The 72,089-nt window shown below is 40.2% G+C and overlaps 1 protein-coding gene across 1 annotated transcript; it reads right to left on the bottom strand.

The window, feature by feature from the left end:
* Positions 1 to 12,244: 12,244 nt before the first annotated feature.
* Positions 12,245 to 65,736, bottom strand: ntsr1 (neurotensin receptor 1 (high affinity)). Its single transcript, XM_029507185.1, has 4 exons — positions 65,068 to 65,736; positions 29,604 to 29,805; positions 19,174 to 19,258; positions 12,245 to 12,500 (listed from the first exon to the last, which is right to left on the bottom strand). Exons 1-4 carry the CDS (start codon positions 65,734 to 65,736, stop codon positions 12,245 to 12,247), a joined length of 1,212 nt encoding a protein of 403 aa, XP_029363045.1.
* Between the last annotated feature and the right edge of the window lie 6,353 nt (positions 65,737 to 72,089).

Genomic DNA, 72,089 nt, shown 5'->3' with positions numbered 1-72,089 from the left:
TTCAAGAATTGATCACAAGATCCTTTTAGTTTTTTACTGGTGTACAAAACTGTTAATGGTCCCTGCTTTTTTAAAAAGCAACTCAAAAACTAGCTGACCAGTATGGCTTTTAATTGTTTTTTTTTTGTTTGTTTTGTTTTTTTTAGCTATTTTATTTTAGTTTGTCTACTTTCAATCCTGGGTTTTCTCTCTTCATCATCTTCTCTCTTAAAGTACTCATTTTGTCTTCATTTTACTACTACTGTTGTAATTTATGTTGTTTCTATTTTTTCATCTGATGAGTGTAAAAATGAATGTGTATGTGAGAGAGTAAAAGGTTGGAAGGAATTGCTCTGCTCTTGATTGTTTTCACTTTATAGATAATCTTTCACAGTTTTCAAGAAAAATGATTTGTACATGAAGTTGATTTGATTGATTAATGGAATATGCAGAGAAGATTAGTAATATGGTTGTGTGTGATTGTATATGTATGAAAACAAAAGAGAAGGGGCAAATAAAAGCCTGAGCTCACTTTTATTTCATTTAAAATCTGTGGCAGTGGATAGATTAGTGTCACTGAGCTAGCATGTCTTGTGCCTTTAAGGCTCCAATGTATCACTGTGCATCATGCCTCAGTATTGACCAGGCTACAAATGGCTCTACAGAGCAACCTTGCAAGAAGCCTTGCAAGCAGTGAGCAGCAATGCAAACTGCAAATGCAATGCAAATGCAAATTCATTCTGATCAGTAGGCCTAACAGAGGTCTCCACTGTCAAGCAGTTTACTCCTGAAGGAATGTGTTTAGCTGTTTCCATATGGAAGTGGGGGGCTTGCCATGTGAGTGAAAGCCTGTGGGAATGGAATTGTGGAATCCTCTACCTGAGAAGTTTCCTTAGAATGATTTAAAGTTTTCTCTATCGCTGGAGAATGATTTGACTTCATTTTCAAAGTTCCTTGTTTTTAATACACAAACATCCAAGCTTTTGTTATGATGGCCATGGGAGCTTCAGAAGAAGTGTCTCCACCTCCTCTTGCCTCTTTCGAGGACCCGATGAATTTGGGCATCATCTTGATTATTATTATTATTTTTTTGAACCAGGGGAAACCATATTTGAAGGAGAAGATGTACGCTGTTCTAACTGTTACGCAGGTCACCGTGTGTGGAACAGTCTGCTTATCACATGGCGCATGGCGGTTAAGCGTCCTCATGAATATCTGGCATTAGGATCTTTTTCCTCTAATTGGTTCCATAATTTAAAAATGAAGGTCATGTTGTATTCAAGAGTTTAAACTAGAAACTCACAACATAAACCCATTAGGAAAGATTTCAGTGTACGTGATCTAATAATCTTTGTCAAGAATTTTACAAAGTATGTGGCAAAGGCTGCTGCGCAATTGTGAACTTGGAACCCTTGTGCACTGCGTGGGCAGCATGGCGGCGTAGTGGTTAGCGCTGCCACCACACGATAAGACAGTCATAGGTTCAATTCCCAGGCCTGGGGCCTTTCTCTGTGGAGTTTGCATGTTTGTGTGGGTTTTGTCCAGGTACTTCGGTTTGCTCCCACTGTCCGAAGACATGTTTGGGTTAACTGGCGGCTCTAAATTGTCCGTAGGTGTGAGTGTCTTTGTGTGCTGGCAACTGGACCCTGCCCAGGGTGCCCTGCACTTGCCCAGAAAGTTGGCTGGGATAGGCTCCAGCACCCTCCGTGACCAAAGCAGAAAAGCAGCTGAAGATGGATGGTGGATTCATGATTATAAGCAGTCCAGCTAGTACAGGCTTGATGTGAACTGCACTCAAATGCAATTAGGGGGCACCACCAACTCCACTCGGAGACTTTCAAAAATCTGTTTACTCCTCCACCTAAAATGTTGGTCATGCTCACTCACACTCTAGCACTTGCATGCCCTGTTCTACTCGCATGGTTTGCTGGGTACTCAACCAATTAGAGATGTTCAACACTGCACGCTGCACCACCAAAGTTCCTGAGTTGTTGTTAAGTACTATCCTCCAAGCGCGTAATATTTTCGGAATTAATCAATGGCCCAGAACACAGAGGGTTCCATTAAATGCTCCTAGTTCCTGGGGCAAGTTCCTATGGTTGAAGTGCAGCTTATAATTGCGACCAGCAGATCAGGAGAAAATTAACCTTATTTGAGGCATTTCTAAGTAAGAGTTAGATAAAAAGATAACACTGAATACAAACTAAACCTTGTTCACAAAAAAAATAGAAACTCCACTGGAGATATTAAATTCTCTCAAATTAAAATGTGGTTGTTGCAACGGTGTAAATAAGACAAGAAAGTGAAAGAGACAGAGGAATGAAAAATGCAAAAGACAACATACAGAATAAAGAACTCTGATTCCATTTGGACCAAATTGATTAATATCCCTGTTTCAGGGGATGGAATAGTAATATAAAGCTTTCCAAACCAACTCTCTGAATGTCAGCTGCTGTAATAGCCCAATTCAATGCAAATGCACTTGAATCCTGCAGCTCCTCATTAGAGGCAGTGATCTCCCACTCAGGAGTTAGCAGTGATCTACCATGTGCTTAAATTTCTACCTTCAGCAGAATGAAATGGAGTGGACAGAGTGATAAGTAAAAGAGTTGTAATTTCACATCCTGTTTTGTGAGGTTCAAAAAAGGGGGAAGAAATCCTATTATTGAAACTGAATGAGAGAAGCCTGAGATTAAGAGCAAAGAAAGACCTTTAAAATTCCCTGAAAAGAGCCAGTCTGCAATGATTCATGAATCAAAGTATAATAGCCAGAAGGGTAGGCTTGAGTCGAATGCTTGCTTAAAAAGAGAGGGAGCTGAGCTCTGGTATGCACAGGTTCAATTTAACCTCTGCTTATACGGAGAGTGAATGAATTTATGTATTTTCCTCTTTCAGCTTTTCCATGTTCGGGATCGCCACAGGAAATCGGCTCTGGGACTTGCATGGTTGATTTGGCAACATTTTTTTTTTTTTTACACCTGATGTCCTTCCTGATGCAACCATCCCCATTTATCTGGGTTTGGGACTGGCACAAGCACTGTGGCTGGGGTTTGAACGTGGAACCTCTACACTCCACTAATGGGCTGCATTGAAAGTGAATGACATTAACATGGAAAATTAAGGAAATAAGAGAACAAATGTAAAAGAATCTTAAATTGCCAAGCTCATTAGCAATATTATCAGTGATCAACATATCACGTGCCAGTAAAAGGGGGGACCCCGAAATGCAGAGGCAGCGGCAACAAAGTCTTTTCAAAAAGAATTTATTTAACCCACTGGGTGCAAAAATCAACAAAAGGTGCAGCACTGGAGGAGTAGGCTCAAGCCACACTGGTGTGGTCGGTGGCGTAGACCGGAGCTGATCACAGAAGCAGAGTCCACAGGAGACCAGAGAACACCCCGGCAACCCGTACCATGGGGTGATCCGGCACTGGAGTGAAGACTGCCCAGGTATTAATGGCACTGGGTGATTGGTGTGATGAGGAACAGGTGAGTGTAGAGTGCGCAGCGAGCCAGCTCCGCCCACTCACACTGCCAGGAGAAAAAAACCAGAGGACGGAAGAACGAAAGGAGAGAAGAGGCGGAGGGAAGTAGAAAACAAACAAGAAAAACTGAACTGGACTGAACATAAGGGCAAATGCACTCAAACGCCAGTACAAAATCCTGACATTCTACGGCCAGCAAATGCAATGGACACGGGTTCTCTGGAGTCCATAACTGATGAAAGATGGAAAGTGGAATACATACAACCTGAGATGGCTCAGAGATGGTGGTGTCACTGGGGTGTTGTAGTTGAGGATGGTGGTGTGGGAATGAGGACCGAAATGCAGGAGGCAGGAGAATCAGGTAGGTGAGAACTTAATACTTTTAATGAACAGAAATAAACAAGAACAACAAAATACTCAAGCAAACAAGCAGAGACAACAGGTGGAGGGACACGGGCGGAGAGGTGGAGAGACAGGCAGGAGTCAGAAAGAGGGCAGGCAGCCAAAACGAGACAAGCACCACCAAGTGAACAAGGATCTGACCAGGGCTAACCAGAAAACAGGACTTAAATACAGTAACTAGACAAGACACAGCTGAACCACATTAGGGCAGGCAATCACAGAAGGAAACAACCAGGAAGTAACTCAACGAGGAACACAATAGAACCAGGACTTCAAAATAAAACAACACAGACAACACAAACCGAACCCACTGGACAAAACTCAAAACCTGGCCATAGAACTCAAAACATGACAGCTGGGAGCTGGTGAGGTTCTTTGTATCTTTTTTGTGGTAACTCAGTAAAGAGGAAAAGCCAGAGCTCTGGAACAAAAAACACTGCTGCCTCATGCTCATTATTTTTCCATCCTGCTCTACGCCATTCTGCCATCAGGTGTCATCCAGTTCATAGGGGTTATTACCAATCAACAACCCTATATTTGGTGTCAGAAGTGGGATGAGACGCAACCAAACCGAAGGGGTAGAGCTTTGAGAGCTGAGAACATGGGACCTAAAAGGCTCCAAAGACAGATGTTCCTGAAGATGGCCTGGGAGAGAGTGCTGCAGGAGAGGGGCCCTTGATTGTACATCCTAGGGAGGGGCACCCAGGGCCTACAGACATGGACTCAATTACTAGCATGTCGCAGCAATGTCTTCAGCTCCAACATGACCTAAGTGAAAGATGGGGCAATGAGACAGTTAAACAAGACCAAAGGTGGTGCCAAATGCAGATTCAAATGAATAATCTGAGAGATGAATTGGAGCAATAAGAGTAACAGCAGAGAGGAGGGAGTCAGCCCCAGCCGAGCATGCCTCGGTACCATGCGGAGCATGAGGGGGAGGGGGAGCAGCAGTTATCCCAGTCCATTGCCCAATGGGTAGGGGCTGGTGGCAGGCAGCAGTTCCATGATTGAAGGAGGGGGACAACATCAAACAATACCTGACCACCTTTGAGTGCCTGGCAGTAGCATATCAGGGGCCGGAGGTCGACTGGGCAATGAGGCTGATTCCACATCTGACTGGGAAGGCACGAGCAGCAATAGTGGCCATGGCAACAGAGGACACGTTTGACTACCAGAGGGTAAAAGAAGCTATCCTTGTCAAAAATGAAATCAACGAGGAGGCTTATTGGCAAAGTTTTAGAGAGCCAGACATCCGCCCTCATGAGAACCCAAGAGAGTTTTAGAACCGACTAAAAGACTTGTACAACAAGCGGGTCTAGCCGGACAAGAGGACCAAGAAACACATTGGAGAGATCCTCATTCTGGAGCAGTTCTATTGCTCCCTCCCTCTAGAGATATGCCTTACTGTACCTCTTCTCAAGAGTTGGTATGCCATCTGAGATTTTGACAGATCAGCTTTGAGACACTCTGGTGACTTTATGAGTGGATTTGAATCCCCTTCAGCCTCATGAATGCCCCCGTGGTGTTCCAAAATTGTATGGAGGAATGCTTGGAAGGGCTTCGGCATGACATACGTATCCCTTATTTGGATGACACATTAGTTTTCAGTAAAACCTTCGACAACCATGTAAATGATGTACATAAAGTGCTGCATGAAAATCTTTTCACAGAAAGCCAGCTGCCTGTATGAGCTCCTAAAAGCAGACTTGGGCAGAGGCCCTGACAACAACAGAAAAACAGAGACAAGGTTAAAGAAAATGAACCAAGTTGTGTCCTCAGATTATGTGGGCAGACCAGCACCAACAGGAACTTGAACAGCTGACTGACTGCCTGCTACATCCACCAGTATTGTGCTTCCCTGATTTCAGTCGGCCCTTTATTTTGTGATCTTTTTTTATTATTATTATTATTCATTCTTTACACAATGGAGGGGAAGCAACTTTAGAGCCAAGACAAAAAACAAACAGAATAATTAAAGCATCTGTAAACAAGCATGAAAAAGGCACATTAAAAAGGCACCAAGGAACACCTTGGGCACACATTGCAGCATGTAATATAAGTAAAAATAAAAAGTGCCCAGTGGGTTATAAGACCTCTCTAAATCATGGAATTAACAGAGAACTTGTTTCCCTGCGATGTCCTTGAAAGCACATACATTTTTATCCCTCCATTGTGAAAACCAAATTTCCTTTCTTTTCAAGAATTAACTTTTTCTCAAGAAAAATGTACTGTCAATTTTGGCAAATTGCTGGACTTTATGCCATGCAGCGCAATAATATGAGATAATTGGCCCAAAATCTCTTTTTACTGTCCATCAAGGCACTGATTGAACAGTTTCAAGAGTACACGACCACTTCTTGGTCATATATACAGTCAGACATAGAGCACTATGTGACCAAAGCCTGCACTTGCCTGAAACAGAAAAAGGCCCTGCCATGAGACATAAGCTCCCTTGACAAATGTTGTGACAACACAACCATTCAAACTGATAAGCATTGATTTTCTCCATCTCGACCAATGTAAAGGCGGATAAGAGTAGATTCTCCTCATTGTTGATAAGTGGGGACCCCCTACTCATATATATTGTATAAAATTGCGTTTTATATTCAACTGGTCTGATTCTGGTTTTGGTTGTGTTGTGTTTTTTCTTGTGTATGTTTTCTACTTCCCTCCCCCTCTTCTCTCCTTTCATTCTTCCGTCCTTTGTTTTTTTCTCCTGGCAGTGTGAGTGGGCGGAGCTGGCTGGCTGCGCACTCTACACTCACCTGTTCCTCATCACACCAAACACCCAGTGCCATAAATACCTGTGCAGTCTTCACTCCAGTGCCGGCTCACCATGTGATACGTGTCGCCTGTGTGATCGCTGGTCTCCTGTGAACTCTGCTTCTGCGATCAGCGTTTCTTGTGCTCAGCTCCAGTCTACACCGCCGACCACGCCAGTGTGGCTTCAGCCTACTCCTCCAGTGCTGCACCTTTTGTTGAATAATTTTTTTTTTTTTTTTTTTTTTTGCACTCACTGTGGGTTAAATAAATTCTTTTGAAAAGACTGCCACTGCCTCTGCATTTCGGGGTCCCCCCTTTGACTGGCACGTGACAACCATGCCACTGCCATTTATAAACATACCTCAAACTGATACCTGTCAAGATCAACAATGTCTGTCAATTGCATGTAATCATGCATAAAAGCTATTCCAATTGACATTTTTACTGTCAACATAAATGTGGAAACAAAAATCTGTGATGTTTGTTTGTGCCACCGCGATGCATAAACATACCTGTTACCTGCCTTCATTGATCTGTTTACGAGTATGTGTTCGATTCTGGAGTATTTTCATCTCATAGTTTGCCACCTAAAATTTGTTGATTTTAATTGATTTGCAGAATTTTTGATTGTTACCATCTAAATTGATTAGAGATAAATTTCTCTTGCTCCTGAATTCTCCACGGCCAAACTACTTTTGTTGTTCACTGCTGATTTTCATACCTGCTATATTTTTGTCTGTCATGTGTCCAGATTTCATCATCTCAGAGATTTGGCCATCAGGGTTAAATTTTTGCACAGACCACACACATCATTCTCTGGATTTTTAACATTTGAGATGGATTATTCAAGTGAAGATCAATTAGAGTTGTTTTCTTTATTTCAACTCAACAATAGTTGAGTTTAGTTCATCAACAGCAAATAAAAAGCATTAAGGGAAGAAACAAGAGATTAAAGCAAAAAAGCATACAAAAAGGAGTATAAAAAAATAAAACTCTTCGGAGTGCATTGCAGCACACTTAATTTGGTAAGCAAGCTTGGAAATGTTTTAGATGTTTTTGCAAATCAAACAGTACATCCCACCTACACTTGACTGAAAATAGTGTGTTTCTGATGAGGATAACAAGTAAGCCTGACATTAGCAGACTTCAGCACATTTAGGAGAATCTGGACTCTTCATAATTTCTTCTCTGGTGTAGAAAAGTGTGAGTACCCTGGCACCTGCACACAGGATTCCTTTCTTCTCCTGCAGCTTGTGTCACAATCACTCTGGGGCTTTCTTCTTCTCTGTGACAGAGGCAGGCATTTTGCTGTTGCTAGGAAACGTGTACTCATTTGTCAATCACAGTTTCATAAAAGCAGTCCTTTCAGAGTCACTTTAAGGTTTCTCCATATTTTTTTTCACACCTCTGCACATTTTTTGTTTTAAGATGTAATTTTTTGTCCAAATTTTATGTCCTCAAGTGCTTCACATATTCAGAATCAGGGCAAGTTCAATTTCATATATATGTCACTCAATAGCATTCACAGCAATAGGGAATAGTAGCTCATTAAACTAGAGAAAAAATTTATTAATTTCTGATTTTGTATAGTTAGAAAAATATAATGTAAACCATAAAACTGTGTGTAGGATTGTGACTAAAAGTACGTACGCCAAAAAGCCAAAGTTTGTGTACTTTCCTTTACAAATCAGACAAGTGTGCACCGTAAAATATTATCCACACAACTAATTTCTGTTCAAGATTATGAGATGATGAGAAAAAACATATTTGGCTGGTCAGAACAAGAACACATGGGTTTTATCCTTTTACATTTAGTTTTTTTGTATTTTGTTGCTCTTCCTCCGCCCTCATCAAAATATTTATTTCCTGAATGCCCTGCTGTGTGGCTGGATGTAAAACTTCACAGGGGAAATAATATGGTTAATTTTCTGTGAGATTCTGGCAAGAATAAGACAAAACAGTCACAGAGACAAGATTCAAACTCTAAAAAGCAGTCAGTGCACTGGATTATATACCTTCAGTTGTTTACTGCTTGTTATAGATATTTTATTTATTTTACAGAAACATAACATGTGGCATACAATTGAACATGGCTGATCAGCAAAGTGCTGGTGTAGACAGCAAGCTGATTATTTACTGTACTCTCTGGTTAGTTGCAAAAAATAACTGTGATGAGGAGCAGGTTATGAACATTTAAAAGCAAAATTGAACTGTTGGCAAAGACAGCAATGTCAGTAACACCTGTAGTCCACCACAGGTGGTTGAGGTTAATCAGACCCCGTCAGGAATGCCACTGAGTATCTTAGTATTTCAAGTGTGTCCTTTACTGTCCAGCTAGACTACAACACAACCTGACAGTTCTTAAACAATTGTCTTCATTAAAGACTTCTAGACTGCACATTTTAAAACAAGATAATAGTGTGAATGGCGCCCAAGACACATTTACGATATAAAGATTAATCTGCAGGTGTGTTCTGTGAAGTCTAGAGTACATGAAAATACTACTGCAGGGGTTGTTTGAGCCATTTGTGCCTTTAAAAGAATTTACATCTAATGTATATTGCTGTCTGGTGGAAAGGGAATCTGAGTTTTCAGTAGAGCACACAGATACAGCACAAGAGCCAAAGCCTTCAAAGACTCAGTAACAACACAGATACTTTACAGAGACACACACAGAGAGCCATATCAATCAACACAACGCTCAACAACTGCCACAAACAATAACTATGTACACAGTATCAAAAACACTCATCATGGTAGGATGAAAATAATAGACAGAGGATTGGCTTTTTCTTTTCTTTGTAGTTTTTTTTTGGCAATTTCCTGCTGCGATATGCTATTATTACAATGTAAGAAAAGTACCACAGTGGTAGAACATTGTTGGTTTTGTTTGCAGATGTTATTGAAATGGATAAGATTGACTGCTCCTCTAACTTCTGGTGGCAACAGCCAATGTGGTTTGATGCTGAAGTCACAGAAGAAACTACTATGGATTTAATAAAGAAGTTTGGCTGTGGCTGCCCAGTTCCCATTGTTTTGCAAGCAGCTGTGATCTGATTTTACACTGCACAAAACATGAGTGTGTGAACAGCAGGACACAGCGAGAGGTGAAGCTGAAGTGTTTCAGCTTTTTGCCTGCAGCTCCAAATCTGACAGCTCACTGTGGCTGATCTGTCTTTCTCCATTTCAATCTCAAGCTTTGTCAAGCTCTTAAAATGCAGAATATAGCCATTGTCCTGTTTTGTAGCTGACCAAACGCTGAACTTTCTGTGACGACCGCACCATTATATGTCAACTTGTCAACTTAGACTTACTTTGCCAGGTAATGCTAAAGTAGAACATGCTATGTTTGCATCATTAGTGACTTGATATATATTGCAAATGTGTAAATATGGCAATACTTTCCTTTACCTCTGTGTTATCTGATTGTAACTTTGAAGTTAAAAAATACTGATCGGATATTGTTGCTTTTTTTTTTTTTTTTTTTTTTTTTTTTTTTTCCAATTGATCATCATTGACACCAGCAGCATATGGACAGTACATCCCATTTATTTGTCAATTTACCACTTTGGTTCAGACTGAAATGTCTATCCCTATCTCCATGAAGAGCTTTAGAGGCTGCCAAGTTCCCCTCAGGCTGAACCCCAAGAACTCTTAAGGATCATGTCGCATGTCGCGATGCATGTCGTTCTCATTATTAGTGACAACTTGTAAACTGAGACAGTGAACATTACACCGGCTTAATCTTGGTATGATAGCATTGTCATTGTCAGTAGGTTTACAAACTGATTATTTTAGTAATCTCAAAGTCAATCATTGTCCCTTTGAGTGATACTTTATACTAATGTCACATTTACATCACCAATGCTGTTTAGCCAAGTAAAAGTAGGAATTATAACGGTTCAGCAACTGTGATACAGTCTGAGTTCTTGCACCACCAGTAAAATGATCAAGTGTTCAATGATTCAGTGATAACAATAAGAATGATCAGTGATGAGAAACGTAACATGGATATATGCTGGCAACTGCATTTTGCAATTCCTCCATAGCAATCATTCTGCCCTTTAGCTGAAGATTTGTTTTATATCCATCCTTCGATCCTTTATATCTTTATCTTGACGGAAAAGTTTGTGTCCCCAGATTGCTATGTTTTCAAACATTTGCTGGTGGGAATGCATCAGAGTTTGTGCATGTGGTCTATTGGTCTATCGGGCAAGTGCCTCTTTCTCTGCCTGGACAGGCTTGACATTATGTTCCAGGTAAACATGCTTGTGCACATTCATTCTTTTTTCACCACGTTATCTTCTTCCAGTGAAACAGTGATTATGTCACTTTGACTCAAACTAGGTTTGTCTGGACACATCCACAAACAGCTGCTGTGAAAATAAGAAAGGGTTGGCAGTGATACAAGCAGAAGATTCTTCCTAAGCAGAGAAACTCCGTACAACTTAGATGCAAGACAGAGAATTACACAATCTTTGGATCCCTTTTTTCATCAACCTCAAGGGAAGGATTATCCACAGATGCTCATCCAAAAAATCTCAAAGGAGATTTACATGAGAAATCGTTGAGACGAAGGTATTGCCTGAGGCAATTATTTTTTATTTGTAGAAATTAAAAAACACTAAAACAACAGTCTTTTACACTGTGTACCACCAAGAGTGTGAATGATTGTTCTAATAAACAACATAGGAAAAGAAAAAAAAAAAACAAGCAAAAAACAAACATACCGTGCAAAACATTTTGATTTTTTTTTTTTTTTTAATTTTAGGGAGATGTTTATGTCACACTTTTCTCCCTTTTTTTTCCCCTTCTTTCAGGGTCATATTATCATGTTTTAATTTGTTTTTTCTTTTCAGAAACAATTTAAGTTGCAGACAGATCCAATAACTACATACAGTTACTGTAAAAATAAAAGACACAATAAATTGTGTTTAAATATGCATATGAAATGAGATCCCAGTGGTCTCTCAAACTGGGCACCAGACCATGTTGGCCAAAATCCCAAAGCGAGGCCATTCATTGTGTCATACGTGTTGCACGCACACTTATGTACGCACCGCAGGCGCATTCACCAAGATGAGTGGATGGGGCATACTTCCAGCACTTAGCAAACCTATACTTTTCCACACCATGGATACCACAAAGGATGTTATTCATTCTTGGGTACTTTATGTAGGAGGAAATAAGCCTCCTTGAGCTCTTTATAAATGACCTCATCTCTATCACCAGGTCTGCAGGAGCCTCATAAACACATTGAGCAATTGAAAAATGTGCACACCAATCCAGTGTTGAATTCAGACCTGTTTATATTAGGTAGGTAATAATGAGTTACTTGAAAACTATATATTTTTAATTATTATATTATCAGTAATTACCATCACAAGCATTCTGAAAACAGAGATGTTGAAACCCTGGGACATTTTAATGTTTCATATGTATTTGTTGAGATCCCACATTTGAAAGACCTGTGACACCTGAGCCTCCAAGAAACAGATTGTTCATTTTGTAAGCCTCTCCAGCCCAGTAGCAGAATTTCTGTGTTGAAGTTGGACCAGGACAAACAAAGCTTCAGCAGATTGATTTTTAGAATGACAAAGTGTATTGCTGGCCCATCAATATGCTGTCTCCTTAATGATGTTGGTGGAGAGGGTGTGGTTGCTGGAGATGCTAATGGAGTGGCGGGTCAGAGGATGGAGGTGCCTCCTGGGTGTATGTCTGGAGGGTGTGCAGAAGTAGCTCAGAGTGGAGAAGAAAATCTGGCGGTAAGTGGCTGATACCAGGTTGTACAAGATAGGATTGATGGCTGAGCTGACGTAGAACAGGATGTTGGTCAGCATGTAGAAGTAGTGGTAGAAGTCATACAAGTCACTGTGAGAAAATAAATAAGAGTTATTGTGAGTTGTAGCATCTTTGTAGCATAAATTTATGGCACATCACTATATTTTCAGATATACAGCCTATCACTGCCCACTGCAAGCAAATGCAATAAATTTATAGCCTGATTTTTTTTTTTATGTATTTTATTTTATCATTAAAACCAGCATTTAGATGACAAAAATCACAGCATAGTAAATTCACAAAAATAACCAGACTAACAATTCAGGGTTCAAACAGTAGAAAAGCTTCCAGGGCTTATTAACTCTACTGCACCATCCATTGACATTTATGTGACAAGAATTGATGGCGCATCTCTTGAGCAAACTGCCAATAAACTGTTGTCTTTGTGGCCAAGCTGCTTGCTGTGAGTTTGGAGGCTGAATAGCTCACTGTGCTAAAGAGTGCTACAGGAACAACAAAGCCCAATACCCAGAAATAAGTTAGCATGCTAAGATCTCCGGTTCCCTCTGTGCCTTTAACTTTTTTGTTATATGACTGACTCAAGGTCTGTGTTAAGGACTCAAGACTTTTTCACATCTTATTCTACAATCTTCAACAACATAAAATACCTCAGAAAATACCACAGTTATGACGACAACCTCCTGCATGGCCTTCAAAAATATATTATTCTGGCAACTCCCCATTGTGACTGGCACTCCTGGTGAGCTTTTCAAAATTTCACTTGTCAGTCACAGAAGATTTTTCAAATGGCCCTGTAGTTAGAAACAAAACAATTCTTTTATTTCACATAGCCATGAAGACTATTATGTGAAGTAAAGCATTTAGCTCCAGATAAATGTGACTTATCTAAAAGGATGTTAAAACCCAAGTGTGTTGTTCCGTTAAAACAGGTGTAGCAGTCAGTGATCAAGATCAAGATCTAAGTAGGTTTCTTCAATTGTGTGAACTTATTGTTGCTATAAAAACCAAGCAAAAAAGCTGCTGGAACTTTTTCTGCTTTCTAGCATGTTAGCAGTTAATCTGCCAGTATTCTATGTATTCTAATGACTTATGCTCCATACCCAGAGACACACGAATGAAACTCTCTGTGCCACTTTCTGTTGTGACACTTTTTATGGATACAGACAGTGGAGTGAAGGAGTTCAATTTAAAATTATTCTGAAAAGATTTCAGACCCTGTAGCCATCCAGGATTTATTTGATTGGACTGTTCATCTTAGCTCTTCTTTATAGATTAATGGCATCATCATCAATCATCATCACAATCATCAATTACAATTGATTCACCTTTAATTCTAAAGATATATAAAATGTACACACAGACGCACACACACACACACACATGTGCACACTGAGGACTGACGCTTCAGGTCCAAACACTTGAGCTGATGTAATCAAGATCGTTGTTTAAATTTCCTAGTCCCAGCTCATATTGGGTGAAGGTGGTGTACACCCTGGACAGGTCGCCAGTCCATCACAAGGGGACAGAGACAGATAGAGACCAACAAACACTCACACTCACATTCAGACCTACGGACAATTTAGAGCCACCAATTAACCCAAACATGCATGTTTTTGGATGGAAACTGGAGTCCCTGGAGGAACCCCATACCAGCATGGGGAGAACATGCAAACTCCATTCGGAAAGAGGCAATTCACACTTTTTCCAACAATAAAAAATGTTCCAAATAATGAGTGGACTTAGTATCCTCAGTTTATAACTGGCAGGCTAAGCATATTTATTGAGGAAGATAGGAACCCAATAAGTAATCTGATCGTGTGTCTGATTTCTGTTCAGAGAAGGATAAAGAAAGAGATAAAGCTACACAGCAGGAGATGAATGTGAAAATTAGACACAATGGACCATAGAGGTGGAGGGGAAGTCAAACAAGAGGAAGACATATAGGTGGAGGGAAGAAACAACAGCAGAGCCGCAAGTGTCTAACAGAGGAAACATGCCAATGTTGTCTGGATACTTAAGTGGAGAGACCTTTAAAAGGATCATAACTGTGTCCCAATTCAGTGGCTGCATCCTTCAAAGGCTGTATTTGAGGACCGATTGCATCATAGCAGCATCACTAGACTGTTTGTTTTCAAGGCCTCCTTCTTCAGTCTTTTGAGGTTCAAACTATCCAAACATGGCAGCAAAACCCACAAAGTGAGACAGCAAGGTAAACACTAAATATACGTTTTGAGCCGAAGGTACAACTGTTGGTAATGCAGACCACACTGTTTCATTGTCCTTTCACAAACTGTAAATACACTGCCAACAGCACATGTTTGCACCACTGACAAATACCATCACTCACATCACTCATTTCAAATTTTAATGCCAGCCTGCTATTGCATTCTGTTGGTGTAGCATTAAAGCAAAATAAATAATAATTCATTCATAGATTAATCTATTACTGCTTACCCATTCCCAGTTTGCATGGGTGTTGGAGCCAATCCCAGCTGATACTGAGCGAGGGCGTTGTCACCCTGTACAGGTCGCCAGTCCATCACAGGTCCAACACACAGAGACAGACAGAGACCAACAACCAGTCACGCTCACACTCAGACCTACGGACAGTCTAGAGTCACTAATTAACTCAAACATGCATGTCTTTAGATAGTGGGAGGAAACCCACACAAGCATGGGGAGAACATGCATGTCCCCAGGCCTGGGAATCAAACCCGTGACTTACATGCTATGAGGCAGTGGCATCTAAAAAGAAGATTATTGGGATAGTGTAACAGATGATCAGCAGCCATTAATAAGCAAAGCACCAGGCAACCTGTCTCAGTCGACCTGGTTTGTTGAAAAAAGCTTCTTAGCGTGTCAATTTGCACGACAAAAATTCAAAGTATCTGGCTGGTGGCCCAGAGACTCAAGATACAAAGTCACTCATTATAAGGTACATTCTTTATTGTTGCAAAAAGAGCAGATTTCCCTTAGCCTGGGCAGCACAGCGGCATTGTGCTAAGCGATGTTGCCCACATTAAGAAGGTCACAGGTTTGGTCCCCCAGCCCGGGGCCTTTCTCTGCAGAGCTGGCATGTTTTCCACGTGCCTGCGTGGGTTTCCTCCAGATACTCCAGTTAATTAGTAACTCTAAATTGTCCGTAAGTCTGAGTGTGAGTGTGAGTGGTTGTTGGTCTCTGTCTCTGTGTGTTGTCCCTATGATGGACTGGCAGCCTGTCCAGGGTGTGCCCCGCCCTCTCCCAGTGTGAGCTGGGATTGGCTCGAGCAACCCCTATGGCCTGGAAATGGATAAGCTGTAGAAGATAAATGAATAACATTTAACAGAATAACAGAAAACGTTTTATTTATAAAGGGTAAAGATAATGCAGAAAAGGACAAAGAAACAACGGCAAAAAATAATGATCTTCCAGTATTTCCCAGGGAAGATCTATAGTGTATGTGGCTGTGTATGTGGATAACACAGCCACCATGATTACAACATACATTATTGTAGTTGTTCCTTTGAACAACCAGAGCGGATATGAATGGAAACTAAATAGAGTACATATGACAAAGAAAAAGGGATGAGATAAGACAACCCACACAAACCACAGAGAATTAAGGTGAAACAAGAGGTTGCAGGTCAAAAAATACCAATTTCTCCTAACACATAGTGTAGATACACCTGGGTGCCATCTTATTTACTAGGATCTGTTGTATTGATTTGTCCTCCTCTCGCAATGGCCAACGGTCACTGAAGTGTGCAGAAACTCAATGACAAGCGTATCTGTCAGCATAAAGGCACACCATTAAGATAAAGGAAGCAGGATCAATTTATCAGAAATGACTTGCTGTTTCTTAGAAAGGAAAGCTGAATATTTCAGTGGCTGTAACTGCTACCAGCACTTAGAACATTCACTGATGATTCCTAATCCCAGTCCACATCCATCTGTGCTGTGCATGAAATTGGTAAAACCAGCTCCAATGGCATTTTTACTTCATATCATTCATACCACCTCATATCAAAGGCCAGATTTGAACTTTCAAGGGACATAAAGCAGGAGTGTGTGCTCAGCAGCAACTGAAGAGATTAATCAATTTTTAGTGAATCACTGTGAATAAATTAGTCAATGAGACTGCAGTCTGTCAGAATTTGTACTGAACATGATGTTGCCCTGCCCTGTGTTGCCCAAAAAATATTACTCAAAACATTTTAGTAACAAAATAATTTCAATTCTATTATTCTATTTTATTATTGTATTTAACTTCTTGTCATAATACCTAATTTCAATCTTTTTAAGGTGGATTGAACTAATACGTTTGTAGGTTGTGTCTTAAAAAGGCACTCTTTTAGTCACATATCCCATCACTCTGACGGTCCCTGTCTGTCATCTGTCTCCCACTGTCCACCAAAACTGATAGCAAAGGAAATCTGAACAGACGAGGGGCTAACATAAAAAATTAAATAAAATAATATTTTCTGGATACCCTTTTCCGTTTACTCTTATTTTATTCCTTCCTTTTAATAGAACACACCAAGATAACTGTCCCTTATTATTGTTGGACAGGGTTAAACAAAAGTAATTTTCTCTCACAAAAGCACACTGGCCCGTCAGTGCAGGGTTAGCATAATCTACTTAATTTAAAGACAAACTGCTTCTCAGTTTTTTAGAACTACTGTTGGGTGTTAACCAGTTGCTTAGTTATGTGATACAAAGACTTCTCATGAATAAGTAATTAACTAATTGGAGCTAATTTGAGCAATAGTACTATAGTTTTATTGCCTCCCACTAGTCTTCAGCTTAAAGAGATATTAGAATTTTTTTTTGTAAAGTGCCTCATTTCATTGTTGAAAAAATGTTAAATTGTACATCTTTTGCAAATATACAAAACTTTTTGCCACTCCTGTTCATTAATGCATTCCAAAAGAGCAAATTAATGCGCAGCTTTCATAATTTTACTGATTGCATTTTGCTCAGTTTCCTCTGATGAGTTTGCTTGGCTGCTCCAAGAAGACCTCATATTTGAACACTTCTCACCTAAACATACATGACAATGATACAGTAACTATTCTGGGCATGTTTAGAAGAGAATTAAAGACTTATTATGGATATGATTGTGGAAAGCAGGAGGTTTAGTGGGTGGGAAAAACTGAAGAAGCTGGCAGTGGAATCCAAATCTAAACTTCATTCGCTTCTTTCCTGGTTTGGTTCAACCTTCTATGGCACACTATACATGTACCATACGTTATTGTTTCTTCTCTGAGCCCTGATAATATGTTGACACTGGACCTACAGATTTTACATTATGCGATGCCACGCTCATAAAATTACATTTTCTAAACTCCAAGAAAGCAATGCACATATAATATCCTGTCAGCAGTTTGACATTTATTTTTGCTGTAGTGCCACAGTGTGGCCTCTGAGATTAAAGGAGAGCAATATGCCATTTGACCAGCTGTTACAGGTTCCCCTTCTTGAGAAGGGCAACCAAACGTTTGAGAAAGTTGGCGCTGCCTCTGTGGAGCTGCTTAACAGCTGCGACAACCTCAGCCCCGGTGATGAGTGGATCCACCTCTTTGCCAGCCGGTGGAATTAAAGGAGATCCTCAAAGTATTCTTTCACCACCTGACTAATTTCTCAGTCGACATCAGCAGCTCTCAATTGACCTGGTAAACAGTGCGGATGCAGTTACACTTTCCTCTCCGGAGACACTGAAGAGTTTTCCAGCATTTTTTCATGGCCAAACAAAAGTCTTGCTCCATCATCTCATCCATCTTCTCTCAAACCAAGGTTTTCACTTCCACAAACACGACACAGACACTTTTCTGCATATCTGTTTTGTTCCATGCTATGGGGTGTCGAAATCCTGTATCCACCATGTATCCACATATGATGATCACAAATGCCTTGACTAAAAAGACCGCAGTTAAATTAGTTCTCCAGATCACATGATTACAAGTTCATGTTCATGCTCATCGGAGAACACCAGTGAGTTCTTTTCTTGATTAAAAGGCTGCATTTTTTTTCTACCACTGCATATGTATATATCTATATCGAGGTGAACAACGTCATTTTCGTCATTTTGCTTTTCGCTTTACATTGATAATATGCACTTAAAACGTGTTATGAAATCTAAAATAACATTTCAAGCATGCGATTAATTGTGATTAATATATATTGCAATCCAAAAAAAAAAAGCCCTTACAAGCCATTCAAGTTCTTTTTAGAACATCAACAATAGAAGGTTATAAAAGTGACTTGAAAACATATGAATACGTCTCATCATCAAAAAATACTGTAATACACAACCTGTAAGTTTATAATCAGCAATGGGTCTTAGGAAGAGGGAAATGAGAAACGAGTCACATTTACAGTTGAATAAAAATTCCTTGTCTTTATCACTGACTGAACAGTCAGTTTGTATATAGTCACCGTGTGTTACTTCCTCCATTTAAATGCAGTTTTGTCATTTTTCATAGGGAAAAAGTTTTCTCAGCCCATTCATTCATTTGCCAAAATGGCTTCTGTTAGAACTAATAAGAGGAGCAATAGTTAGTTTGGAGAAGCTAATTGTTAATAAAAAGAAAGAAAAAAATGAGAAAGGGGCAGAGAGAGAGGATGAGAATGTTAAATCAAAGCAATCTAATCAGGAAGATGTATCTATCTTGCTCCTCTTTGTCAGGCACTCTTAACTGATGGCCCTCTAAGTAATGGCTAGAGCCAATATTTGTGCGTTTGTGTGTATATGTGTGTACTCACTCAGACCAATCAGAGATATAGCAAAACATGAGACGGCGAGCGTGATACGGCAGCCAGCAGACCACAAAGGCAATGACAACGGCTCCTGGACACAGGGGACAGACAGACATCAGAAACAAAAACAGAAATTATAAGTGTAAATCAGAAGTGTAATATATATATATATATACATATATATACACTACCAGTCAAAGGTTTGAACACACTTTCCCAATCAAATTGATTGAAAAGTGTCCCCAACAATGACCGAGGACCACTGCAACCTTCATATGATGGCTCAGTACACGGGCTGAAGGAATTATTGTGCATTCCCCTAGGGCAATTCAGTTTCTTGCCAGCCAGTCATCAACACAATAACAGAACAACCTCAGTCATCTAAAGATTAAAAACATTAATTCAGACTGCCTGTCAGTGCAACAGGTAACGTATAACAATCAGAGCAGCAATGAGCACACAAGTCTGCATACATGGAGCAAAATTTGAAAGATTGCAAAAGGAATAAAATAATATGAATATCTGTTTGTTTTCCTTTGGGAGACCTCCTCAGAGAATTAAACATAATTCCTGAATCAAAATATGCTCAGGATGCCAGTGGTCTCAGACCATACTTTGAAGATGTTGCAGAGGGTATTTTTGTTCTTCGCAGACAATTCAAAAACTACCAGATAAAAGAAAACATTAGAAGACTTTGAATAATAATAAGCGTTCTGAGAGACATGACAAATTCAGCTTCTGCATCCTTTATTTGTTGTTCCTGTTTCACAATTACTTCTGTGTGTGTATAAAACCTCAGTTTGCAGTCAACAGGGTTCCTAGATACGAATATGCATCTGTGCTTTCAATCTTTTCCCCATGTGTGATGCTGGCTTCTTGGATAGAACAAGTTAGTAGATTTTTTAGCTTTTGGTCCAGGTAGCTGTCATCACACCACTCTACAAATGGTGATAGTGCACAGCCATGACCTGATTGAGCCACTTGAAGGAGTGTCATTAAGGCAGTACTATCAGGAAATTATATGAGGCTGCCCTCTTGGCAAGTCCTGCAGGTGTCTGTGTAGATAAAAAAAGCAATGTAAAAACCAGTACTTAAGGTGTTGACGGTGGACATGTTACCATGCACAAAAACCTGCTGAATTCTCTGTGTTAGAAAGATTACGAGCTACAATAGGATGTGAGCTGATATATTGCAATATGCGGGTGAGATTGCAGCGTGTTAAAAGCAGAAGAAAAGTCTGGCATGTGAACAGGTTACACAGTCCTATTTGTAACCCATGTATGTAACCCATTTAACCTGTACCACGAAACAGGCACTTTTCTGTAGACATCAATGGTGACCTGTTTCTATAGACTATTTTACACCAGCTTACCTGCATCTAGACTGACTGGTTTGACTGACACAGCCCACATGACTCACCCTTGCCCTCACTCGTACACCTTACTGATACAATGTGTGGCCGTGGCTTTATCTTCAGGCATGTTGATGTTAGTATTGTGACTTCTATTCTAGCAGACATAATTCACCAAAATTGGTAGCTTGCTGTGTTGTAAGCAGTTATTGTGTGTGCCTGTGGGTGACACCACCTATAAAACTAAAACTATGCTTTGTGAGGTTAATTCTCCATACTTGTGTTTTTGTCTAGAGCAACGGCATTTGCCTTCTTTTGATGTTAGCGAAAAGATGGTATATGTATATACTTTATGCCTTTGCTGCAACACATTCTCACAACGAGAAGTTGAATATATGACTAAAATTCACATCCATTGTCTGTATTGGATTGTACCTTGTGTGGTACTAACCATGACTCTAACCTTGCTGTGAAAGATAAATAATCATGAGAGCAACACTAGTTTAAGTTTCACCAATCAGTCAGACTTGCCTCAGCTCTACTGCAAAAACAGAGGTTTTAAATAAATCAGCATCCTTGGCCAAAACCCTGAAGAAATAAATAAGCAGTTTGACATCAATAACAACCATGGGATACCTGATGGAATGTAAATTCACATATAAGTCTAGTTAGGAAGGAATCAGATGTCAGAGATGGTTTGAAGAAGTTTAGATTATGAATAATGCCTTCCATCTCTAAATGTCCCATTTCATGTACAGAGTATATTTCATGATTTGAAAATATGGAGTCAAGGGATTTGTGGTGTCTCAGTGTACAGCTATGCATCCATCGTGAGCTAAAGCCTAAAAACATTGTGGTACATTATCATTCTTGTTATTCAATACTTGAAGGGCATTAGCATTCATTCATTAATTCATTTCTTCTACCAATTATCTGTTTCCAGATCACAGGGCCAACATACAGTGACAGATGAAGACACACAACCACTCACACTCTAATCTAAACATGCATGTCTTTGGATAATGGGAGGAAACTCGAGTACCTGGACGAAACCCACATAATCACAGGGAGAGCATGCAAACTCAGAAAGGTCCCAGGCCTGAGAATTTAACCTACAACCTTCTTGTTGTGAGGCAACAGCACACATTAGTATGAATTTTATTTTTTATTTTTTCATGGAAATTTTATGTTTACAGTTGATTGCTTTAAGACATGGGGTCCCATTCTCAAGAGAGACAGACATGCAATTAACAATTGGTTACAGACAGACACATTGATCAATAAAGAGCAGAATAGATAAGCTAAAAACAGGAACAAGTTTCTGATTTATATTGAAAAGTAAGAAAATGCCTTCTATATGTACTGAGGGAACACTAAAGGTAGCAATAATCTGGGAATGTAGTATATGACTGCTCTGTCTGTGTCACATGTACAGAATAGAATACATTTCGTCAAGTAGAGTGGATGCTTACCAAATATTGACTAATTTAATTAGGAAACAGAAAGTTTTCCTGTACTATATGTAATTCTACTTAAATGGGTCATTGCTTCCAAAAGGTGAGCGCATCTCCCCAGTTGCAAAGTATTCTGAAAGTATTTCTCCCCTTCCCTTTTTTGCATTTTACTAATCCTCTCATCACTCTACGCTCAACATCTTATAAAGTTTTCATGATTTCATTTGGTCAGAATTCCCATTCACTGACGGTATTTACTAGGATTTAGCCGGATACTCAGCTGAAATGAGTATCTGATACAGATATAGCAATTTTGAAAAGTATGAGTACCATACGAGTAATATCAGTCAATATCTTACTCAGGCTGGAAAATCCTCCTCAGAGTGTCCTGTGATAGGACAGAGAGCGATGCGTCATACTCCAAAAGCCACACCCACCGGAGGGGAAAAAAATCTGCTGCACAATCTAAAATACACTGTCCAGTAGTTATCTTAAAACATTATTTCAACATGTCAGATGATTATTTTAACACCCTGGCTGTACCGGAAAAAACTCACATCTGTGGGTCTTTCTCATTGTCCCTTCTGTTTGCCTTCATTTTCATGGAGAAATGATCCCAGTGAATAGCTGGAGGTGACAAACATCGATATTTCCAACTACCTGATGGATAAATCCACACTACTACATTATCATTTTAGAATAGCTTTTAATAACCCAAACGTTTCAAATCTGCCCCACTTTATGGGGTTATGGGGTAAAAACCTGATTGGTAACAGAAGCGGTGTTTGTGTGACAGACAGGATTTCATGCAGCCCGTATTGTGTTTCTCACTCTCACTGTTTCTTCACCAGGTCAGGTTTTTTTCTGGCCGGCTCGCTCTTCTTACCTTGGTGTGATACAAATTAAGCTGTAAATAAAAATATATTGAGGCTTACAATAAATATGGCAACTTCTGATCAACCAGGCCTAAAAATACAACTTTCCTTTAAACTACGCCCACTTTTGGGTTAAGTCCCGCCCCTTCTATGTACTAATATGGTTTCAGATAACGTAGATGTTTGAACAGATATGGATAGTGGTGTACTTGCTCATCCCAAGTAATTACAAAAAAAAACCATTGCATTTATCAATGAATCCAGTCGTCACCTCACTAATGTATCTGAGAACAAAGGCCCACAAATGATAAATGAATCAGAGCAAAGTAAAATTTAATATGAGACTGTCCTTTCAATCTTTGCACATCTAACAGCATTTGCTAAAAACGTTTCTTTTTTGTGGAAATGTTTAGCAGTCTCAAAACCTTTTTCCTGAACACATGCAATACAAATCTTAAAAAAGCAATAGCTTCTCCTGCTACCTTGAACTATCAACAGCTACACATACAGCACAAGAATAATCAATAATAATAATTCACAGACACACTCAAGTTGTAAAAGCAGGGATAGAGGACAGTACAATCATGGGTTTGAAAATGTATTGAGGTGTGTGTGAGTGCCTGAGTGTATATATTTGATGACTGATTACCTTGTGTAATGTTCATATTATTGTTACTCAGCCAGCGTTTGTGGGTCTGATGGACCCGTTGCATTTTGTGGCTTTTAATGCCTCACAATCCAACATTTTTATGTCAAAATACTGAACAGATGTTTACCTTATCCCAATTACAAGCAGTATAAACAATATATATGGTTAATATTTGCCCTTTACCTTTGCTAGGTCACATTTATAACTTATTATTGAAAACATAAGAAAGAAAATCAATTAAAATCAAGATGTGAGTGGAAACAAATTTACAAGTGAAGTAAGGTTTTCAAAACTACTGACTTTTATTTCTTTGAACTTGAAATTTAACCCATTCAGGTGCACAACACAAGCTGAACACATGAACACAGAGTAAACATATCAGTCAAGACAACACATCAGCCCCATTGAACACATGGCCTTTAGCCACTAGCCTATACAACACATGAGGGGCAGAGCTTTACTGTGTGTGTGTTGCAGATATACTTTTTGCACTTGATGCATGTATATCGTGTTTTCCTGTCCATCTTGGGTCCGCACACTTGGCACCGCTTCTTCTTGTTGCTGGTGTTCACAACCTAGAATAATGAAAAGATCAGGAATTTTACGAACACCTCTCTCTCTCTCTCTCTCTCTCTCACAAGACATGAGTGCCAGACATGTACTGCAACAGCATCACACACTTACTTCAGGCTCTGCAGATTGTGGTTCTGTTGGTTGGGTGGACAGGGCACCAGCATTCTCCTCCTGAATCCTCCTCACCATGGCTGCAGAGGCTGGGGTTCTGGGGATATGTTTTCTTCTCTCAATTTGTGGTCTCACCAATGCCTTTCCCAGATCCTCAAGAAAGAGCCGTCTTTTCTGGAGCTTCACTCGTTTCCACTCTGGGTTCAGTGCCATCCAAATGACAAAGGCATTGTACGCTGAGATGTCCAACATGTCAAAGAATATCACCAGTGGCCAGCGTAGAGTCCTCAGTTTGCAGCTGTAGACCGTCACCAGCTTGTCCATGTTGTCTACCCCTCCTTTTGTGGCATTATAATCCATGATGATCTCTGGTTTGTGATGTTCCTGGTCACAGATTCTTCCATCCCTGTGCAGTGTACTCATGAGTACCACATTCTTGCCTTTCTTTGGCACATAGGATACCAGGGATGTGTCAGCCGTGTATGCAAACTTGGAAGACTTGACAGGCCTGTTCTTTGAAGTCAGCAGTTGAGGTGGGAGCTCTGACCTGTTTTTCCTTATTGTTCCCACCATGGTCAGCTTCCTCTTCAGGAGCTCCTGTCCCAGTTTGTGCGAGGTAAAAAAATTGTCGCATGTGATGTTGTGTCCACTGAGTCCCTGAGACATGTCGAGGACAACTCTCATTCCTTGGTTTTTCTCGGGGGCTCCTCCATCAGGTTTCCCTGTGTAGACTTGTAAGTTCCAAGCATATGAGGAAGTGGAATCACAGGCAGCCCAGATCTTTATACCATACTTTGCAGGTTTAGATGGTATATACTGCCGAAAGGGGCAGCGGCCCCTAAATGGCATCAGCTGTTCATCAATGGTGACATTTGGCCCAGGGTTGTACAGCAGGGGGAGGCGGCACACCCACTTGTCCCACACTGTCCTGATGGCAGCTAGTTTGTCTCTCTGCCGTCGAGCTGGTCTGTCATCTCGGTTGTCAAAGCGGATAATCCTGGAAATGATGTGAAAGTTTTCCAGAGACATTGTTGCACGGAAAATTTCTCTGCCAGTTTCTGCATCCCACAGAGATTCTGCGGATTCCCCTTTGGACCTGAAAACTCCAGCAAGGATGAGAACTCCAAAGTAAGCATGTAATTGGGTTTGATCCATTTCCTTCCACCTCTCTCCAAAAACATGTCTTCCTTCTAAATTAGTGCAGTCAAGAATAATTTCCTGGATGGAATCTGGGATGAAAAGCTCAAAAGAAGACTTGATGTCCTGTATGTGAGTAACTGCCATCCGTGTTGGCCCTGGTTGCATCCTTATCACATTGGCAGCCTTCCGGGGTGGCTCTTTTCTTGGGCGAGGAGACCATTCAATTTCAGAATTTTTTGACATCCATATTTCCTCACTTGCTCCATGCTGACTGGCTTGTTCTGGGCCTGGGGCTGGCTGCTGACTGCTTGGTCCTGGGGCTGGCTGCTGACTGCTTGGTCCTGGGGCTGGCTGCTGACGGCCTGGTCCTGTGGCTCGTCTTTGTTTTGGAACTGGCTGATGCTCAATCTCATCATCTTCTTCAGAGTCACTGTCAGACTCTGAATTTTCAGAAATGTGATCCTCAAATTCTGAAACCTCTTCTTCTGAATCATCTCCCTCTACATCATCATCAAAAACTTCTCTCTCTTCCAAAATCAACTCCAGGGCCCTCTGTGCAGAGTACCTTTTGGCCATCTTGATCGGTTGTGATAAGAAACCACACTGGCAAAGCTATAAATGTGTGTGCGTTTGTGTGTGTGTGCATGTGTGGTACACAGAACATCAATTTCCACACTTCTATTAGCCCCGAGTCCAGTGGATCTGGACATCTTATATGTAATAGAAATGTGTAGGGGGGGTGTATGGTGTGTGGTCATTAAATATGTATTCTGATATATGTTCTTCACAGAAAATGAGCCAAAGTCAGTGAGTCTCAGTTTGAAAAATTAATTCATTGTACCATTTTTCTTTAAAAAAAAAATGAAAACGGGTCCCACAGACCCGAACACCACACCAACTGACAGCTATAAATAGTGACATGCTGAGAGCTGAGCACAGAGCTGCCATACTGGAATAGACTCCAGACAAATGGGAGCCCACTCTGCATTGATGGACCACAGGGATAACAAAAACACACACAGACACACACACACTCACACATTTACTGTACAGACTCCCATATATCAGGCAGAGTTCCGCACAATCCATAAAAAAAGCAAAATAATGTGTAAAACTAATTGGAATTGTTCTTTTCATTCAAATCTTCATTCAAAACTAATGTGAGTATTTTTGCTTGTTGTTAGGGTGCAGAAGAAAGCCTTTCTACACCAACACACTGAGACAGAAAAAAAAGTAAATAGTGATTGGTTTGGAGGTGTGGGGTGTGATGAAGTATCCTGGATTTTGGTCATGTTTTATTTTTGTTTCCCTCATTCATTTTATTTCCTGTCTTATTTTGGTGTCTAACTCTCCTCTCGTTGCCTCACATGTGTCTTCGGTTATCAATCCCCCCCCTCCCGTTTCCTGAACTTGAGACTGAAGTGGAAATTTCATCTGCCCAATCCCTCGTTGTTGCAGAATTTGGAGCCAGACCTGACGTCAGTTGGTCAGGGCCGCTGCAGAAAACGAGAGGATTGCGGACAGGTAACAGACTCCGGCCCCCTCTTACCAGCCAGGACAAGCGGTTTGGTTGTCTACTCAGGATCTTCCCCTCAGGGCGGAGTCACATAAGCTTGCCCGTCCGTCCATCTGTAGCCGTCCCTTGGGGGGGGGGGTGCGTACTGTCATGAAGTATCCTGGATTTTGGTCATGTTTTATTTTTTTTTTTCCCTCATTCAGTTTATTTCCAGTTTTATTTTGGTGTCTGTACCTAGATAATGTACCAGACAGGGAGGCGCTGCAGCAACAGCACAGAATGAGCTTCAGAATTCAAAAATCCATCGGCTCACCGCTTAGGTATCACATAATTGTTATTTGACCTATTACACATTTATTTTGAGGGGTGCCATTGGGACCGAAATTGCATTTTGAATAGAGATCTGAATGTAAACTAGAAACAGTTCATCAACAAGATGTAGCAAAGCCATCAAATAAAACCTTTTATTGTTTTGTCAGTGCCTGAAATCTTTTATATTTTTATTTAACCACTGAGAATAATCAAAAGTGAGGAACAGAGTGGAGATGTGAAACTAGACTGAAAAAGTTTTTGGTTCGTAAAGCCATCAGTATATCTTCTTATGGCTATTAACACTTGACACAGTTAAAAACACAGGGAAGGTGTAAAATATTGGACATTTAAAGTTTTGCCCGCGTAGTGGTGCTGGTGCTCCTCATTGTACTGTCTGATGCAGTAGGAGGAATTGGCTTCACTCATACGGCCAGAAGAATGTGGTATGTTTGTTTTTTCTGTCTACAATGACTATGTAATTAACAACAAAATAGATTTTCCAATTCAATCTTGTGTTCAGTAAATTACATAAATTCTCGAACGTTTAAGACAAACCTCCACTTCTGTACACCATTTAAAGAAGGTCATTACTGATGACATTGGGCTTTTTTGAGTAAAGCATGAACTCCAGGGAGAGGTAAACCTTCAAAAATAAGAAATTTTCAGCAGATAGGCATCATTATGTGTTCATAATCAAACAGCACACAACTTGTTTTACAGGCCCAGTGACTGCATAGCTTTGCAGTGACAAGAAAACAGTGAAAAATCCCCTTAAGCTGTTTTCTCGGCGTGTGCGTGTTATTTCTAGAGACCACAACTCACACATTTAATTAACACTGGTCTGTGTCTTCAAGGTGAAGGAGGGTGATTATTAAAATCTGATGTTTAATGACTAAAAACTTGGACAAAGGCAGGATAATTATGACTGACTGCAAACACATGCACACATAAATAGCAGGTGTAATGATGTTACAGAGCAAGAGAGACAACGCTGGTGGGGGACTGACGTTGGATAGGGTGACATTAATCTCTGCTACATTCTAGTCAATATCTCACTCTGCTTTCCTAATTGATGAATGCAGAACCTGAGCCCATTAGAGTGAAGATTAGCCTGTCTCTGTGTGACAAATGTGTGCTGGGACTCACAGTCAGAGTGGGATCAAGGACCATTTCAAAATGCTCTTCCCATAATTGAAACTGCCTGGCATTATCAAACCTCCAAGTCTCAGCAACAACAGGGAGTGTTACAGACCAAACTGGACCCATCTGGCCACGATGCTTACCTTGATTTGATTAAGCATTAAATTAAAGTTTTCATATGAAGTCGTGGGTTAGACTAATGTGAGCAGAATCATTGTAGAAAGAAGTAGTGTGTTATATTACAAAAATAAAGCACAGATTCGTAAAAGTTGAACACATGCCACTTGAGCACACAAATGAGCATCTCTATAGTAAGCATCAATGAGGGAATGCATCCACACTACTACATCATAATTTTAGAATAGCTTTTTACAACCCAAAAGTTTCAAACTGGGTCAGGCTTTTTTCTGGTTGGCTCGCTCTTCTTACCTTGGTGTAATACAAATAAAGCTGTAAATAAAAATATAATAAAATAAAAAATATATCAGGCTTACAATTCAGAGTAAACACAAGAAACTTGTGCCACAAAAAAAAAAAAAATGGACCAGACTCAGTGACTTCTGCAACTTCTGACCGACCAATATCAATTTCACGCTTAAAAAAAACTACTTTGTATAAACCACGCCCCCTTCTTGTTTAAGTCCCGCCCCTTCCAAGTACGAGTACGGATACAAATAACGTAGCTGGTTGAACAGATATGGATATGGATAGTGGTGTACTCACTCATCCTTAGTGTGCATATCTTTAACTTTTCCAATGTTACAGTTATTGTATTCTTGCTTTATACTTTGACATCAGTGTGTCAAAGGAAATGACAGAGACCCCAGTGTCATTCTCACAGCAGTCAAAATCAAATCAAATCACATTTATTTGTATAGCGCCAAATCATAGCAAAGTTAGAGCAGGTCTAGACCACACTCTTTAAGTGAATGATGACCTGGCTGTGGAATGTCTACATCAATACAAATACATTGTATTAAATTGTAATCAACAATAAATGGCACATCATATTGATGCTGTGTGCAAAAAAGCCCACTTTGAATGATATTTCCCACATTTATATGTCAAGGGTTTAAAGGGAGGCCTCGTCAATTCTGGCTGATCCCAGAAGATGGATGAATGGATCAATGTGTGTTTGTCTGTCTCGTATTTTAAAATAAATGATATAATATAAACAATCCGTATACTAGTAAGATATGAGTGGGTTATATGGAGAAAAAAGAACAAAGGGCCGCCTTTTAGAATAGAATTTTCATCATTCAGTCATTTCTCCTGTGAATGTTTGTGTGTGTGAAGTGAGGGGATGTTCACTTACGGAGAACAAGGACTCCGTGGCGAAGTGACTGAGCACGATTTGGTTCCACTGTGACGTTCAGCATGGTGGGATTACCCCCGATGATGCAGACCCGGTTCTCTTGCTCCGCCTCACGGAACATCCGCAGGAGCTGATTGGCTATGATCCCATTCAGCACAGATATGGCCACCATCGGAACCACAAAGGACAGAAATGCATTTGCCTGTTTGGTGAGGAAAGACAGGGAAGCTGAGAATCTCTTTCAGATCGATATAATAGTTACTCTTAAGTTTTAATTTTAAGATCACAGAATGATTGTAATGGACTGGGTACCTGTCCAAGGTATTCCTTGCCCTTGCTTAACATGAGCTGCAATTCACTCTAGCACCCCATGCATCAATGCATGAATGAATGAATCATAAAATAATGAAGAAAATAAAAAAGAGCCAAGCAAGACATTTACATTCCATTTTGATTAAATTAAAATTTGTCAGGCAATGCGATAATTTTTTTAATGGAAATGAAAAACAAAGCAGAACTAGTCCTAATCAATGTTTGAGCCGTATTTAAAGGATTCCTCAAAGCATTGCCTTTTGACCTTAAATGTTTTATCCTTCAGCCAAAGAGGACATTTGGAATACATTTCAAGAAAACCCTTGATGGTGTTAATATCAAGTTCACAAGACCATAAACCATGGTCTTTGATGTCCTTGTGACCTTGACCTTTGACATTTGACAGCCAAGATCCTTGGAAACAATGTGTATGCTTTCACCAGCACAGATGGGCGAAAACAAAAAGCAAAATGTTCATGTTGTCTGATGTTTGTTTGCCACCATGCTTAAGTGAAAGATTTCAAATGGTTTAACTTTTCTGTTGTTAGATGAAAATGTCCCCAGTGAGAGAAAATACAGCTTCAACAATGAGCCATTATTAATGAAACATTCTTTTAATCAATTGTTTTGTTTTAAAATTTGTGGGAAAAAATATGTTAAAATTGCATCATTTGCCATGACCAGATGTAGACAAATAAACAGAACGTTGAGCTGAATCTCAGGAATAGTTCTCAAAGGACTACACTTCCCAGAGTGCACCAGCAGCAGCATACCAGCTGCTTGTCACCTGACCAGTTACTAATTACTGATTGAGTGCACTTGAGAAGAAAGCCTCTCAGTCATTCAAACAAACTATCTTCAGAGAGAGAGAAAAGAAGCTCCAAGTCTGCTCCAAAAACATCAATGGTTGGTAAAATGTATTATTTACTTTCATGGTGTTTTTAGTGCCGCCTAATATGTTTAAGTTTATGTTACATGTCTGTATAAGTTGGTAAAGGACCAACAATGAGTATGGAAAATTAAAAGCGTAAGATACAAAAGGAAAATGCACAGGTAGAAAATATTAAAATTCTGTTAAATGCTCAAACTTCACTAAAATTCATGAAATTAGATTTTTGATTTTTTTCTTTATTTCATTTAAAAGGGTTGAGTAGTTCATTTAAAATGTTTTAGTAGTTAATTCATTTAAAATGTCTAATTAAAATGGTAACTCTTGTCTTTAAAGGTTTACCTGATTTGGTGAACAGCAAATAAAGCCAAGCCAGCCATTTGAGTTGTCCTTCACATAAATTGAATTTGCTCTCGCTTCGGCCATGTGATGTAATTATCAGTAATGTGTTAAACACTGACAGACTCATTGCACAAAATTCTCTCGTCCAAATTTATAATAAATGCAGATACAACTGCTGCAAACTTCCTTCCCACCATTTACAGAAGTTAGTCAAGTAATAAACAAAAATCTAACTCCATTTGACACAAATAACACAAACCTAAGCTGTTAACAGAACGCTTAACTATCAGTAACAATCAAGATAATGACTCATTACCTGCTTTTTGGTAAATCCACCAACACAATCAACAATTAGCTTTAGATACTGCAGGTGATTAAACTTAGCTACCTGTTACTTATCTTGGAAAACACCGACTTCCACCTATCTCTAATTCATTTCCCCGATATTGATACTTGTCATCTGTCAACATGTTATGACCTCATTGTTTTTTTGTTTGTTTTTTTTTTTTACCAGGTGATTATTGGCTAGTTTTAGCAATAAGAGCAAGCAAGAGTAGTGAGACAATTTAGAGTTGACTACATTGTTACTTGCTAAACCAAACCAAGTCTGACTATTATATTAACCAAGAAGGTCCGGTCACCCCTCACACTATCATGCTAACCGTGACAACGAGGTACAGTGTGCCTGTCATCATGGGTGCCTATTTCAAGAGATGACTCATGTCTGGACATTGAAAAGAACAACTTGCAATGTTCAGGTTAGAGGACTGGGCAGCACGTTCATCTGAATAGACTTAAAGGTGCATTTTGAAGGACAGCCAATTGGAAAGTGCTCTTTCTCTCTGAAAAGATCTGTGATTGGCCAAACACTGGGTTGATTGGCGGCTCTAAATTGTCAGTAGGTCCTATCGTGAGTGGTTGTTGGTCTCTGTCTGTCTCTGTGTGTTGGCCCTGTGATGGACTGATGACCTGTCCAGGGTGTATCCCGCCCTCACCCAGTGTGAGCTGGGATTAGCTCCAGCAACCCAGAAATGGAGTGTGGTGGTAGAAGATAAATGAATAAAAAAAGTTAATGTTTTCTTTCATATTATTCACACAACGTCTGGTGTTTCTGTTTGCATCATCTTTTTTTAATCCAGGAGAGTGACTAGTTTTATGTCAAAATAAAGGCAATTGTAGGCAAATAGTGTCCACAATTACTTGAAAGCAGCAAACGTGTTGCAGCTTCGTCATTGTTTTCTATAACTTCAAATGGATGCCAACTTTCATCAAATCATAATAGAAATCGTTTCTCTCAACCGTAAATGGTTCGCTGTTGAGAGAACATAAAAGGAGGGAAATAAAGGGAGTGGTGAAGATTAATGAGAAGGAACACTGTAGCAAGATAGGAAGTGAAACAAACAAGAAAAAAAAAATACTAAGAAGGATGAGGTGCTCCCAGAGGTCAGTGTGACAGCTGACTTCTTACTTCAGCTGCTGTGTGACAAGCTTGTGGAGATGATAAACTTGCATGGATGTTGTTAATTGATGAATGTTTTAATAGGTGTAGATAATAAATTGATCTAAATTTAACATTTTACTACAGCTTCAGAGTTAGTACTCCATAAAGATAAAATCATTATACTGGGAGAATTCAATATTCATGTAGATGTAGAAAGCAACAGCCTTAGTTCTGGGTTTCTTTCCTTACTAGATTCAATTGATGTGAATGATCCACATGCTGTTAACAATTCTTCCTCAAAACTCTCTTTTGACCGACCATTACCTCATTACATTTGAGTTTAATTGGCTGCACAGCATCGAGGAAAAAATTCAGCTATAGAAGATGTTTCTGAATTTGCTGTGGCTAAATTTAAAGAGAACATTCAGTCATCATTTCCAACAAAGCCATATCTAAATTCAAATGAAGATTTCTCCCATACGCAGGTTGATGACCGTATGATTAGCACTATGCCCACACTACGGCTGCCCCTTCCAAGGAGAAAGTAATCAAACACGAGGATGACTCTGTGGCATAGTTCCCAAATCCGTGCCTTAAAGCAGACATCAAGGAAATTAGGAAGATGTTGGCATTCCAGTAAGTCAGAAGAGTCTCTCAGAGCCTGGAAAGATAGCTTAAAAACATATAAACAAGCTCTCCGCAGTGCTAGAAGTTCATATTACTCAGCACTCATCGAAGAAAACAAGAACAACCCCAGGTTTCTCTTCAGCACTGTAGCCAGGCTGACAGAGAGCCATAGCTCAGCTGAACCCCTTAGCTCTTATGGACTTTTTTACAGATAAAATTCTCACAATCAGAGAAAGAATTCATCAGCTCTTGCCTACATTAGACAATCTTCTACTGAAAACAGCAACTCCTGAATCAACTGCAACACCTCTTTTACATCTGAAATCATTCTCACCTCTGAATCTCCGAGTTAGTTTCTTTCGTCTCATCATCCAGATCATCGACCTGTCTATGAGACACAGTACTGACAAGCCTCTTAAGAGAGCCATTCATTTTATATTGGATTAATTTGACTTTATCTTTGGGTTATGTATCTCATACTCTTAAGACTGCGGTCATTAAATCCCAACATGAGAAACCAAATCTTGATCCAGATGTTTTGGCCAACCATAGACCCTTATCAAACATTCCATTCATTTCTAAAATTATTGAGAAAGCAGTAGCAAACCAGTTACAAGACCATCTGCATAGAAACAGCTTGCTCGAAGAGTTTCAGTCAGGATTTACAGAAACCTTGTAACTTTTGACCAGGACATGTCCTTTGTCCTTCACATAAAACAAGTTAGTAGGGCAGCTTTCTTCCACCTGAGAAACATTAGGAAAATCAGAAACATCCTTTCTCAGGATGATGCAGAAAAACTAGTCCATGCATTTGTAACTTCTAGGCTGGACTACTGTAACTCATTACTATCTGGATGTCCAAACAAATCTCTAAAAGGCCTTCAGTTGATTCAGAATTCTGTGACACGAATATTAACAGGAACCAGAAAAATGGGATCACATCTCTCCTGTGTTAGCTGCTCTTCATTGGCTGCCGGTAAAATACAGAGTAGAATTTAAAATCCTTCTGTTAACATATAAAGCTCTTAATGGCCAAGCTCCATCATATCTCAGAGAGCTCATAGTTCCTTACTGTCCTAGCAGGCCACTCCGCTCTCTAGATGGAGGTTTACTTGTGGTTCATAGAGTCTCCAAGAGTAAATCTGGAGACAGATCGTTCAGTTATCAGGCTCCTCTTCTATGGAACCAACTTCCAGTATCAGTCTGGCGGGCGGACTCATGACAAGGTTTATAACTTTCCTCTATGACAGAGTTTATAGTTTAAAAGTCCTCTACTCTTTAGCTATGCTGTAGGCCTAGGCTACTGGGGGAAGGACTGAGCATCTCTCTCTCTCTCTCTCGCTCTCCCCCTCTCCCTCTTTCTCACCCTCCCTCTTGCTCTCCCCCGCTCTACATAGGTGACTGAAAACTCCAACTTGGGTGTAAAGAAAAGTACTTCTAAGAGACAGTAGTAAGTTGAAACTGAAAAAAATATTAAATTATGAAATTACTGTTAGATTGGAGGGGAAAAGGGTGAAACATAAAGAAAACAAAAACATCGAGGAATGTTTCATTTTGATTCTATGATGCATGACCTGCGTTAGGTGTAATATTAATGTGTGAATATGTTGCAGGCTTTCTTCACTGCTCCATTGTTGTGAAGCCCATTTTCTGGTGCTCTCTGAGAAGAAAACATTTTTTGTGGACAAGGAGCTCTTGAGGCATAGCAGCTCAGAGCACTGGTGTTTATATAAACACAGTGAAGTTTTCGAAAGGGTTGGGCAGGGAAACGTGCCAGCAGTGTGCATAATCGTAGCTGTACTTGTTTCTTCTTCTTTTTTTTTTTTTTTTTCTCTCTTGTCCAGTTTTTCTCTCTGAGCGATTGGCTCCAGTACCCAACCCCTAGAAACGGATAAGCAGTAGAAGATGAATGAATAAATGAATTGATATACATTACTGAGTTGTGCCTGAAGTTTCAATCAATTCTCAGTCAAGGAAAAAGTGAACATTGACTCTGGGTCTGAAACCTGAGGCCAATGCTGAAGAGGCTGAAACCATCAGTCTACTGAATGAAATGCAAACTCCAATGATTGTTATAAGAAATCAAATTTTAATGAAGTTGATTTGAAGATGGCCCTCCATCCCATTGTATTTACGAGGTCTGCATACATTTTCCGAAAGAGTGTATGTTCTCAGTCTCAAGTCATCGGGGGATCTGTTGGGTCTCTGTTGGGTCTATTTTTATCTTTTTATAAAGTTTGGTTTAGATCTGCTCTATATGTAAAGTTCCTTGATGTAACTTTTTTCCAATAAATCTGATTTGATTTGTCTCCATGAATACAATTATGATATGCTTAACCAACCCGTTGTACCTGCCTGCCTTGCAGCTGGCTCTATCACCCAGCCTCCTGATTACCAGCTCCTCCACACTCACTCTCTTCCACAGCCTGTTGTCACATCCTGTACTCTCCAGCTCTCTTTTCCAGATGGGTCTCCTGGTACCTGACCATGTCTTCTCGTCTCTGCCCCAGCAACCCGACCTGCCTTCTGACTTTGGACGTTGCATCTGTGAGGCTGCCAGAGACTAGGCTTCTGGAGACGGCACCAGTGGCCAGTTATTTTCTTAATGGACAAGTTGCGTTATTGTGCCGCTGTACTGTTCTGGCTCCTACAAACATGTCAATTATTGTCAAAACAATTTGGCTACTTCAATAGCAGTAGTGGCCTCAGGCTACAGCCAAATTCAATCTTCACTAGAGATGCACAAGCGGGTATAAACTGAAAGCAGGCTGGTGTAGTGGTAATTTAATAACGCAATTAACAATTTAATAACAGTTAATAACAAGTTCACTCTTGCACTGCAGGAGACAGGAGACAATCCAGGTCAATGCTCTGGGAGTAGGCAGGGTACACTTTGGACATGTGATCAGTCCATGACAGGGCCAACACACAGAGAAAGATCAACAATCACTTACATTCAGACCTACGGGCAATTTTGAGTCACCAATTAAACCAAACATGATGTCTTTGGATGGTGGGAGGAAAATGGAGTACCTGGAATAAACACATGCAGACACAGGAAGAACATGAAAGCACCATACAGAAAGGCCCCAGGCTGGGAATCAGACCCCCAAACTTCTTCCTGTGAGGCAGCACAAACCACTATGCTGCTGTGTTGCCCTGCTACAACTTCAGTAATTCATTCATGTTGGCTGTCGATAAGACCCATTTTGGAAATGACTATGGGTGTCTATGTCATCGATTTCATATGTCCTGTCCAGACTAAACCCAAATCGTGTAGTTCCCAGAGTAAATATGAGTCCCACAGTGTTTTGTCTGATGCAAAAAGGAAGAATGGGTTTTAAACCTAAAACACAGTGGTGTAGACACTGCCTCAATCAAAGTACCCTTCTAGTTAATGCTGCTATGGGCTGGAGTTGCTGAATGGATGAAGACCCCAAATAGAAATTGATTAAACTCTTGTCAGGATAACCTTTACCTCTCATATAATGGCAGTTAACACTTGGAATGCATGAAATAGCTTCTCTTCCTTAGAAACCATTTGTGTTAGCAGGAACTAAACTGTGACCTTTCTTTTCTTGCTCTGGGCTTTTCCCTCCGGCCTTTTAAGGGCATTATTCAACTGAAAAGCTTGATAGAAGGTCAAATGACAAGTGAGAAACAAAACAAACAAGTCCTTCCTCTTCCTGAAGTGATTGGCAAGACATGAGAGGCTACACCCGAGTGCAACCTTGTCAAGCACTGACTGCTGTTACCTTAATTCAAGCTATTAGTACCTCTTGCATTTCAGCATGCCTACATGCTCACTACCCCAGGAACAAATAGCTTAAGTCCCTCCATGAGCAAATCCCAGCTCACATCAGGCGAGGGACAGGGAACACCCTAGACAGGTCACCAATCCATCGCAGGGCCAACACACAAGCAACATTGTGGGGTCACAGTGCTAACCACTATGCCACCATGCTTCCCAGCTTAAGGGACTGATTGCTTGAATTTGAAAATGCTAAAGTAACATTTTCATCCACATAAATGGATAAATCAAACTGATGACTGTGATTAAGAATTCATCATCCACTACCTCATTGTCAGTGTCAGTAATCACATTGTCACTGACAGCATCATGCCATGTTTATGAAAGAGAGGAGAGAGAGAAACCTGGGAAGAGGAGACCAGAACAATGATGTGATCTTTCAGCTGCTGTCATAACACATAAACCAATTTATGGCTATTGTATCTGATGTCAGAATATATTTTTTCCAAGGTGGCTATTTTTTAATTCATGACTCCAATGAAAAACTGCAATAAAACAGACAATTCTAAGAACAACACTCTGTTTGGGGATCATTTTTACCCACAGTTCTTTCCGGAGGCTGAAATAATGTGAGTAATGAATAGGATGAGCTTCACAGAGTTTCTGCAGCACTGCCTGAATATACCACAGTATTGTTGTGGCCCTCACTGCCTGATCATTACAGTAGTGTCAATCATTACACACTTTCAGATGTGTGTCTGTCGTGTCTGGAGCTATTACAGAGAATGTGCACAACAGCTTCCAGCTAAGCTACCATCCAGAAAAGCCCACAGTTTGTTGTCTGTCACTGTCATTATTCTCACTCAAGCCTTAATACCTTATGCACTGCAGCAGAGGTCCCCAAATGAAGCTGAGCAGTAAAATATGATTCACTCAAAGATATTTGCCAGTTTTATTGCATCAATGTTTCAAAATGAATTGAAGACCACAGAGGTTTTTAAACTTTGACTCACTCATGTTTAATTTAATATTTTCACGCAGGAGTTACTGATGTTGAAACATGCTACTTAAATAAAGATTAAAAATGCAGTGAAAACATTTGAGCTTTATTTCGTCAAAGGAAAAGGGTTTTTATTGACATAACATTTCTTAAAATAAATATTTGTGCAGTAATTACACAAAATAAAACAAAGCAACAAACAGTGGCTCTGAAGCTCCAAGTCATGAATATATAGCTCTGTGTGCCTTGTGCTGGTGTCCTGCCAGCTGCCAAGGTTTATTACAGTACATCTTTATTGTTGCTCTTCTTTATGTATGTCCTCTTCATTTCACAGCTCCTCTGTGACATGACTGCATAGAGAAGAGGTCCTCCTCTCCTCTGAATACACAACCTGACAACTCAGTGAAAGAGTTTTTTATTACTGCATGAAAGTTTTTTTTGGTTTGTTTTGTTTTGAATTAAGACAAAAAAAAAAAGAACTTCACATTGGATGAGTTCTATTTTATCTTTGGTGGGTTACACTTTTAGATATAATCATAAAACACTCAGTGACTGTTCTGAGTATCTCCCAACAGGTATCTGAATGACAGAGGTACTTGTGGGTTTCATTTCAATCAGGTTTTGTTTGTGTAATCATTTCAAAATGAATGTCAGGAAGCTTAACATCTCGTCATTTTTCAGACCCCCTGATTTTTTTCGGCCTGTCTTATCTTAAGATCTTGCTCATGGTTGTTTTTGTTCTGTGAGTTTGTCACAAGGGTTGCATTACAACAGTATCATCAATGCTTCCCCTTTGACAAATAGCTTTGATGTTAATTATATTTGGGAAACTGCTGCCCTTTAGGACAGAGCTCAGCTTTTGAATGGTGCTACGTTACAAGTGTTTTTGTTGTGAGCAGAAGCCACGTTTACACGTAGCAAATTAAGCCATTTAGTCCTCTAAATGTAAACTGGGACTGAAAATATTATTTGTCTCGGGTTGTGTAAGTAAAATCAGTGGTGTCTCCAGATTTTAATTTCATATTACATGATGTCATTAGACTGTTTACCTTATTGTTTTTGCAACATTATTGACTCACTTTACAGCATTTGTATTTTTGACGATATATGTTTATAAACTATCAAGTTATATTAGAAAGCAACTATGGATGAAGTTAGCACTTCGCCAGTAGCTAGTCTAATCTGAGACTGAAATAAATGTCTCCAGTTTTCAGCAGCCTGTTAATGATAAAACCCTGTAGGAAACAAGGTCAGTTAAACAGAATCAGCTGAAACCAGGCCCAGGCTGGCACTTATTACAACTGTTCATTTGGTAAAATAAACTTCTGCCTGAATCAGATTTTAGGGCTTTCCTTTTTATTTTATCCTCACCCTTTCAGTGCCTCCTTTTTACTTTGTAAGCCATTTTGTGATTCACTTTCGGTATATCATCCAATCAACACTTCTAAAGTGAGTGTACAATTGGACAAGGTGATGCCATCAGCTGGAGTTAAAATGGAATTATATTGTTCACCACCACACTGGAAGTGGGCTGCAAGTCAAGCGAGCCCTGTGAACGAATCTATGATACATTTACACCCAGTGCCATGCCTTGAACATCAGCCCTCATGGCCCAAATGGCTAACTGGCTAACAGAATTTTCTCCATGTTCCCAATCAGCCAACCTGGGCCCTGCTGAAACCTCTGACTCACAGGATGCACATTTATTTACATTTAATTCTATATCCATGACAGAAACATAACATCTAGCCATTGTGTAGGATGTCACACAAAAAGCACCACTTGCTGTCTTGCAGTTGAGGGCATAAGGGGAATCGCTCACTATTTTGAGAGCCCTGTTCCTTATTGGCTTGAATTTGATGCTTTGCTTTTCTAATCTCTCATTTCCTGTTTAGTCACGACTCTATGAAATCAGGACATCCAATACAGATTTGTCACTTGAGAACCAAGTGTGAGCTGGGTTTGACTCCAACACCTGTGATCAGATAAATGGTAGAAGATGAATGAATAGTTAATTTACATATCAGCTACCGGCTGTCTAACAGCCAAACCTGTCCTGGTTCATTATGCAACTTTAAAACAGGGGGTTTCTTTTGTTTTCCTGTACTATCATTAACCTGTCACTTAGCAACTTCAGCTAGATGCATCTATTTTAATTTGGTATTTTAAAGTTAATTGCATAGTCTACCTGCCCTCTTCATTTTGTCCTGTGATTTGTCTTACATAAGACAGGTCAGCCATACTGACATTTGGGCTTCCTTTTGGAAAGGCCAGGACAAATTAGTATTATATATTGTATTTCACCAGACTCAGATGAAGTGTTCCGAGGGAGAGCAAGTGACACAGATAAACAACCTAGTGAGACGGAGAAGGAGCCTGCCCCTGAGAGACCCCATAGAACCAGGAACCTCCAAGTGCCACAACCAAACCCAAAGGGGCCAGAGAGGAACAATGCCCCTCCCCCTTGGCAGAACTGCGAACCATTCTGAGGAAGAGGCAGCTGACTCTCTTCAGAGTCCCTTCAGAGCCAACCCCTTTGGTTTCATCAAGCAACTCCTGGGACAGAAGCAAAGTGAGAGATTGGCCTGCTGCAAGGAAGAGATCGAGCTGCACATTCAGACCATCTACAGTGACCCTCACAGGTAGCAGGAGCTGGGCCATTGCAATACCCTGATACAACCACCTACACCCACCAAGGAATTTGAAAGCAGGAAGCCACTCCTGAAAGACGTACAGGATTTTGTGAGGACGGCATGATCCAGCTCAGCTCATGGCCCGAGTGCCTTACAAGGTCTATAAGAACTGTCCCCTGTTACTGAAGATCCTGAAAGTCATCTGGAGGAGAAGAAAAGTGCACAGCTATAGTGATTAGTTGAAGGAGCCTGGATCGCAAAGGATGAATATTCCAAGAACATCGACCAGTTCAGGATCATCTCCTTACTGAATGTTGAAGGCAAGATTTTCTTCCGCATAGTCGCAAGACGGCTGACCGACTTTCTGTCTAACAATGGCTACATTGACATCTCAGTGCAAAAGATAGGTATACCTGGAATGCCAGGTTACCTGGAAGATACAGGAGTAGTGACCCAGCTCATCAGAGAAGCACAGGAGAACAAGGGAGACCTGGCACTGCTCTGGCTCAGCCTGGCCAATGCCTCCATCCCACACAGTCTGGTCCAAACAACCCTTGGGAAACATCATGTGCCGGGCCAAGTGGCGGAACTCATCTTGGACTATGACAACCAGGTCAACATAAGAGTCTCAGCAGGGTCGACAAAATCAGAGTGGCACAGAGTTGAGGTGGGAATCATCAACCCAACCAGTCGAGGCCCTGAGCGGTTTCTGCCTCTTAAAGAAAGTTTTTCCTTGCCACTGTCACCAAGTGCTTGCTCATCAGGGGTTCTCTTGGGTCTTTTTCAGTCATTTTATAAAGAGTTTGGTCTAGACCTGTTCTATATGTAAAATGCCTTGATGTAACTTTGTTATGATTTGGCGCTATACAAATAAATCTGATTTGATTTGATTTTTGATTTGATCATGGGCTGCATCATCTCTGTGATCCTGTTTGCCTTGGCAATGAACATGATCGTGAAGTCCACTGAAGCTCAGTGTTGGGGTCCAAAGACCATGACAAGAGTGCACCAAAACAATCAAGACCTTTATGAATGATCTGACTGTCACCACCGAGTCAGTACCAGGCAGTAGGTGGATTTTGCAAGGACAGGAGGAACTGATAGGATGGGCAAGGATGAGGTTCAAATCTGAAAAATCAAGGTCACTGGTGCTGAAGAAGGGCAAAGTTTCAGACAGGTTCTGCTTCACCATTAGTGGGACACCAATCCCAACTGTCTCTGAAAAGCCAGTTATGAGCCTTGGAAAGGTGTTTAAAAGCAGCCTGAATGATTCAGCATCTGTTCAGGAAACCTGTCAGGAACAAAAGAGCTGGTTAAGGGCAGTGGACCGGTCAAAGCTTCCAGGCAAGTTCAAAGCTTGGATATACCAACATGGTATCCTGCCTAGGATAGTTTGGCCATTCTCATCTATGAAGTTCTCATCTCCATCGTAGAGGGCTTGCACAGGAAAGTCAGCAGCAGGAGGCGGCTGGGACCGCCTGGGACTGCCTAGGAGCCTCAGCAGCATTGCCCTTTATGAACAGAACACCAGGCTTCAGCTGCCCTTGAAGTTACTAGAGGAAGAGTTCAGGGTGACAAGGGCAAGAGAGGTGATGATGTATAGGGACTCCAGCAACCCCAAGGTGGCCCAGGCAGGGATCAAGATGAAAACCGGGAGGAAGTGGAGAGCCAAAGAAGCTGTATCACAAACAGAGTCCCTGGTTGGAGCAGCAATCCAAGATAGAGCTGGTCTGGGGACCCTTCCAACACCACATTATGAGAAGGCAAAGGGAAAGGAGAGATGCAGACTGGCCCAGGAGAAAGTGTGGGCTGAGGTAGAGAATCTGAGGACTAGCAAAGCTGTTGGCCTAAGGTGGCAGGGTACCTGGCCCAGTCAGGGGCATGTTGGAGCCCATTTTGAGTCTAGTAGGTCTTGTGCAGGGTCAGTACATCTGGCGCCACAACCAGCAGATGGTCACACCCCACCATCCAGGCGATCGCCTTCATAAAGGCTGGAGAACAGCTGCAAAATAATGCAGGAGCCAGGAACCCACCTGGACTCTTGGCAGCTGTCTACTGACCTGGAGAAACAGCCCAAGTTCCCCCAGCACATTGTTGCAACCGCCCTTAGGCCAGCCATCCTCCTGGTTTCAGAGGAAACTAAAAAAAATCATCCAGTTTGAGCTGACAGTGTCATGGGAGGACCGTTTGGACGAGGCCCAGGGTGTACCCCACCTCTCACCCGGAATGTTGGCTGGGATTGGCTCCAGCACCCCCACAGAAAAGCGGTAGAAGATGGATGGATGGACATTTGAACAATGGCTTTCTTGTACTTTAAAATTTTACACTTATCATTTAAGCTAATCAAAAACACATTGAAGCTCAGTTGAATAGGGTTAGGCATATAGTCAATTGATTATTTAAATTTTCTTAAGTAACTTGATGCCGGGTGGCAGTTGTAGTAAAAATAAAGCTTAACTGACTAGCTAAATAATAGTAATTATATATATATATATATATATATATATATATATATATGTATATAGTATAATAATAAAATTAAAAATAAATAATTAATTAATGTTACACTTTATTGGAATAGTCACTTTCATCTGCTACCTCTTATCAGTTTCCAGTTTGGAGGGGGTGCTGGAGCCAGTCCTAGTCACATTGGGTGAGGGCAGGGTAACCCTGGACAGGTCAACAGTCCATCACAGGGCCAACACAGAGAGACAGACAGAGATCGAAAACCACTCACACTCACACTCAGACCTACGGACAATTCAGAATCGCTGCCTGAGTATCGGTACGATTTAATTTCAAATGTTCTATTGTATTTCAGAGGTATCTATGGAAATCAGCATGCAACTCTCCTATTCTTGTCTTATAATACCTGTCAGGTTCCCCTCTTCCACTTCTGTTTTTCCTAGTGTGTCTTATCTATGCTTGTCTCTTCCTATGCTCGTATTCATTTAACCTCCCCAGGCCCATAAATGCCTGTTTTGGATATTATGTGCAATGTGAAGCATTACATACAGAGCAATGGCTATATTTTGTCTGAAATAAACCCGAAGCCATCACCAGCACTCTGCTTATGCACATACATACACAAAAGTGCACGCACACTGTTTGCAGCCGCTGTGCTGCTATAAAGGCTATGCTTGATTCAGCTGGAATAATGAATGGTGCACAGTGGGGCTCAGCATACAGACCAGCATAGCTCCCTTGATGAGATGTCACTTAATGATGCAGCACAAGACTAGACAATTACAAGAGATGAGAGCAAACAACCTTTAAATGTTTTCCACCATTTGTTGCTTCAGCCTTCATGCCCTGCAAGATTTTTCAATTATTGTGTATGTTTTACTGGGAACTGACAGTTTTGTTTATGGTTGCATGGTTACTGTTAACGGATTTCCTTTCATGGCTGTGAGCTGTCTGTGGAAATAAGGTGGGGTAATATATATTTTTTGGCTACAGTTTGTCCAGAATGGTCTGTGATTACTTGGTGAGCTATGCAGCCAGGGCAGCAGCCTGCCTTTTCCAGAACAACTTACTGAGCTCAAACCCAACTAGGACAGATTAAATACATGCAAATTTGAGAATGGTGAAAGAAATAAACAGCTAAAAAATAAAAAAGAAACAGCCATAAAACTGGCAAATTTTCATTTCTGTTGTTCTTTTGTATTGTCATTATTTTCTCTTTGCTCTTAAATGATGAAGATAGAAATTAAAGCATGATATTAAAGGCAAAAAAATCTTTTAAATATGAATTGCATGTTTCTCCTGCACTGAATCTTCAATCATGTTGTCTCTTACATGTAATATACCAAATAAGTGAATATAAATGTGACTGTTCATCATGTCTCTGTAGATCAGAAATACCTCATACACATGTTTGAAGTAGGGACTGGAAAATATACAAATGAAAAAAATAACCCTTGCAGAAGATTCACAATTTCCATCTTTAGTTGCTAAAAGCAGCCATAGTTCTGGTCACACCATGTTTGAACGTGACATAGGAGGCCTCCATGATGGGTGGATGAGTAAAAGACTTTTTATCTTCTTTGTGAGTGTTAGGCTAGTGTGTTCACCGTGTTTATATTTGAAACATAAGTTGCGCCACTAACTAGTTGTAGCTCATCATATCAGAGTATAAACATGGTCCGCTATTGGTTTGAAGAAAATTCTAAACATAAATATGACTCTTGTTGAGCTGTGAATTTTAGCGCTTATTGACCTTGAGAGCTTTTCTTTCTTCTTTCAATAACTTCTCAATAACTGCAGAAACCGTGAATTAATGTTCAGAAACCTGATGTTAAAGTCCATAGTTTGGTGAGGGTGTACCTTGCCCTCACACAAGTGAAACAATGTACCATTGTTTCCACACAAAGATGGCATGGGAGAAAATTCTGAACCAAAGTATAAGTATTTCTATGAATGATCTTATTTGCTATCTTTAACATTTTGTTGTTTGCCCAAACCCTAATACTGTGTGTCATTTAGTCTGAAGCCATACATTTTGTCAAATGGTTTCTGGAATAACGCTTTAGTGATCTCAGTCATTTCGCCAAAAGGGCATGCCATGGATTCCTCAGATATGTTTTATGTCATTGTTTATGTAAAAGTACTTGGACACTTTTATACAAGATGTCTGTGATTAAATGAAGTCTTTCCTTTGAGTATCTTCAAAGTACACATTAAATTGGAATAGGACAGTAAAACAGCTGTACTACTGGTCTCTATCACGGCAACAGGGAAAACAGAAAACACACAGCCAGCTTCCCTCCACCAGCTAGGAATTAACTAACTGTTCACATTTTCTACAAATGAGGGTTGTTCTTCACAAAGTTGTTTCTGTGACTCCAGGTTAGTTAAATTCCACATTAAAATAAATATACCTGTATTATAATATATATATAATTGGAATTCTGCTGTTACATTATCCCAAATGTTTGAATGAGAAAAATATGTAATTTAAATCATGGTAACCATTTTATTCTGTCATGTGTCAATAACTTTCTATGGATTGTTTGTTTTACCCAGTCAGCTTTAACAATGTAGACTAGATGAAGGTCATTAAGCATCAGCCTTTTCAGCTATCAGAGAAAAAATCCTGTAGCAATATTGAGTAATGGAAAAAGAAATCACAAATGATTTTTTTTTTCTTCCCAAGGACGTAGCTCAGTGGTAGGGTGCATGTTTCACATGTGGAGGGCCTGGGTTGAAGCCCCAGCCACAAGGCAAACCAGTGGCTTCACTGTGCAGTGAAGTCTTAGTTCTGGTTGTCTAGGTACCTAGAAATCTTGAAATGGCAGGATGTCGCTTCTGATAATGAATGTAATAGAATGTGTTATTTCACCACAAAAAAAGCCCTCATTGCACATTCTTTGCATCGTTTCTCTGCATCTATCTCACATCTAAAATTGGGAGTGTCTGGAGATGTGAAGAAAATGACAAGGAATGACAAGTAACACAAAGAAATTACCAAGGGTGCAGGAGTAGACATGAAGACGCAGTTTTAGTCAGATAAAAGGAAATCAGATTCTGTCACAGCTGAATCCCCTCACTTGGCCAAAGCACAGAAAACACTGAATTTCTGCACGTTATTTCTTTAGACAACTAAATCGAAAACATAACTGTTTCTATCTCCACAGTCTGAAACGATTCTGCCCTTGACAGTTGATCCTGTTTCTGCTGAAGTCCCAAATAAAATATCCTTTCTCTTCTGGTGAAGAAGACTGTTTCTTCTTTATTCTACATTCATCACCTTACTGTTTGTTTTGTTTCAATGTAATGTTCCATTACTTAAAAAAAAAATGTTTTCTTTCTTTCTTTCCTTGTCTTTTTCATCAGTTATAAATACAATTTTAAAAGTTATTGGTCAAAAGAAACAACAGAAATTCTCCAGATTTCTGTTGTGAACAAAAGCACACGGATTTCACTACTCAGGATTAATTTCTCATGATACTTTATTACGACTCACTGAGTAGCCACAGCTATCAAATAATGAAGTAGAATGTCTCATAATTACATTTTTTTTTCATGCAGACCCAATCTCTATGCTTTCTTGTTGAAAAATAAGACTGCTTAAAACAAGCAAACAAGCAACATTTTTTTTTTTTTATGAAAAGTATATATCCACCTCCTGTCATTTATCTTTCTGTTCCAACAACTTACAGAGAAAATGTGAATGTTTCAATCATGTTAAATAATGGTGATTAATTTAGTGCCACAGGCTTCGGCAAAGAGGCACTACTTAATCTTCTCCATACTTAATTATTATTATTATTATTCCATTAATATTTTGGTGATTATTGCGGCCTGCAGCTTTGAGAAAAGCCCAACAATGTATATATCAAAACGTGCGGCTTAATCGGGAGAAAAGTGTGACGTTTTTTCGTGTTGCCATTCAGATTTTTCCCAAAGTTATTCCAAAAAAAAAACAGCCAAAATGTTCCATAGGCAATGAATTGGAACTAAAAAAATACCCCCACAAAAAATTCACCTATGTTCTCAGTCACCTAGCTCTCTCATACCTGCATGTAGAAATGTCATTCAAACTTTAAAACAGAGGAAAACTTTAGGTTTTTCCAAAACACCAAACCTGTTTCACATAAAAAGTAAACTTTTCAAACTACGAGCGCTCAAAGGAGCAGTCCAAATCAGTTTTTCCTCAAGGTTAGAGTGGAGCAGCTCGTTAACTAGACTGAGAGAAACGTGAAAAAGTGTCACACCGTGGTGAGGTTGTCTTGTCTGGGCTTACTGTGTCTCTTCATTTCCTGTTTTATTTTGAAATGCCTAACTCTCCTCTCGTTTCAGAACACTTGCCCTTCCTCATGTCTCCTGTGTGCCCTCATGATTACCAATTGTCTCCACCTGTTCCCCATTTTCCCCTACAGTTCAAATAGTCTGTCTTCCGCTTGTCTCGTGTCAGTGTGTCATTGATTCATGTCTCACACCAGCGCTACGTCCACGCCACAGTCCGTGTTTCTTTGTGTAAGCTTTTGGTCCTCTGCTGAGTGAATTTTTGTTTGTAATTTCTATACCGGAGTTAGCCCTTTTTCCCCATAGCCTTTTATTCTTTCCTCTGCATGAGTGACTTTTTGTTTTTAAATTCTTTGGATAGATTAATGTTCATAGCTTTTGTGTTTTCCTCGTTAAGAGTGATTTTGAGTTTTAATAACGTTTTCATAGAATTACCTTGATCCTCCGCTTAGTAGCATGAGTGAGTTTCTCTTGTTTTATTAGTAAGGTTTTTCCTCCCTACGGAGTGTTTTTTGTTTTCCCCTGTTTTTCCTTGTGACATCCCTTTTTAGTTAATGTTTCAGAGCCCTGTTTCCTTTTTTCACTTGGGTCTGAGATGCCAAGTGAAAAGAATAGTCTGTGTCTTACAAAGCCTCTGCATCTGAGTCCTATCTGAGTCCTGGCTTGACAAAAAGTAACTATTTCATTTTAAACTCGAGCTCATGGCCGAACCGTACAAAGGGGACAAATAATTTTTTGGCAAAATGTAGACGCAGGTGTTGGGATTCATAAAATGTGATTTGAGAGGTGAGCTCCTCACCAAATTTAAATGGGGAGGGCCAGATTGACAGCAACCTGTGTTTCTGCCCTAGTTGAACATAATGTAATCGAAGGATTTTTTTTTCAAAACAATCTCGCTTCGCACTGTGAGTACACGCTCAGTTTAAGGAGTTTTTGATTCCAATAAAGACTGTCGGAATCTGCAGGCCGTGGCGACCGCAGGTCCTTCAGCTCAGCTCTGTGTGAACCTGTTGGAAATGGATCAAACCCACCGCTCTTTGGAGCTGTACTGCTTCGACATACTCTGTCATAGAAGCATGATTCAAAGTTTTAACGGGTCACAAGACTTTGAACTCTGTTGGTGACAACAGGCTTCATGATAGCTACTACACTTACTACACAATCACAGATCAAATCTCGTGCTCGTCTCACCTCATTTCTCCTGAAAATTTTAGTTTCCCGTGTGTGAATTGCACGGAATGTTGGTTAGAGTGGAGGAATCTTCAGTTAGAGTGTGCTGATGATTATCGAAAAAATTATTTGTAAATCACCCTCACAGGAACATAGTTTGAGGTACACGTCATTCTCTCCAAAGTAGTAGAGATTCTTGTCCTCTTTTGAAAAATGTCTTTACTTTAACTGTCAGACAAACCAAATTTGAACTGTGCCCCTCTAAAAGACATTATCACCCCTCCTCTCGCCTATTACTCCCCATGTATTTTTCTCTGGCCGGAAGGAGAGGAGTTCACATTTTCAAGTGTTTTCAACTCGCTCCCCTGTCCACGTTTTACATCCTAGAAACACCAAAATACACACACAGCTTCACACACTTGTTGTGGCGCTCAGCGTCTGCTCCATTTTCTGATAGCAGTTACAGTTTCATCACAAATTGCCTCAGAGTGAGAGGCTCACTGACATAAATGAACCTGTTTTCTAATGGGCTTTCTGAGAAGGATGATGCAATCCAGGCTCAGACACACAGCTGCAGTCAATGATGTCATCAGACTGCTGATCAGCTGTTACTACTGACATTTGTGTTGGACTGCAGGACACACACAGAGACACACAGAGACTGATATACAGACACACAGACACACACAGAGACTGATATACAGACACACACAGACTGATATACAGACACACACAGACTGATATACAGAGACACACAGAGACTGATATACAGACACACACAGAGACTGATATTCAGACATACAGACACACACAGAGACTGATATACAGACACACAGAGACTGACATACAGACACACACAGACTGATTACAGACACACACACAGACTGACATACAGACACACACAGACTGATATACAGACACACTCACACACACAGACACGCATATGCAGACATACACAGAGACTGAGATACAGACATACAGACACACACAGAGACTGATATACAGACACACTCGCACACATATGCGGACATACACAGACACACAGACACACACACATAGACAGAGGGGGATCACATAAAAACACAGCCAGACACGGACAAAGACACAAAATATATAGACAGACAGCCCTATACGTAGGCACATACATACATACGGAAACACATATACAGACATACACATTAACAATCATATACAGAGAGACACGCACACAAAAGCAAAAAACTTTTTCATATGGAAACAACTTTATTTTTGTATAAACATTGAATATGGAACAACCATCGCTTAAGAGAAATTTAATTTAAAATAAAACAAATATCAGTCGTATTCATTTCTTATTATGTCTCTCTCCATCTGTAGCCTTTCAGGTTCCTATTTAATGTAAATCTTTAACAGGCCAACAACAAAACAACCAAAAATAATAATAATTCCCTTCAGTGAAAATGTATTTATTAACAGTCCATGCTTTGGAGTAGAAAAAGTGCATAAAGACAACATTCATTCAAGCTCAGTTTGCTCTGATTTACTCTGATGCACATTGGTTCGAGCCTGATACCTGACATCTCTTCTTAGATGCAAGTGCATCAGTGTCTGGGGTTTGGCTCTGAACTGAGGACCGAGTGAAGATGTTCATCAGTGAGACGACTCCTTAGTGGTGTTTTGATCATCTTCATCCAAGAGAACAGCTGCTCACAAAGACATGCGCTGCCGAACATAGAGAGCATTTGAGCAGCCTGGGCATGGAGTTGTGGCAGTGTGTGAGGGAGGAAACATGGAAACTGCAGCACCCACAGAGTCATGCTTTGACTTGAGCATGTCACTACACTGGAGTTCAGTCTGCTCATTTGGAGGCTGGCTGGTGCACTTTCCACGTCAACCACACACAGATTACTGAGCAGTCCAAATCTGCGTTTCTGGGCTTCAAAGCCGACAAATCGCCGAATAAACTTGGCACTGAGTATGTTGAGTTTTTCAGTAAACTGACCACTAGGAAACATGGTGGGTGAGATAGGTCTGTCCGAGGTCTCTGGTAGAATGCTAATGATTGTCAGCAGAAAAAGGGGGGGGCGTTTAGCAGTCTTGGCTGACGCGCCAACGCAAAGCATTCTGGGATTTGTAATATTAGCGGTTTATGTGTTATATACTGGCGGGCCAGCTCTAATACATATTTGGTATGATCTCGTGGACCAAATAGAATTACACCAAGGGCCAGATTTGGCCCGCGGGCCGGAGTTTGACACCCGTGTACTAGTTGGTCCAGCATACTGGAATCACTATTTCTTTTGGACAACAATGGCAGATCTCATCTCATCTTGCTGATTATAGGAATGTGCTGTCAAATAACTGTCAGTGAAAAAAATGCAATATTTTGCACATACCCTTACTATTTAAAGTGTGTGGTCTCTCAAATCAAAGCAGGTTTATTTATATAGTGCCAAAACATAAAAAAAGTTACATCAAGGCACTTTACATTTGGAGCAGCTCTAGACCAAACTCTTTATAACAATATTTAAAGAGACCAAACAGATCTCCCGATGACCAAGGACTTGGTGACAGTGGCAAGGAAAAACTTTTAAGAGGCAGAAACCTTGGGCAGAACCAGGCTCAGGGGGGGCGGCCATCTGCCTCAAACTGTTGGGTTGAGAGAGTGAGAGAGAGAGAGAGGCTGAGAGGGAGCGGAAGGGAGACAGGGGGGTTTGGGATAGTAGGGAGAGATGAGAGCTGGAGGAGGGGATATTCAATACAGGTGCAGGCGGGAATATGTGATGCTGGATGGAGTTCATGAAGGTATGGGAGCAGCAGGCATTGCAGGAACATGGCGTAGTGATGATCCACCCCATGCAGGATGAGGTCAGACAGAGAGAGTTGAGGAACTGGGAGAGACAGACACTTCAGGAAACATGCTTAGTGAACGCAGTACACATTCTTAGAACGGGGAGAAACAGGGTTTTAGGAGAAGCATGTTTGTTAGTATGTCGGTACATGCAGGGGGGAATGAGAGAGAGGTGTTCAGTGTTTCCCCCAGCAGTCTAGGTCTATAGCTGCATAGCTAAAAACTAAATGAACTTTACATTTTTAACTATCAAATTTAAATCAGTATAAGATTTATGCCTTCACTTGAAAATTGCTATGAGCCCTTTTTGAAAACTGGGGCGCTACAGTATCGATATAATTACAAGTAATTTCTCCAAAGCAGAATATGATCGGGGTGACTTTTGAAGACTGGAAAATAAATAGTGTAGGCTACTCATCGGGGCAATAGGCCACATGGCACTCAAAATTTCCCTGGAATTTTGTAGCTGTGGTTAATCTACAGCTACCCTGTGTTTAATCAGATTAAAAACTGTACTTGACTGACTGCCCAAGCTTTTCCCCAATACTTTTAAAGATAATTGCCCTGTGATGAGGGAATATATTCAATATTATCAAATATTGGTAAATGCCAAATAAACATTTTTCCTTATGTCTGGAGAATGTGATTTGTTCCCAGGAAGTCTCTGTAGCACCAAATTATATTATACAGTATTACACACACACACACACACACAAAACCACATTGCAGTTTGGATATATTTACAGCTTAGGGACATCTACATAAGGAAATGAGAGCACATATCCTTCAGTCTTGAAAATATGAGTTAAAAGTAAAACTTTGTTTCCGGTAACCAGCCTTAATATACCTGAGCCCACTGAGTCCTTTGTGAATAAAAAAAAGAAAAGTAGATTCATTGGGACCAAAGTGAAGAAACTCTTTGAACATCTACTTAATGAGACAGGATGAAGGAATCCAAACTGGCAAAGAAAATCTTACAAATATCTGACCTGTAACGGTGGATGTATTTACACCTTCTTAGTGCCAGACTGAAAAAAATCACAACTCACTTTAATGTTGCCCAGTGGAAGTTGTATATGATTAATGTGATCCAAGTGCCTTTGAATGAGTATGATTTATGATATGATTCTGTTATAATTATTACCTTTAATCACAATCAAACACATCTCAAGCCATGTTTTCCATCTGTCTCACTTTCAGCAGAGAATAATACAAATATTTGCATCGCGTTGACACTGTTTGGACAAAGTGTCTCTGCTCAGACTGCGCTCAACGGGCCATATGCCGTGGAGCGCAGCCCACCAATAACCAATATAAACACATTCGGCTCTTGTCTAATATTCTGACATGCACAGAATGTGTGTTGCAACAATACTGATTTCATATTTGAGAGATTTCAGGTTTCAGTGTGTAAATTGATGCAAATTATTTCTTATAAGGAGGTAATGATGTACACAAAACCTTCGAGCAGACAACTGATATACACCAGTCTTATCTAAAGAAACCTTTCATTTTTACACATAGGAAAGGGTAACAATAAGTCCCTGGATGTTATGAAAATTTGAGGCTAATTTGCGTTAAATGATATTAGAAGCTTTAATGCTCCACTCTCACAACTGACCATTGATTCTAAGGTGATAGCCTTTCCAGATGGCTTAGCATACAAACTGAAAGCAGGGAAAAGCAGCTGTAAAACTCTGAAAATCTTATGCCTCTCATCTATACAACCACAATTTACTCTTTAAAGTTGAAAAGCTGTAGTTTTCCATCTTTCATTCCCTCTTTTACATGACTGTGCCAGTGCTGCTTACAGTCCATGCACTAGTGGGCTACCAAACCTAATCCTGCACGTTGAATTTTGAGACTGACTAGATGTCGGTCAACCAACGTCGCCATTGGCTGATAATATACTTTCCTGTTCTCAGTTCGTCAGCTTTTCATAAAAAACCAGGCATAAAGAAAACACCCATGTTCACACACTTCAGTCTAAAGAATATTTTTCATGGTGGGGGTTAGCATGAACTGATTATCAGTCTGATGATTGTAAACCTGCACTGTGGCACTGCTGGCACTGCTGGAAGACTAAGCCAATGGCAGACTTAGGAGGGAGAAGGTCTTCACTGCATCGCAAGTCGCACATCCGACACACACGCACCGTTAATGTGTGTGTAACCTGACACACGTGTGGACTCATGTGGGCTGCTGTCATGTCAAGTGTCGATGTCGCATTTTACAGGATTGTTATTTTTGCTAGACTTTAGTTTATCAGCTCCAGGTGTTTTACAGGTGTTCTACCTGGATGCGCTGTGGCTACACACCCACAGTAAGCACGTTTACACCTAAAAAAAATCTAATAATTGCGTCAGTCCGACCAAAACTGGACTTTTAAAGTACACGTAAACACGTTAGCTCGACTGAAAACAAACTGAAAATTGTCAGACTGACACATCCAGATAACGCGATTGAATGCACAGTCAGACCGGAGCTGGAGGAAGTGATCTGCGCAAGTGCTTAAATTTCACGCCAAGCTATGACCCGGAAAGCATTTAATGGCATTTAAAATGTAAGCACAAACGTAGGAGGTCAGATAAAAGCAGCCAGCTAATATGGCAAATTTATGCACAAATTTACGAGGTGGTACGTCGCCGTGCCAGTTTACTTCTGAGTCGCTAACTTGCTAGCTCACTGGTCTTTTTTCTTTACAGCTTTGTTGTCTCTATTATTTCTTCCCTGCTAAATTGGGAGAATCTACCATATTTACTGTGTTTACATGGTCTTAAGTATCCCAGCTTTGACTGTAACCAGAATATGATGTTTACATGGAACACATGTAAACATACATGCATACATGATGAATAACAGTAACCCATTTTCTGATCACTGCATCCTATCTGCACAGACGCGCGTTACGTCTTCCACATCTTTTATTTACAGTTGCCGCACAACAGATTGAGTGGCAACTGTAAAATAAAATAAAGATGAGACCTCTGTGGCTTCTGGCAGGCTTAGCTTTGTTAAATTGCCTTGCCGCCATGTCATACCAGAAAGATGCCAGTTGTGTGCATCGGTGCCAGGTCCCCAGTCGCAGTCATCGGGAGCATTGCTTTGCTTCCTTTGGTTTTTGATTCCAGTACTGTGATCTCCAAACAGGGTGGTTTTTCGGGCTTCTATTTCACTGACGAGCTTCTCAACTTCCGCCTCAGAAACATTTAATTTTTTATCTTTTCTTCCTTCATCCGCCATTGGTTCTGACATAACGCTTGTATCCAAATCTTATTTTATATTCATGAGGTGCTTTGCATTGACCATTTATGGTTAAAAAATGGGCATGCACAGGGTGTAACATGAAGCCAACACAGCTGAGTACACTTGTAGTCAAGTCTGGGATTATAAAGGAAAATTTGCTTTAAGTGTGCAGGGTTTTAAAAACCTGAATATTTTCTGGTGTACGCAAGCTTTGGCTTTTTGGCGTACTCACTTTTAGCAACAATCCTACACACAGTTTTATAAATGAGGCCCCAGGTGAGTATAGCAGGACTTAAACCCAGGTCTCCCCTGTGCCAGCCAAGCAGATTAGTGCAGAACCACGGGGGAAGACAGGGAATGTTGACACCAGTGAGCTGGCAAGGTGGGTCTCTGGACTGAACAGGAACAGGCAGACTGCCACCCAGCCACAGGCAGACAAGAAGCACAACACTCTTGGTTGGGGACAGAAGGCTGGTGGATTTACCGCGGCTGAGATGTGAAGCAAAGGTTGGAGGCAGGTTGAGTCGATACCAGGGAAGCGGTCCGAGAATAAACACCGGAGAGTCAGGCATGAGAGTGAAAACAATCTGGCAAAGAGTGAGTGGAGTGAAGCTGCATATATACTGACTTGGTTAGAGATGGAGAGCAGGTGGAAACAGTTAGCTGATGAGGGGTGAGCTGAACAGCAGAGCAGACTGTGACAGGATCACCAGCACATCCTCAATGAGAGTTTTGTGATGATCCAGTATGTTATATTAAAGTTTTTACATTTATTTAATTGAGCTCAGCAATAAATAAGAAATTTCTTATTCCTGCTGCACCACGGCCCACCATTGGCTGCAGGCCTAATGTTCTGTCATTATGAACTGTTTAATTCTACTGTGTATACCCACAGTATTTCTTCATGAGGAGAAGTGTGTGTTGATGATGATCGCTGTGATTGATCTTCAGCGAGATTGTCGATACCTTACTTCTCTGATAATATTATATAGAATACATATTTCTCATTTGTCATTTAATTTTTGTCATTTTAAGTTTATATGACATTTATTATTCCCCATGATATTTTTACTTATATAACTGCATGAAACTTATGCTTGCCATATTAGGGTGCACGGACACACACACACACACACACACACACTGTGAACTGCTGATTGCTGTGTGTATGTCCTGCTGTAAAAGGCATTTTAGCGAGCATAAATGCTCTGAAAACTGTATGTTTTATTTATGATCATAATTTTGTAAAAAAAAGCAAGTGCAAGAGAGTAGCAAGAGATACAATAAATTTTCTCCGTGGGTGCTACACAAATTTCAAATTTGTAATGAACCATTCTACCTTACTTGAAGAAGGTTCCTTTCACCATTCACAAGAATTTAAGTTACACATCGGTGCAGTTCTTAGTTCTGATAAAAGGTAGGGTCTACATCTTACATCTACAAAAAATACTTTGCAAGAATAACTTTACATTTGAAACTTTGCAGTGACATCTCCTCCTATTGGTTAGATTTGAAAAATGTGAAAAGATTTCAGCCAGTTCAACATTAAAAATATTATTCATAAAAACATACTCAAGCACAAATTCTGAGACCACTAAAGGTGAATAATACCGGCACAATTCAGCTGTGTCACAGCTGTGTCACAGCCCCAAAATGGATATTGATTATTGATTTTTATCCTGCACTTAAAAGTGTTTTCGCTACGCTTTTAGACGAAGGCAGAAACAACATCAGATTTAAGCATTTGATTTTCACTTTTACCAAGAAGAAAAGAGAAGTAATTGCATCATTTAGTCCCACAAAGGAGAGAGAGCAAGAGAGAGAGAGAGAGATGCTGCTTATTTCTGTGACTTTCTTTTATTGTTTCCAAAAGTTGGTTTTTAAAATCACAGTATCTGATCTATGAAATTTGTCTGTTCACCATTTTAGTTATTGAAACCAAAAGAAACCATATTAGGAGGAGGTGTAGCTGAGACGTGAGGCGGGGGTCTCACCTGCTGTGTGAGTAACTCACACAGCAGGCCCATGGGTACTCTGCTTTATAGTCTAATTTCCTCTAAATGGGAACATAGTTTGAAAAATGTTGGCGAGACCATATATTCATGGGTAGAAAACAGTCACTGGATATTGAACTAACAGTGTATGGAATTACAGTAAATGTCAGTTGTCATTTCATCCCATGCACTGAGTGAAGCACTGTATCCAAAATGTCTGGAGATGGCAGGTGGTGAAATGAGTCAAAGGCTAGAAAAATCCCCTTTAACGTGCTTTCCTCAGCCAGTGCAGTGACTGGCAGGGATATGCTCAGAAAACAGCAGGAGGCTAAAGGGTTTATAAGAAGCACTTACACTGCCACTGCTGGGAGATGGAGTTCAGGGCTACCAATTTTCAAGACCTCAGTCTCAGCAAGAAATAGTCAGAATTGTTTTTATTGCGCAGTTCGATTATTTAGGGAATTACTAAATCACTAAATTAGATGTGTAGGGGAATTTGTCTAAATCTAATCAAAATATTTGAGCTGAACTATCATTATAATTATTTTGGGCCACCAAGAGGGGTTACAGGAGCTACAGGAGATGATCACTTTAGAAATGTACAAATTATAAAGGTGGTTAGACAAAAACAAGTTAAGTTTAATTTAAATAAATCCAAATCATGGTGTCCCTCCGATACACTAGTAACATGTTCAGGGTACCTACGCTCACCCAGAACGCTGGCTATGACTGGCTCCAGGTGCAACCTGGAGTCCAGGCAGGTGGTGTGGAAACTGAAAGTTTTTCTGATTAACTTTTTTTGTGTAAACTGTTGATGAAATAAGATGAAAAACTACACTTTGTTGCACTTGTACAAAAGTTTATGTTGTACATGTAAACCATAAATTGTCAAGATCAGTTTCAATACTGAGTAAGAAAAAGCATGTTCTGTAACACAAATCAATCTACAGTGTCTAATGTTCACTGGATTTTTAAATCAGTGTTTGTTTGGGTCAATACTTCGAAATGTCTACTTTTTCAAACAGTGCAATATACAACAATTGGTTGATAATAGTGATGGGCGTTACACTTTGAGGAAGGAGTGAAATGTAAAATAACCTTGTGTCTGTGTGGTGCTTTTGTGTTTCTAATGTGAGGTGAAGCCATGGGAGGGACTGAGTGTGGAGCTAAAAAGCATTCATGGTCTCATGGTTTTCATGGAGCAGAGGGAGGAATCGTCGTGTCACAAAACAGCTCTTCAGATATTCAACTTATTTTGGTGAAACAAACAGGCCTCACTTCCAAACTGACCTGTTCATATTGAGGAACAGGAAAGTCATCCAAAATCAAGGGTAAGTGCATAAAGCTGCCTAAAAACAAAGAGGATTGGTTACACCTGGGCGCAGCAGAAAGCCATAGTTCATTTTCTGAATTAGTATTTTCTGAAAAAGTCTACGTGGAGGTGGGGATCGTTGGTATGCAGCTGCAGGAGAAAGGAGTGTGCAGACAGCACAGGAGATTAGCAGCAGTTCCAGGTCATGTGATTGAGACAGCGGAGGGGCATCGACTGATCACCTGCTCGATTTAAGTGATATGGCAGCTGTGGATCAGGGACCCACTTGGACTGTACGAAGCAGTACACAGGAAGCGCACGGCACACATGGTGCAGTTAATTTGAAAATAAAGTGTCTGGATATTGGAAGCGGTGGTGTCAGTGTGGTGTTCTTCTGAGGAACCCACGGTGGCTTAGAGGATTGCTATGATATATTGCACATATCTGCTTTCTTTTTCTTTCCTCAGCCTTGTTCTTCCTTTTGTGCCCTTTTTTTCCCCCTTAACAGTGAACTGGTGCCTGCATCTGTGGTTACTGTTCTTATTAAACACTGAATCTGTACATTCTGACCAACTCTGTTCTCTCTGATGGGGCAGTCTGCCATACAGCCCTGTGAGAGAGAGCTGTACAGCTTGTTCTGTAGGTTTATTTCACTTTGTAAAATTAGGGAACAAACAATTATATTCTTTAGTTTTGGCAAGACTTTGCACCCAAGTGAAGGGACAAAGGCAGTGGTAATGTCACATTTCCTTCAATCATCCCTTTTTTCCCTCCACACACTTGACACTGACATGATGACAACTTCAAAGAGACTCTGGTGCTAAGTTGGACTGTTAGAGAAGTCCATCTGGCAGTGAGATTCAGCAACCAGACTCTTTCCTGCAAAGCCAGGCTCTAAAGCCCGGACTGCTACCATGACGATTGGAAACAGGACACGCATTACGCATCAGGCTGGTGTGAAAGTATTGCACAATGGTTGAGAGCATGGATGGAGATATGTTCAGGGAGGTGAGTCAGGCCATTGGATCCTGAGCTTGGTGCAGCATGCTCTCAATGCCTATTTCCAAGGTGAATGATAACAATCCCACATATACTGGCTGAGCTGCAATCAGTGACACAAAGTAACTGAAAACCAAGACCCATCAAGGCTCACCAAGACATTCAGCTTCAACATGGGTAACAAAAACTTGTTCTTATATTAACCGAATGGTACACAAACACACATACCCTCTCTCTCTCTCTCTCACACACACACACACACACACACTATTTTGATGCCATTTCACCTCCAGAACTGCATAACATATACGAACTGTATAACCTTGAGTGTCATTTTTGAAGGTCTAGAATATTTGAAGTATCTCTCAGCAATTCATGTTCAGCCTTCTCCACTCAGGCTACTTGCGAGCACTTTGACAGCCGTTACTTACAGGATTGTTTCAGAGAGCATGCTTTTTGGTGAATGCTGAATACAGTATGTCCTGGCAGCTGTGTGAAGATGAGGTGTCTTCAGTGTCTTCAGTGTCTAAAGTATCTGAATGAGTTTCTCATTGAGACTTCATATCTGGCAGACATATTCTGTCTGTACAACAAGGCAAAGAAAGACATGCAGGACACTGATTCCGATATAATGGTGTCAAAGAGACAGTGAGTGTGCTTGAGCATAAAGTGGAATATAAAAAAAAATCTTGATGCCTAGATGTGCACAGTGACTTTTGTTTGGCTGTCTCAACAGTCTTCTAAAAGGTTTAAAGTCAAAAAGAATGTATCTGTCTCTCTACATTCCATTCCATTATCATCCAATTAAAGTAAGGGTGGAAAATGTGGAAAAAAATATTTCCTTTTTGAAAACACCAACATGATAAAACACTCTTTTAAACTGTTTTCAGATTGTCATTCAACTCCACTGCTGAATGTCTTTTAATGTGAAACCTGTTAATTCCTAAAATTATAATTTATATTGCAATATGGACAAGTGCAATATCTGAAGTGCAGCAGCTGTTATTCACAGCTGTGTCATAACATTATTGTGCAATATTACTGGACAACAAATAATATTCTCCATATATTAGAGAACATGGTTAATTGCTAGAGGACCCAACAAAGACCACATCATCCTCATTAAACATCCAAAACACCAATTTCAACTGAAATAGCAATTGCAATATCATCACAAGATGATGTGTGAATATGACCCTTACACCTTTGTGAGGTCATAATGTCAAAGGGAGAAAAAGAGAAAAAAAAAGGAATAAAACAAACAGTGCATGTCTTGGTATCACATTGCAAAAAAAAAAAAATATGTTTTTATATTGTAAGGATGAAAATGCATGTGTTTTTTGTTAATATTATCACAACGAAATGTGGAAAGTTGTTGCATTTCAACTGAATAAAAAATGTAAAATAAATCTTTCAAAGGGCCTACTTTTCTGAAATATTAAAATATTTAATTCAAATTAATTCAGGGGAAACCAGCCATAGGGTGGGGATAGTAGTCACAAATGGAGACTCACAAAACAACCTGGAGGAAACTGAGGGTCATCCATTTCTACTGGACACTTAAGGCTCCGGTTGCAGATTGAATTGGAATCTACTTATGACTCAGGGACTCAGTGTCACTCTCAGCCCTGGTCCCTCTTGCATTATTGGTTGTTGCCACACCACATCATACCTCATTCTGATAAAACGGGTCTGACTTCACACTGCATTGTGCAAGTGTAAATGATAGTGTGGAGCTGGTCATCCAGTGTTCTTGGTGAAGGCCCAAGATGGTTTTTTACTGGATGTAGAAACATCATGATGAACTTTTCAATATTTTTTCATTTCATTTCAATTTTGTATATGTCCTTCTCCCACTGAATTAATTTGTCCGTTTGCAGCTCAAACTTGTCCGACTGCACAAACAGCATGACTCTGTGCAGCCTGAGCAGAGACTCCCGCACAGTTGGAGACCACTCAGTACAACAACAGCAAATGAGCTCACAGGTATACATGCCAAGGTAAGTGCACACAAGCAAAAGCAAAGCCCGCAGTGTGTGAAATCCAAATGTACTGGAAACATCTGAGCTGAGACTGTCAGCTACCGTGAGTGAACTTAACTTTAACTTTGCTTAATTCCTCCTCTGAAGAAATTACACACAAATCCTAATCCTCTTCCTCATTAAATCCTCCAGCCTCTCACTCACTGAGGCCCACACTTCCTCCCCACACACACTCCCCCCATGTCTTAGGAGATGTTTTCTACATGTGCATGTGCAAAAGAAGAAATGGTTGCTCTAGAATGGAAAAAAAAAAAAAAAAAAAATCTTTATGCTGAAATATTCATCAAGCCAGCTGACATTTACTTGAATCAATATAAAATGACCTTGTCAGTAAGCCAGTAGTAGAAAGAATAGCCTGTCAGTAATTATAATTAATTAAAAGTACAGCTATTTCTGTTTTTAAACTTCTCTCATGGTGTGGAGCTGTGGCTCAGGGTGTAGCACAGGTTGTCAACTGATCAGAAGGGTAGCAGTTGGATTCTTGGCTCCTCCAGCACTGAACCTGTAATTGCCTTGATAATACTGCATGTGTTTTGTGGTAATAAATATATATTTTAAAGATTTGTCCGTTGTGGGGTGTGAATGAATGTGTGAAGCTTTCAGGGGCCAAAACAAAACTACCATTTATTTTAATCACGGATTACCAACTTTTTTCTCTTGTATTTTATGAAAATTGTTATGACCGTAGTGCTGAAATGTGGTGTGTGTATGTACATGTTTGTGTGGCTGGGGTAGAAGTTCTGCCCCCAGATACAGGTGCTTGGCCTTCACCGCTGCTGGGGAGGATAAAAGGGGAAGAGAGGCAACCCTCATGGCCTGTGTGACACTGTGTGTCATCAGCAGTGTGTCTGTTTTAGTGCTAATGTTGCGTTTCTGTCCCTTTCTGTGTAACGGTGGTTTTTTGTTACTTACATGTGTTTGGTTATTTTCCTGGTCTTTTTTTAATTTGTTTGCGGACTAGTGTTTTCAGTCTCTGTACTGTGTATTGTGCACACTGGTGAGACCATTGACTAACCCTAACCCTTTATTTTGTTTCTTTCTTTTTATTTTGAGTAAAAGCCTTTTCTAATCTGAACAAGTACGACTCCAGCACTCTTCTGACATTGTGTTTGGCATTCTTTTCAATCCCAGTTTTTCTTATATTTTGTTATCCTGCCTCTCAGACTCCCGTGAAAACTGTTTGGGGTAACAAAAGGTGCTTATTGTACAGAGTTGAATTGCAATATATATGTATAAATCAGGTCATCTACAGAATTAGTTCTCAGTTAATTTGCCAAATGTTTTATTCTGGATGCCCTTCATTTTGTACCCTCCACATATCTTCAGGCTTGGGACTGGCAAAGCCTACCACTGGCTTGCCTCATGGCTGGGGTTTGAACCTGTGTCCTCTGCGCTTGACCACTCAGCTACATCTCTGGGGTCATTACAAACTTTAGTTAGTTGTTGAAATATGGGGGTGTTTCTCTTTATCCGAAAAGCTGTGCGGCACATAATTGAACATCCCATAAAATGGCCCTTCTTTACTGAACAAATTTTTGCCAGAAAAGAGATTACTGTGCTTGGACACCCATTTTCATGCAACATCGGTGGAATAATACATTTGGGCGTGAGTCAAGTTTCATGCCAAGTCTTCACCATGTTAATGCAAGTTGTTATGTGTAAAATTATAGTATTATTCAACAATATATAATATTTTTTATTCTAAATTTTAATGTCTGCCTTTTTATTGAGATGTTAAGGTTGCTGACAGGTGACACAATTGCCAACAATATAACTGATTACCAAAAACAGCGGGTAGCCCATATTGATTATTGTTTCTGTTGTACTAGGCTGGAGTCCAGCTGTCCTTGACTTCACTTGGTTGTGTCCTCACCTAAATGTAAAAAATTGCAATGTATGCAAGCTGTTGGCTCCTTTAGCCTTTTTTAACATTTGTGCAATTAACATGATGACTGAAATATTCAGGCATCAGCTGGAGTTCATCTCCTCACACCAACACTGTTGACTGCAGCAGTGATTCCTGCTGCCTTTTGGCAGCCTATCATGCCACTTCTCATCCCCACTACCAATTTCCCATCATAATAGGAAGACACCATTCCCCATGGTGGCCCACTTTCTGCTGGAATCTCTCCCACTCCAACTCACTCTATTTCTACCGCTTATCCATAAGGGTTGGTGGGTGCTGGAGACAATCCCAGACAATGTTCCGGGCGAGGGTGAGGTACACATTGGACAGATCTGCAGTCTATTGAGGGGCCAACAGATGGATTAGCGGTGGCTTGTGGAAGGACGACGGCTCTTCAGGAGCAGTTCCTTTAAATGAGCCCTTCAAAGACTGACTCGTTATATGTATTTATTTTTTAGAAGCCAACCAGGGTTAAGTCATTTATATCCAGGTAGCAAGTATAAGGTGAGATGTGGATCAGGGCAACTCAAATGTACACATCCCACCAAAATATACCGTCTTAATGGGAATTTTTCTGAAATATTTGTTACATTTCCTTTGGCCAGATGATGATGTGGGCCCAGTGGTGTCTGGTTAGGTGATGCTGGTGCTGAAGATAGAATAACAGTAGCCTGGTGTCTTACTCTGATGTGGAGGCAGAACTAGTTGAATCTGTGGAAGTAGAGGGACTGTCAGAGACGTCACTCTCATTAGTGTCAGTCCATTCTTTCCTCACATCCAAAACTATTACTTGAGTTTTCATCTTTTAATTTTATTTCATAGGGCTTTAGCTTTCCTGTCATCCCCAGAAAAGCATATCTAATTTCCTTTGGCTCAGCTTGGCAGAGTATTTTTCATACTTTATCTCTTCCCCTGAGTTAATGGAGAGCGATGTGGACAACTTAGGAATTCAGAAAAGTCAGACGGTGGCAGAGTGGGCAAACTATATATATATATATAGTTTCCCTACTCTGCCATATATATATATATATAGTTATTAGTTATATATATATATATATATATATATATATATATACATACATACAAATCGCAAAAGGAGCGTCAACTGTGACTCGGTTATTGTCATTCATTTAAAAGACGTGACTTTCGCGAACGTCACATCTCCAACGTGGAGACTTACAGAGACGTGCAACCATTCACACTCAAAAAACAAAACAAAACAAACAAACAAAAAAAAACCTGTGCAATTTAGAGTGACCAATTAACCCAACGGTGGGAGGAAACAGGCGTATCTAGAGAGGAATCGGCGCTGCCGCCATGCTGCCTCCTGCTGGAATCTAAATCCAAAGGTCTGCGCCCTCACAATTTCTCATAATATTTTGCTCCTCCAATATGTCAGTTTTGATTTAATTGACATTAAAATGTTGTTGTACTTATAAATAATAATATAACATAATTGTGTAGAACGTTTTTACGAGAAGTACAAGAGAAAAGATGTCTTTAAAATTAATTAAAGAGGAAAATATAAAGTCAAACGATCCAATAAAGAGAACTGTCTGCTTAGCTAAAACGAGAGGGCAGAAGAAGTAAGCAATAATAAGTAACTGATATTTAAAGTCCTGATTTGATACAATATTGAATCTGATTAAGAAGCAATGTCATAAGTTTTAGTTTCAAAATTATTTCTTTTTTTCAATCCCGATCTTTAGAAGTGTCTTTGACAATTGTGGCCACACTTTCAGATCAGAGTTGTCAAGCAATAGAGTCCAGAAATCTCTCCCAAACAGTCCACAGACATACATACTGTAACCTACCAGAGACAAAACACAGCATATTTTATCATTAAGGTTCACAAATCATCCCATTTTACAGCAGCCTATGCCCTACAGATGTCTGCTGCCCGCTCTGACTCTCTTGTCTGTTCATGATTTTCTCTCTAATCTCATCATTTTCTGCTGCAGTGAAAACTAACAACCTGAATAGTTCGCGTGCGCTATATGATAAATGTATGTTGTTGACGTTAGTACCGCGGTCATTTCCTGAAAGAAGTTAACTGCAAACTGATGGTTTTAATGTAAAGATCAAAATCACCTCTAACTCTACATGCATCCTTCCGAGACTTATAACATTTCCCATTTAATTCGCGTCTGTGCGTAAAGAGCGGAGACGCGTGCGTAAAAGCCTCGGAACAGAGCAGTGAGAGGGTGAACCACCTCCACCCACCTGGAGGACAGTCTTCATGGTGACCGGCGAGACTATGGCGGTGCAGATCTTCTCGCCTTTACGTATCTCCTGACCCATGATGAAGAGCATCGGGGTAGCGAGGGCAAAGGACGCGAGCCACATGGCGCTGATGAGCTTCTTGGTGCGGCTGCGGGACATGATGCTCTTCGCTTTGAACGGGTGGCAGATGGCCATGTAGCGCTCCACGCTCAGGCTGGCGATGTTCAGCGCGGTGGCGTACGAGCAGCTGTCCCGGAGGAAGTAGTAACCTCTGCACACCGCGTCCCCGAACACCCACGGGTGGTGGAACCAGATGAAGTTGTAGAGCTCGATGGGCATGGAGAGGACGAGGATCAGCAGGTCGGACACGGCGAGACTCGCCAGGTGGTAGTGCACGGTGCTCTGGAGGTTCTGCAGGGTCTTTTTGGTCAGCAGTGTGTACAGGGTGATGGAGTTGCCCAGGGAGCCGACAGCGAACAGACCCACGTAGATGACAGTGACTACCACCTTGGAATAAACATCTGTGTTGACTTCCAAGTCCTCCCCGTCCGTTGTAGGGGTGCTAGTGTTGTTCTCCAAAGGAGACAACGAGTTATTCCCAAAAAGTGACTGTGCCAGCGCGCCCCAGCCGGATAAATTGCGCCCCAGGAGCGTCAAGTTTAAATCCATTGCGCCTCTTTTAAGTGTGAAAGCCGTCCAGCCTGAGTGGACATAGATGATCAGCCGGAATAAATCGGCTTGAGTGTGTGCAAGCTGGATGGAATGCAGTTTTAGTATTTGGCAGCACAGGAGGCGTGCTCTCTATTGGCCCCGCGACGGTGACGCACTGATAACCATTCAGGGAATGTAGCAGAGTCTGTTCATATTTCACCCTGGAAACCAACAATAACACGAGACCGAATCAAATTGAACATTTTAATGAGTTTTGGAGACAGCTTTTGATTTTTAAATTGACCCTGACCCTTCGCTTCATCTATAGGGAAGCGCCCCCCCCCCACTTCTCAATTCCTCGGACTTATGAAGAGCCATGAAATAATGCAAGACGACAGCTGGAGAGACACTATAGTTTATTAAATGCTTCTCACGGCTGATTGTGTTTTTGTGCTGCTGCTGCTGATGATGATCTAGGCTCAGTGTGGAGCAGCACCGTTATCTCTAGACAGGCACGGAGGAAATGGCGCTCTAATGGTTACTTCGCAACAGCCGCTGCAAGGAGCAATGTACCGAAGCACGTCTTTCTCTCACACACACTCACTCACTGGGAGTCTCTTTACACAGTTCACCATGCAGAGGTTCATCTAAAGATTTAATGTTATTTTGCACATATCCTTTAATTTATTTCAGCCTTGCCTTGCAGCTCCTGTATTAATCATATTTTCCATGCCTATACATGTGTGCTGTAATATAATAATATCATCTCTCTGCTGTGCCATCAGCAACCTGCTGCTAACATCCCTCACACTGAGAGGAAATGCCCCTTCCTCTTATAAAGGAAATCTCTCTGTGCTTTGGGGCCCCAGGGCCAAGAGAGAGAGTTCAATATGTTTGGCTATGACAGAGGAATAAAAGCACGTGATAGCCGTCAGCTGCTCACAGTCTGGCCAACTACCAGTTAAGGATAAGTGGCTGTCCAGCTAATTTCTGTGGTGCCTTATGTGTGACTTTTGCTTCTGTTTTAATTTTTTTTAAAAGAAGATCATATACATTATTTTTTCCAATCCACTTCCCTGTGTCAAACATTGACTTGAAACTATAAAACAAAAATATCAAGTTTTTTTTTTTTTTTTTCTGTTGGTCACAGACTTTCAGGTTAAAATGAAATAGAACAGTGTTGTCTCCTGGGAGTTTCTTTTTGTTTGTGAGTTGGAATCTTGACTAACCTTTTACTCTGCTACTCACTCGCTCACTCATCTTCTATTGCTTATTTATGTCTCGGTCGCTGAGGGTGCTGGAGCTCATCCCAGCTCACACTGGGCAAGGGCAAGTCACCTGTCACCAGTCCATCAGAGAGCCAGCACACAGAGACACACAGAGACCAACAACCACTCACACTCACTCAGAGACACCAGTTAACCCAAACATGATGTCTTTGGATGGTGGGAGGAAACCGGAGTACCCGGAGGAAGAGTGCCACTGAGAAACCGCAGGCTTTCCCCTATTTGAGGTCACCAAACTGTTGCTTGTGTGATTGAATTGGAGACAGTTTTTACATAAAATGCTTTTCCTGCTGCAACTCTCCCCATTTGTGCAGGCTAGGGACCAGACACGAGCCTACTGTTTTGTGTTTTGGCTTTAACCCAGGGCCTCTGAATACAAAGCATGGGCTCTACCACTGTTCTATGTCCCCAGGCTCATTTTCATCACAGTTACTCATCTTTAAAGTTTCATGACTTTACCATTTGTAGTATTATCATGGTTACAAAATCTGTAAACACCAGGCAATGTCCTGCAAACCACATCTGCCCAAGTAGGTGTCTGCATGAGCACAGGCTGCTTCACAGAGTCACAAAATGAAAATATCAACAGCTATGTTCTGTCACAGTTGGTAAAAATCTATCTATTTCCAAAATGATACAAGTTTCTCTCATTAGCATCAGCTGCAGAGAAATTTTTTGTCACTCAACATGAAAGCCATGCATTAGTAAAAATTGTGCATCCTCTGCGTGTAACTCAAGTGCTGAAATGCAATTTCCAGCAATCTTTGGAAAAATACAGGACACATGTCATTGGTAGAAAACAAACCACACCCATCTTTTTTTTTTTTTTTTTCATATTGAAATCACTTAAAATGCCCTGTGATGACCTGTCCAAGATGTACCCTGCCTTCGCTCCCTGTGCTGGAGCTGTAAATAGACACGTGGTAGAAGGTGAATGAATGAATGAAATAACTGAAAATGTATCTTCCAGTCAGGCAGCATGGCGGAATAGTGGTTAGGGCTTTTACCTCCCAGTTGTGGGTTTGATTTCCAGGCCTGAGGTCTTTCTGTGTTGAGTTTTCATGTTTTCCCTGTGCCCATGTGGGTTTCCTCCAGATACACTGTTTTCCTCCCACACTCCCACACTAACCCAAAGACAAGCATGTCAAGGTTGATCGGTTACTCCAAATTGCATGAATAGGCATTAGAGTGAGTGGTTGTTCAACTCTGTATTTCTCTATGTGTTGGCCCCACAATAGACTGGCGTCCTGTCCATGGTGTACCCCGCCCTTGCCTGGAAATGGAACAGCGGTAGAGAATGAGTGAGAGAGAGAGAGAGAATTTTTCATTGAATGTTCATTACAGAATTAATTAAAAGTGGCATAGTAAAAAACAAGCAGCTTGCAAATGGGTCGAGCTGTCCTGCAGTAAAAGTTGAAGCGGACGGTGTGACTTACACCAATGACAGCAAGAATGTAAGACAAAGTATTCATTGGTCAAAAGACTGAAGATCCGCTATCTAATCTGAATTCCGCGTTTTCAGTCATTTCCTTTTGCAGCTTAAAGCAAACATGCCCATATTCTGTAACATATACATATATAGTCAGTGTCAATCTCAGAGGAAAAGAGGAGTGAAAACTAAACATTATTACTTTCCTGTTGTAATGTTTACACATCACTGCTACTCCAAACTAAATGATGTGAAAGTGATAATTAATTTATATTATATAAAATTTTTTCAGTCAAAGATTTTCGGGGTTCAGAACAGTTTTCAAATACAAGTACAGAGAAAAACAAAGAAATACAGCCAGCATTCCCACAATGCAAAGCAATACTGTCACATTAGAAGTTTTCCTAAAAAATCCACCACGACATGTAAGCTATTCATAGATAAACAAAACTGCAGAGATCTGTTTAAGAAAATTTGTATGATATATGATACCTGACATGCCGTAAACTGACCTCATAATGAAGTGATTTAATAATGTCACAAAGAGACTATAGTTTGCAAGAAACAGGTATGGAGTGTGAAGTGTTTTATCTTTATTTGTTTGGTCAACAATCAGTGTGCAAATCTGTGTTCTGAAAATTAAACATACCCTCCAAAAATACAAATTAATTACTCTATCAGCTCACTAAAATATCAACAAATATAAAATGGATCTGCAAATACACATACATAATGAAAATAATACCTGTAAAACCATTTCATGAATTTGTTCATCTTTTATTCCAACACACAGTTGCGAATCCTAATTTTGTGGATTTGCATGTCACTCACATCTGCTTATGTTTGTTCTTTCTATTGTAATGAACATATTGATTTAGTCCATTTTAATTAATTTAGAAAAAAAAATGGTTGAAGAAGGTGTTTATTTTAATTTTTTTTGTAATATTTTATTTTCAGATTTTCTATTGAACAAAACATACACAGCCTACACAAACCAAGGAGAACCTAACTCAAAGGTTATAATAGGTTATAGGTTATAATAAAGTAAACAAATAAATAAGAAAAAAAATTACAGTAGATAAACAGACATCAGAGGCAATATAAGTAACATAAGTATCCCTGGCTTAATCAGAGGACTAGTGGTGTATCAATCTAATATAGCAAATCTGATAAAGGTGTTGGTAAAGTATCAATACGGGTCAAATAGGGCTTCCAGATTTTCAGGAAAGTGTTGTATTCATTTCTTAGCGAATATGTAATCTTTTCAAGAGGAATGCAGCTGTTCAAATCTAAATATCATCTAGTTATGGGAAGATGTGAATCAGATTTCCACGTTACTGCTATACACTTCCTGGCGATGCACAGAGCTATTTCTGAGAACTTGTTTTTTGTCGTTTTGTCATCATTTTACCGAAGTTGTGCCAAAATGTATTAAGCTTTGGACATGACCAGGTACAATGCAGAAACGAGCCCTCCTCTATACCACATCTAAAACATTTGTCTGGTAACTCAGGTTTGTATTTATCCAATCTCTGTGGTGTAATATAGAGTTGATGGAGAAAATTATAATGGATCAGTCTGTATCTAGAATTAGCAGCGGCAGACAAACTTCTCTGACACAATTCTGACCAAAGTTCTGCATCTATTGTTATTTCCAAGTCTGACTCCCATTTCTCTCTAGATTTATGCAATCCTACTTTTGAAACTCCTTCCATCAACAGAACACACACTTTTGAAATAAATCCAGGTACATTTCCCTCATGAAGCAGCTTTCTATATCACTGTACTCAGGTAAAGTCATTTTAGGTCCCAGAACTGTTCTAAGAAAAGATCTTAGCTGAAGATAACAAAAAGAATTGTTGTTGGACAGATCATACTTCCTCTTCAGATCCTCAAAAGACATCAGGGATCCATTGTTATAGCAGTCCTCCAAATAATGAATCCCTTTCTGATTCCACACTTTGAGGATCCTGTTATCCAGAGTCAAGGGTATGAGTTCATTCTGTCTCAACGGTGTTTTGGGTGAGAGATTAGTTTCTAGTCCAAGACATTTATGGACCTCATACCATATTTTAATAAAGTGTATTAAAACAGGATCGTCAGTTCTCGTGGTTATAGTCCTTGGAGTCCATTTATAAAGGAAATCAACAGGCACCTTCTCTTTAAGAGTATACTTTAAAATTAAAGCCCAAGAGGGAACATTTTGCTTCTCAAAAAGAAAAAACATAAGTCGCATTTGGGCAGCCAAAAAACACTTTTTAAAACTAGGTAATCGAAGGCCACCCAGTTTATAGTCCCATGTAAGTTTCTCCAAAGAGTCCCTTGGAGTCTTACCATTCCATATGAACGGTCTAATGTGTTTATTAAGGGTTTAAAAAAAACAAAACTATGTGGTATTGGAATAGGTAAGGACTGGAAAACATACTGTATCCTTGGTAATATACTAATTTTAAAACAATTTGTTCTCCCAATCAAAGTGATAGGTAAATTTATCCATTTCTGTAAATCCAGTACTATTTTACTAACCAATGTAGGGTAATTAAGCTTATACAAATGCTTTAGATTATTATCTACTATAATTCCAAGGTATCGCACTCCATTTGGGGACCATTTAAATGGGCTTCTTTGTTGGTATTCCACATAATCAAATGTCGTCATTAGGATCATTTCACTTTTTCCGTAATTGACTTTATATCCAGACATGGTCCCAAATGTATTTAGGAGTGTAGTGTAGCAAGGGAAATTAATGGATTTGTCAAATAAAGAATAATATGATCCGCTAGTAGGTTAATTTTGTGGGTTGTTAAACCTATTTTAAAGCCCTTAATGTCTACATCTTGCCTGATTACCTCAGCCAGAAGCTAAATGGCTAGGTCCAAAAACCCAGGAGACAGGTGGCAACCCTCTCTACTAGATCTGCTCAAAAAGAAAGGAGTGGACATTTGTCCATTGGTGATAATTCTGGCTTGAGGTTTTTTATAAAGAGTACTAACCCAATTAATGAAATAAGAACCAAATCCAAATTTAGCCAAGATCCAGAACAACTGAGGCCACTCAAGCCTGTCAAAAGCCTTCTCAGCATCCACAGCTATGCTCAGTTTGGTTCTGGAATTGGCTAAATGGATAATGTTAAATAACCTACATAAGTTACTAGCAGAGGATCTCCTCGAAATAAAACCAGTCTGACCTGAGTTGATCAATTTCGATAAATAATTACTTAGCCTATTGGCGAGAGCTTTGGAAATCAATTTAGAATCTGAATTCAACAATGAGATAGGTCGATAGGAAGAGCACTCTAACGGGTCTTTGTTTTATTCATGAATAACAGTAATTATAGTCATGGAGAATGAATCTGGAAGACTTGGATGCTGGATTAATTACATCCATAAGAAGAGTATCAAGTAAGTCCTGAAATTCTTTATAAAATCCAGGGGGGAAGCCATCCTCCCCCGGTGATTTATTAGATTGTAAAGAACTTAAGGCCTTTTCAATTTCTTTTGAATCAAATGGAAGATCAAGATTACTCTGTCCCTCAGTTTGGGCAATTCAATGTTGGATAAATATGCATCTATTATACTCAAGTCCTCCGATAATTCTGATTTATACAAATTTACATAAAATTGTTTAAAGGTTTCATTTATTTCTTTTGGGTTTTT

The sequence above is a fragment of the Echeneis naucrates genome, chromosome 7, assembly GCF_900963305.1.
Source record: "Echeneis naucrates chromosome 7, fEcheNa1.1, whole genome shotgun sequence".
NCBI classification, from domain to species: Eukaryota; Metazoa; Chordata; class Actinopteri; order Carangiformes; family Echeneidae; genus Echeneis; species Echeneis naucrates.
The sequence above is the reverse complement of the archived record's forward strand: the minus strand, read 5'-3'. Positions and strand labels throughout refer to the sequence as shown.

What these genes read in the sequence shown, in the direction of transcription:
- ntsr1 (XM_029507185.1), bottom strand. Translation starts at nt 65,736, where the DNA reads ATGGATTTAAACTTGACGCTCCTGGGGCGCAATTTATCCGGCTGGGGC. An exon ending in CCATGAAGACTGTCCTCCAG is followed by an intron (nt 29,806 to 65,067) that starts GTGGGTGGAGGT and finishes CTCACCAAACAG; the next exon opens with GCAAATGCATTTCTGTCCTT. An exon ending in CCACGGAGTCCTTGTTCTCC is followed by an intron (nt 19,259 to 29,603) that starts GTAAGTGAACAT and finishes CCCTGTGTCCAG; the next exon opens with GAGCCGTTGTCATTGCCTTT.